The sequence below is a fragment of the Rattus norvegicus genome, chromosome 7 (assembly GCF_021556685.1).
Source record: "Rattus norvegicus strain SHRSP/BbbUtx chromosome 7, alternate assembly SHRSP_T2T, whole genome shotgun sequence".
Taxonomy (NCBI): Eukaryota; Metazoa; Chordata; class Mammalia; order Rodentia; family Muridae; genus Rattus; species Rattus norvegicus.
The window spans coordinates 9,026,962-9,099,050 of record NC_141540.1 but is presented as its reverse complement, the minus strand read 5'-3'; the positions used below and the strand labels follow the sequence as shown (position 1 = coordinate 9,099,050).

At 37.2% G+C, this 72,089-nt stretch overlaps 2 protein-coding genes and 3 pseudogenes across 3 annotated transcripts; 2 read left to right on the top strand and 3 right to left on the bottom strand.

Annotated features, from left to right (window-relative positions):
* On the bottom strand, positions 29,941–30,813 carry Or6c234-ps1 (olfactory receptor family 6 subfamily C member 234, pseudogene 1; annotated as a pseudogene).
* Or6c1 (olfactory receptor family 6 subfamily C member 1) lies at positions 45,367–46,311 on the bottom strand. Its single transcript, NM_001001073.1, is given in 1 exon segment — positions 45,367–46,311. A coding segment is annotated over 1 exon segment (945 nt).
* Positions 53,535–54,490, bottom strand: Or6c3e-ps1 (olfactory receptor family 6 subfamily C member 3E, pseudogene 1; annotated as a pseudogene).
* LOC120094003 (small nucleolar RNA SNORA17) lies at positions 57,734–57,855 on the top strand (annotated as a pseudogene).
* A 6,423-nt stretch (positions 57,856–64,278) lies between these two features.
* Positions 64,279–65,657, top strand: Or6c6h (olfactory receptor family 6 subfamily C member 6H). 2 transcript variants are annotated; one of them, XM_087556885.1, is made up of 2 exons: positions 64,279–64,289; positions 64,712–65,657. In XM_087556885.1, the coding sequence occupies exon 2, from the start codon at positions 64,713–64,715 to the stop codon at positions 65,655–65,657; it is 945 nt and encodes a 314-aa protein (XP_087413011.1). In that variant the 5' UTR covers positions 64,279–64,289; position 64,712.
* Positions 65,658–72,089: the final 6,432 nt, after the last annotated feature.

Sequence of the window (72,089 nt, the reverse complement as noted above, 5' to 3'; positions counted from 1 at the left end):
ATTCTCAGTTCAGTGGTTTGCTGCTGGCATTCGCCTCTATATTTGCTGTATTCTGGCTGTGTCTCTCAGGAGCGATCTACATCCGGCTCCTGTCGGTCTGCACTTCTTTGCTTCATCCATCTTGTCTAATTGGGTGGCTGTATATGTATGGGCCACATGTGGGGCAGGCTCTGAATGGGTGTTCCTTCAGTCTCTGTTTTAATCTTTGCCTCTCCCTTCCCTGCCAAGGGTATTCTTTTTCCTCATTTAAAGAAGGAGTGAAGCATTCACATTTTGATCATCCGTCTTGAGTTTCGTTTGTTCTAGGGATCTAGGGTAATTCAAGCATTTGGGCTAATAGCCACTTATCAATGAGTGCATACCATGTATGACTTTCTGTGATTGGGTTAGCTCACTCAGGATGATATTTTCCAGTTCCAACCATTTGCCTACGAATTTCATAAACTCGTTGTTTTTGATAGCTGAGTAATATTCCATTGTGTAGATGTACCACATTTTCTGTATCCATTCCTCTGTTGAAGGGCATCTGGGTTCTTTCCAGCTTCTGGCTATTATAAATAAGGCTGCGATGAACATAGTGGAGCACGTGTCTCTTTTATATGTTGAGGCATCTTTTGGGTATATGCCCAAGAGAGGTATAGCTGGATCATCAGGCAGTTCAATGTCCAATTTTCTGAGGAACCTCCAGACTGATTTCCAGAATGGTTTTACCAGTCTGCAATCCCACCAACAATGGAGGAGTGTTCCTCTTTCTCCACATCCTCGCCAGCATCTGCTGTCACCTGAGTTTTTGATCTTAGCCATTCGCACTGGTGTGAGGTGAAATCTCAGGGTTGTTTTGATTTGCATTTCCCTTATGACTAAAGATGTTGAACATTTCTTTAGGTGTTTCTCAGCCATTCGGCATTCCTCAGCTGTGAATTCTTTGTTTAGCTCTGAACCCCATTTTTTAATAGGGTTATTTGTTTCCCTGCGGTCTAACTTCTTGAGTTCTTTGTATATTTTGGATATAAGGCCTCTATCTGTTGTAGGATTGGTAAAGATCTTTTCCCAATCTGTTGGTTGCCGTTTTGTCCTAACCACAGTGTCCTTTGCCTTACAGAAGCTTTGCAGTTTTATGAGATCCCATTTGTCGATTCTTGATCTTAGAGCATAAGCCATTGGTGTTTTGTTCAGGAAATTTTTTCCAGTGCCCATGTGTTCCAGATGCTTCCCTAGTTTTTCTTCTATTAGTTTGAGTGTGTCTGGTTTGATGTGGAGGTCCTTGATCCACTTGGACTTAAGCTTTGTACAGGGTGATAAGGATGGATCGATCTGCATTCTTCTACATGTTGCCCTCCAGTTGAACCAGCACCATTTGCTGAAAATGCTATCTTTTTTCCATTGGATGGTTTTTGCTCCTTTGTCAAAAATCAAGTGACCATAGGTGTGTGGGTTCATTTCTGGGTCTTCAATTCTATTCCATTGGTCTATCTGTCTGTCTCTGTACCAATACCATGCAGTTTTTATCACTATTGCTGTGTAATACTGCTTGAGTTCAGGGATAGTGATTCCCCCTGAAGTCCTTTTATTGTTGAGGATAGCTTTAGCTATCCTGGGTTTTTTGTTATTCCAGATGAATTTGCAAATTGTTCTGTCTAACTCTTTGAAGAATTGGATTGGTATTTTGATGGGGATTGCATTGAATCTGTAGATTGCTTTTGGTAAAATGGCCATTTTTACCATATTAATCCTGCCAATCCATGAGCATGGGAGATCTTTCCATCTTCTGAGGTCTTCTTCAATTTCTTTCCTCAGTGTCTTGAAGTTCTTATTGTACAGATCTTTTACTTGCTTGGTTAAAGTCACACCGAGGTACTTTATATTATTTGGGTCTATTATGAAGGGTGTCGTTTCCCTAATTTCTTTCTCGGCTTGTTTCTCTTTTGTATAGAGGAAGGCAACTGATTTATTTGAGTTAATTTTATACCCAGCCACTTTGCTGAAGTTGTTTATCAGCTTTAGTAGTTCTCTGGTGGAACTTTTGGGATCACTTAAATATACTATCATGTCATCTGCAAATAGTGATATTTTGACCTCTTCTTTTCCGATCTGTATCCCTTTGATCTCCTTTTGTTGTCTGATTGCTCTGGCTAGAACTTCAAGAACTATATTGAATAAGTAGGGAGAGAGTGGGCAGCCTTGTCTAGTCCCTGATTTTAGTGGGATTGCTTCAAGTTTCTCTCCATTTAGTTTAATGTTAGCAACTGGTTTGCTGTATATGGCTTTTACTATGTTTAGGTATGGGCCTTGAATTCCTATTCTTTCCAGGACTTTTATCATGAAGGGGTGTTGAATTTTGTCAAATGCTTTCTCAGCATCTAATGAAATGATCATGTGGTTCTGTTCTTTCAGTTTGTTTATATAATGGATCACGTTGATGGTTTTCCGTATATTAAACCATCCCTGCATGCCTGGGATGAAGCCTACTTGATCATGGTGGATGATTGTTTTGATGTGCTCTTGAATTCGGTTTGCCAGAATTTTATTGAGTATTTTTGCGTCGATATTCATAAGGGAAATTGGTCTGAAGTTCTCTTTCTTTGTTGTGTCTTTGTGTGGTTTAGGTATAAGAGTAATTGTGGCTTCGTAGAAGGAATTCGGTAGGGCTCCATCTGTTTCAATTTTGTGGAATAGTTTGGATAATATTGGTATGAGGTCTTCTATGAAGGTTTGATAGAATTCTGCACTAAACCCGTCTGGACCTGGGCTCTTTTTGGTTGGGAGACCTTTAATGACTGCTTCTATTTCCTTAGGAGTTATGGGGTTGTTTAACTGGTTTATCTGTTCCTGATTTAACTTCGATACCTGGTATCTGTCTAGGAAATTGTCCATTTCCTGAAGATTTTCAAATTTTGTTGAATATAGGTTTTTATAGTAAGATCTGATGATTTTTTGAATTTCCTCCGAATCTGTAGTTATGTCTCCCTTTTCATTTCTGATTTTGTTAATTTGGACACACTCTCTGTGTCCTCTCGTTAGTCTGGCTAAGGGTTTATCTATCTTGTTGATTTTCTCAAAGAACCAACTTTTGGTTCTGTTGATTCTTTCTATGGTCCTTTTTGTTTCTACTTGGTTGATTTCAGCTCTGAGTTTGATTATTTCCTGCCTTCTACTCCTCCTGGGTGTATTTGCTTCTTTTTGTTCTAGAGCTTTTAGGTGTGCTGTCAAGCTGCTGACATATGCTCTTTCCTGTTTCTTTCTGCAGGCACTCAGCGCTATGAGTTTTCCTCTTAGCACAGCTTTCATTGTGTCCCATAAGTTTGAGTATGTTGTATCTTCATTTTCATTAAATTCTAAAAAGTTTTTAATTTCTTTCTTTATTTCTTCCTTGACCAGGTTATCATTGAGTAGAGCATTGTTCAATTTCCACGTATATCTGGGCATTCTTCCCTTATTGTTATTGAAGACCAGTTTTAGGCCGTGGTGGTCCGATAGCACGCATGGGATTATTTCTATCTTTCTGTACCTGTTGAGGCCCGTTTTTTGACCAATTATATGGTCAATTTTGGAGAAAGTACCATGAGGAGCAGAGAAGAAGGTATATCCTTTTTCTTTAGGATAGAATGTTCTATAAATATCCGTTAAGTCCATTTGACTCATGACTTCTCTTAGTCTGTCTACATCACTGTTTAATTTCTGTTTCCATGATCTGTCCATTGATGAGAGTGGGGTGTTGAAATCTCCCACTATTATTGTGTGAGGTGCAATGTGTGTTTTGAGCTTTAGTAAGGTTTCTTTTACATATGTAGGTGCCCTTGTATTTGGGGCATAGATATTTAGGATTGAGAGTTCATCTTGGTTGATTTTTCCTTTGATGAATATGAAGTGTCCTTCCTTATCTTTTTTGATGACTTTTAGTTGGAAATTGATTTTATTTGATATTAGAATGGCTACTCCAGCTTGCTTTTTCTGACCATTTGCTTGGAAAGTTGTTTTCCAGCCTTTCACTCTGAGGTAGTGTCTGTCTTTGTCTCTGAGGTGTGTTTCCTGTAGGCAGCAGAATGCAGGGTCCTCGTTGCGTATCCAGTTTGTTAATCTATGTCTTTTTATTGGGGAGTTGAGGCCATTGATATTGAGAGATATTAAGGAATAGTGATTATTGCTTCCCGTTATATTCATATTTGATGTGAGGTTATGTTTGTGTGCTTTCATTCTCTTTGTTTTGTTGCCAAGACGATTAGTTTCTTGCTTCTTCTAGGGTATAGCTTGCCTCCTTATGTTGGGCTTTACCATTTATTATCCTTTGTAGTGCTGGATTTGTAGAAAGATATTGTGTAAATTTGGTTTTGTCATGGAATATCTTGGTTTCTCCATCAATGTTAATTGAGAGTTTTGCTGGATACAGTAATCTGGGCTGGCATTTGTGTTCTCTTAGGGTCTGTATAACATCAGTCCAGGATCTTCTGGCCTTCATAGTTTCTGGCGAGAAGTCTGGTGTGATTCTGATAGGTCTCCCTTTATATGTTACTTGACCTTTTTCCCTTACTGCTTTTAATATTCTTTCTTTATTTTGTGCGTTTGGTGTTTTGACAATTATGTGACGGGAGGTGTTTCTTTTCTGGTCCAATCTATTTGGAGTTCTGTAGGCTTCCTGTATGTCTATGGGTATCTCTTTTTTTAGGTTAGGGAAGTTTTCTTCTATGATTTTGTTGAAGATATTTACTGGTCCTTTGAGCTGGGAGTCTTCACTCTCTTCTATACCTATTATCCTTAGGTTTGATCTTCTCATTGAGTCCTGGATTTCCTGTATGTTTTGGACCAGTAGCTTTTTCCGCTTTACATTATCTTTGACAGTTGAGTCAATGATTTCTATGGAATCTTCTGCTCCTGAGATTCTCTCTTCCATCTCTTGTATTCTGTTGGTGAAGCTTGTATCTACAGCTCCTTGTCTCTTCTTTTGGTTTTCTATATCCAGGGTTGTTTCCATGTGTTCTTTCTTGATTGCTTCTATTTCCATTTTTAATTCCTTCAACTGTTTGATTGTGTTTTCCTGGAATTCTTTCAGGGATTTTTGCGATTCCTCTCTGTAGGCTTTTACTTGTTTATTAATGTTTTCCTGTGCTTCCCTAAGTGTGTTCAGGTCTTTCCTGAAGTCCTCCAGCATCATGATCAAATATGATTTTGAAACTAGATCTTGCTTTTCTGGTGTGTTTGGATATTCCATGTTTGTTTTGGTGGGAGAATTGGGCTCCGATGATGGCATGTAGTCTTGGTTTCTGTTGCTTGGGTTCCTGCGCTTGCCTCTCGCCATCAGATTATCTCTAGTGTTACTTTGTTCTGCTATTTCTGACAGTGGCTAGACTGTCCTATAAGCCTGTGTGTCAGGAGTGCTGTATACCTGTTTTCCTCTCTTTCAGTCAGTTATGGGGACAGAGTGTTCTGCTTTCGGGCGTGTAGTTTTTCCTCTCTACAGGTCTTCAGCTGTTCCTGTGGGCCTGTGTCTTGAGTTCACCAGGCAGCTTTCTTGCAGCAGAAAATTTGGTCTTACCTGTGGTCCCGAGGCTCAGGTTTGCTCGTGGGGTGCTGTCCAGGGGCTCTCTGCAGCGGCAGCAACCAGGAAGACCTGTGCCGCCCCTTCCGGGAGCTTCAGTGCACCAGGGTTCCAGATGGTCTTTGGCTTTTTCCTCTGGCGTCCGAGATGTGTGTGCAGGGAGCAGTCTCTTCTGGTTTCCCAGGCCTGTCTGCCTCTCTGAAGGTTTAGCTCTCCCTCCCACGGGATTTGGGTGCAGAGAACTGTTTATCTGGTCTGTTTCCTTCAGGGTCCGGCGGTGTCTGTGGCAGGGGTCCTGCCGCTCCTGGGCCCTCCCCCACGGGAGCCCAGAGGCCTTATACAGTTTCCTCTGGGGCCAGGGATGTGGGCAGGGGTGAGCAGTGTTGGTGGTCTCTTCCGCTCTGCAGCCTCAGGAGTGCCCACCTGACCAGGCGGTTGGGTCTCTCTCTCACCGGGTCTGGGAGCAGAGAGCTGCTGCGGGCCGGGATCCGCGGGTGTGGGACTTCCGGTAAACACAGAACGTGCCCGGTTCTAGAGAAATTCTGCTTCCGTGTGTCCCAAGCTCACCAGGCAGCTTTCTTGCAGCAGAAAATTTGGTCTTACCTGTGGTCCCGAGGCTCAGGTTCGCTCGTGGGGTGCTGACCAGGGGCTCTCTGCAGCGGCAGCAACCAGGAAGACCTGTGCCGCCCCTTCCGGGAGCTTCAGTGCACCAGGGTTCCAGATGGTCTTTGGCTTTTTCCTCTGGCGTCCGAGATGTGTGTGCAGGGAGCAGTCTCTTCTGGTTTCCCAGGCCTGTCTGCCTCTCTGAAGGTTTAGCTCTCCCTCCCACGGGATTTGGGTGCAGAGAACTGTTTATCTGGTCTGTTTCCTTCAGGGTCCGGCGGTGTCTGTGGCAGGGGTCCTGCCGCTCCTGGGCCCTCCCCCACGGGAGCCCAGAGGCCTTATACAGTTTCCTCTTGGGCCAGGGATGTGGGCAGGGGTGAGCAGTGTTGGTGGTCTCTTCCGCTCTGCAGCCTCAGGAGTGCCCACCTGACCAGGCGGTTGGGTCTCTCTCTCACCGGGTCTGGGAGCAGAGAGCTGCTGCGGGCCGGGATCCGCGGGTGTGGGACTTCCCTTGATAAAAGTTTTATCATTAGCTTTATAACTTGGAAAAATTCATCACATTAAAATATCTCTATCATTATTTATGAATCACTTTCAAGAAATAGAAATATGCCTTCACTCTGATATGCTCCAGGATAGGGGGATGCTAGGGCAGTGAAGTGGGATTGGATAGGTTGGGAGGAACCCTCAAAGTGACAGGCAAAGGGGGATTGGATGGGGGTTAGCAGAAGGGAAGCTGAGGGGGAATAAAAAAAAGAGAAAAATATGCCTTCACATAAAAAAGTTAAACAAGCAATAATGGAGCAGTATCAATACATAATTACTGTTTATTTTAACTTTAGCTTTTATGAGGATCTTGGCACCAGGCACCATGATATGTTCTATGTATTTCTGAGTATCCTCAGGAAATTGGTTCCTGAATTCCCTCGAGGATGTTAAAATATTTGTATGCACAGTTCCTTCTATTAAATAGCTCGGCATTCTCATATACCTATGTACATTCTCTTGCATACATTAAATCATCTCCAGATTGCTGAAAGTGCAGAACACATAGTAAATTCTGCGTAAATAGTTATCATGTTTAGGAAATTATTACCACAGATTGACCATATTCATTACATGTATGCATTTTTTGGTTAAAATATGTCCCACCGTTTTAGTTGAGCCCTGCATAACCTGTAGTTAAGGAGGGTATTTATTGTTTACTCTAAATAAAAAAGTAAGAAAAAATGCATTTAGAACAACAGATTTAAGATTACAAATACTATTTAAACTGTAATTTAATAATATTGTTAATGCTTTCAGCGTTACACTATAATGGTGTTATATAATTATGTTAATTTTGTGATTTCCAGCAATAAATACAAATTTTGCTTTATCTTGTGTTTAATATAGAATTTAATGCCTTACTAAACTATATCTAACATAAAGATATTCTAATATATAACTTAAGAAAACTGTACACAGCTAATAGTAATATTGTTTCATTATTGAACACTAAGAAAAGGGTAGATTAAAAGAAAACTATGGGGGCTGGAGAGGATAGCTCTTTTCTAGAAGCTCCAGATTTTATATATAAATGTACGCTATGACACTGGTCTTCAACAATATGTTGATCACTACATTTAACAGTGGGGGGTTTTTCTATAATGCTCAAATTCTGTTGCAAAAAGAACTTTACTTGATAAGTAGTAAGAGCTACACTTAACTATGAGTGTAGGGGAAAGTACATATACTTTATAAATGTACCTATTTTTCATAAAATGAAGTTGGTGTGGGGAATACTTCTGGAGTTAACTTTGACTTCTTGTTTGTGATTAATCATGAATGAGTCTGCTGACACCCATCTTTCTTTTTAATTAAGATATGCATTCGTTATACCCTGACAAGTTCCTCTGCTTACACACATGTCCTTAACAGACTGACCTAACCTAAAAGAAATGAATTTAGTCAAAAATAGATGCTGTGTACCACAAACTTGCCATGTAAGTTTTTGTGTTCACTGTTCATCTTCCTGGATTTGGTCATGCTTTGTGTTGCTTGCCTTTAAAAGACACTAAGAAAACACAACAGCCCTCCCAATTGCAGTTGAACAAGAAAACTCAAAGGAAAGTAGAATAACAAGAGCAATCATAAGAATCAGAGACCCACTCATTCTCAAACTCCAGAGTCCCATAAAAAGTACTAAAGTAATTTAGAAAAGCCTCACAAAACATATACACACATGCACACATGTACACATTTAAAAGAGTTTTATGTGTAATTATCCTAAATGAGGCAAAAATAGCCATACTAGACACCACAGGACCACAAATAAAAGACAGAGTGTGAAGAATGGTTAACCCTTTTGGGGCTGTTAACAAGTGAGATCCCACAGATTGGGAAAGCCCCAGCATTCAGACGTGTCCTAGCAGAAGAGATAAGAAACAGGCAGAAAAATGTAATGGGTGAAAAATCAGAGACTCTGGCTGTACAATCTTGCATCTTAGACTGACTAGCAAGCAGGATGTTTCTTTGTTTGTACAGATTCCATGACAAAGACAAACTTATGATTTCAAAAGAAATACAGATCTTATCATTTTTGTCCCTGGACATGTGTTACAAGTACACAGAGAATAGGTATTATCAACCTCAAAATCATTTTAGACTACATAATCATGTATGACATTTAACATTTTATTCTTCAGAAAAGTGAAACACTGAACAGATAATAAATATATTTGAGTTCCCTATTCCTTCATTGTTGGTGGGATTTCAAATGTCAACAGCCTCTCTGGAAATCAGTCTGTTTGGTCCTCAGAAAATTAGAAATAGATCTACCTAAAGACCTAGCATTACCAGTCTTGGAACTATAGCCAAAAGATGCACCACCATGCCCCAGGGGCATGTGTTCCACTATGTTCATAGCAGCCATATTTGTGATAGTCAGTTGCCGGAAACAAGTCGAATGTCACATGACAAAAGAAAGGATGCACAAAATGTGGTTCATTTACACAATGGAATACTACTTAGCCACTAAGAATGAGGACATCCTAAGTTTTTCAGGCAAATGGATTAAACTAGAAAATATCCTGAGTGAGGTAACTCAGACCCAAAAGACATGCATGGTATGGTATGTACTCACAAATATGTGATTAGCCAAAACAAAACAAACAAACAAAACAAACAAAAAAAAACAACCAAAAACCACAGAATACCCAAGATACAATTCACAGAACTCAAAAGTTCAATAAGTTGAGGTGCCCAAGAGAGGATGTCTCAGGCCCTGTTAGAAGAGAGAAGAAAGAAACCACAAGGAAAGAGGGAGCAAGGGACTGGGGAGGGAAAGGGGACAGGGGAATGGGGAGACATGATCTGGTATTGGGTGAGGGAAAAGGATTCAAGCCCTGAGGACCAGAAAAAAAGACTGGAAACCGGCAACTTTGGGAGGTAGGAGGTTGGAAGTACCTTCCAAAATTCACTGGAGACCTGGGAGGTGAAAGACCCCATGGTTGAATTAGCGAAAAGTTGTAAGAAACTGAAGAGGAGGGCAACCCTGTAAGAGGACAGAAAGTCTCAATTAACCTGGACCCCTGAGTTATCTCATACTCTGTATCACCAGTCAGCATAAAGTAGCTGATATGAGGCTCCCAAAAAAAAAATACAGTTGAGGACTCTTGGGTCTGGGTCTGCATCTTCTTTCACCTTCCCTATAATCATCCTCACTCCTCCAGTCATGGTTCCAATGTTGAATGACTGGATGACTCAGGCAGACTTGTGTGCAGGAGTGGCTTGAATATGGGGGAACTTTGCAAAGCACCACTGGAAGTGGAGTGCTCAAGAAAAGTGAAAGTGTTGACAAAGGTGACTAGCTTTTGGGAGTAAAAGACATAATAACACATTGATAAGAGAGCTTGGAAAAAGTAAGGGAGCTATAAAATAGTAAGGGAGATCAGAAAAAAATAAAAGTCCAAAGAGAGAGAGAGAGAGAGAGAGAGAGAGAGAGAGAGAGAGAGAGAGAATGGGAAATGGAAATTGTCATATGCTTTTTTGTGCAAATATTTAATATGCTTCACTAAAGTAGGACTAAAGCAGCTAAATAGTTTTTTTTTTTTTTTTTAGATTTTTGTAGAGAAAGTTTGTTCTTGCTTTCCTAAGGAAGATACAAAAACTTTAACAACCTGGAAGAAAGTTGGAAAAAAGACTTAAAGTTTATTATGATGTGCAGGAACTAGGTAAAGTACCTGCAAATACTTTTAGTCTTCTACTAGATGTGCTCTTATTTCATACTATAAATATAGTTTAAAATAATTAACATGGCAGAGGAGGGCTTAGGCCCTTGCATTAACCTAATGTTATTTTGCTAAGTTTTTATAGCTGCTTTCTCAAATTTATGTTTAAATCAATAGACAAATGTGACTTAAGACTTAATCACAATATTCTGCTGTATGTGAGTGTGCAAGACAATGATGATTACTGAAGCACATGACTTCTTATGCTATTTATTATAAATAAAATTTGATTGCTCAGCTCAAATCTGTACATTTATAAGTGACAATCCTTGGCTTAGGAATCATTTATAAATTGGTATTAGGAAGAATGTAGAAACCCAAGATAGATTGAATAATGCTGTTTTTGTTGTTGTTGTTGTTGTTGATGTTGTTGCTGCTGCTGCTGATGCTGATGCGTTTTGTTTTTATGGCAAGCACAGCTAGTGCAAACCATAATTTTCTAGCAACTCTGACCTCTTGCAATGGGCTAGCCCAAGACTCTGTCCATCAACGGTCAACTATGGATCAAGGAAAGTCTCAAACATCTTTACACTTATTCACAATTTATTGCTACTGATGGAATCTGGGAAAGCAGCCACCAATCTTTTTCAGTTGTGTATTTACTGAGGAACAGCCCAGAATCCAGTGGGTATTTCCAAAAGAATATCCAAACAGGTTAACAAGTCATCCTGGATAATGTCAGTGGACCTGAAAGAAGAGGAGAGAGGGAGGGAGGGAGAGAGAGAGAGAAAAGAAGGAGGGATGGAGGAAGGGATGGACGGAGGGAGGGAGAGAGAGAGAGAGAGAGAGAGAGAGAGAGAGAGAGAGAAAATCAAAAGAGATAGACAAGACAATGTCCAGAAAGAAAAGACTTGCAGATGCAGAGATGTGTTGAGGAACATTTAAGAAGGGAAATGCAGGGTAGTAAGAATTGGAAGGGAATTAGAGATGATGGGGCTCACAGTAATCAGTGTTAACTTTATACACATAAAGTTGTCAAAGAACAAATTTAATAAAGGCTACTAGGTGAATAAATAAAATCTTTTGATTACACCGAAAGAAAGAAAGAAAGAAAGAAAGAAAGAAAGAAAGAAAGAAAGAAAGAAAAGAAAGGAGGGAAGGAAGAAAGGAAGAGAGAGAGACAGACAGACAGAAAGAAAGAAAGAACTTTCCAGTTTCTGCCTGGGCCAGGAGCTGAACAGGTCCCACAGCTCTCTGTACAAAAATCCCATGGGGGAGGGAGTTGGACTCTCAGAAATGAAGACAATCCTGAGAGCTCGAGGGAGACAGCTACTTCTACACACATTTCTAGTACAAAAGGAGCCCAAATAGTAATCTTTGTGCCCTATGAGCATGGAAAAATAAGAGCAGTCAGGAGTAGAACCCTTCCAGTTTCTGCCTGTGCCCAGAGCTAAAAATCTAGTCTGCAGGAGTATTGACACACCAGGGAGCATAGGTGAAACCAACTCTTCTGCTCCTGCCAGAAGGCCTTAGGACACACAAACCCAGGAGCAGTACAGAACAGGACCTTTCAGGTTTCTGCCTGCCTGCAGAACTGAAGTGGTCACACAGCTTTCTGTACCAAGATCTGGCTGTCAGAAAACGGGTCTACAGGAATGTTGACACACAGGTTTATAGGAGGGTCAAATAAGTATCAGAGACAGCAAGACAAGCTAACACCAGAGAAAATCTGTTGGCAAAAGGCAAGCACAGGAATCTAAGAAACAGAAACCAAGACTACACAGAAACCAAGACTACTTGGCATCATCAGAACCCAGTTCTTCCACCAGAGAAAATAATGGATATCCAAAATATCAGAAAAATGAGATTTGGCATTAAAATCACATCTCTTGTTGCTAATAGAGGACTTTAAGAAGGACATAAATAGCTCAAAGAAATACAGGACAACACATATAAACAAGTAGAAGCTCTTAAAGAGGAAACAAAAATCTCTTAAAAATATCGGGAAACACAACAAAACAGGTAAAGGAACTGAATAAAACCATCTAGGACCTAAAAAATGGAAATAGAAACAATAAGGAAAGCACAAAGGGTAAAAACCTGGGAGATAGAAAACCTAGGATAGAAATCAGGAGTCATAGATGCAAGCATCACCAACAGAACACATGAAAGAGAGAGAGAGAATAAAAGAGAATCTCAGGTACAAAAGATACCATAAAAAACATTGACTCAACGGTTCAAGAAAATGCAAAATGCAAAAAGTTCCTAATCCAAAATATCCAGAAAATTCAGGAAAGAATGAGAAGACCAAACCTTATATGTAAAATAGGTATAATAGGATAATAGGTATAGAAGAGAGCAAAGAATCCCAACTTAAAGGGTTGGTAAATGTCTTCAACAAAATTAGGGAAGAAAATTTCCCTAACCTAAAGAAAGAGATACCTATAAACATACAAGAAGCCTAAAGAACTCCAAATAGTTTGGATCAGAAGAGAAATTCCCCTCATCAAATAATTGACAAAATACAAAATGCACAAAACGAAAGAAAGATTATTAAAAGTATGGTGAAAATGTTAATTAACATATAAAGGCAGAGACCTATCAGAATTACACCTGACTCTTACTGGAGAGTATGAAAGCCAGAAGATACTGAGCAGTTGTCACACAGAATCTAAGAGAACAAAATTGCCAGCCTAAGCTACTAATCCAGCAAATTTCTCAATTAACATAGATGGAGAAATCAAGATATTCCATGACAAAACCAAATTTTCAGAATATCTTTTTCCAAATCCAGCCCTGCAAAGGATAATAGATGGAAAACTCCAACATAAAGACGCAAACTACAACCTAGAAAAAGCAAGAAAGTAATCTCCTTCCAACTAACCAAAAATTGAAACCAAAACAAACATAATTGCAATTCTAACAATAAAAATAACAAGAAAAAGCAATCACTATTACTTAATAGCTCTTACTATCAATCGACTCAATTCCACAATAAAAAGACCTAGACTAAGAGACTGGATATATAAAAAGGACCCAGCATTTTGCTGCATACAGGAAACACACCTAAGGTACAAAGACAGACATTATCTCCAAGTGAAAGGCTACAAAACAATTTTCTAAGCAAAGGGCCAGAAGAAACATGCTGGAGTATGCATTCAAATTTCAAATGTAAGTGACTTTCAACCAGAAGTTATCACAAAAGATGAGAAAGTATACTCCACGTTCATCATAGGAAAACTCCAACAAGATGAACTCTCAATCCTGAATATTTCCACTCCAAATGAAAGGGCAAATACATTCATAAAAGAAACCATATTAAATCTCAAAGCACACATTGCACCTCATACATTCATAATAATGGAAGAGAGCAATACACCACTCTCATCAATGGAGAGATCATGGAAACAGAAACTGAACAGTGACATAGAGAAACTAACAGAAGTTATGAGTTAAATAGATTTAATAAATATTTATAGAATATTTCATTCTAAAAGAAAGAATATACATTCTTCTCAACACTACAGGGCACCTTCTCCTAAATTGAACATATAAAACAGGCCTTAATAGATAAAATAAGATTGAAATAATCCCTTGAATCTAATCACATCACCAGAGACTAAGACTGGTCTTCAACAGCAAAAAAAAAAAAATGGCAGAAAGCCCACATACCTATAGAAGATGAACAACAATCTAGTCAATGATAACCTGGTCAAGAATGATATAAAGGAAAAAATTAATGACTTTTTAGAATTTAATTAAAAGGAAGGTACAACATAACTAAACTTTTGGGACACAATGAAAGCAGTTGTAAGATGAAAACTCATAGCTCTGAGTCCCTCCAAAAAGAAGGTAAAGAGAGCATATATATCAGCAGCTTGACAGTACACCTCAAAGTTTTAGAACAAAAAGAATCAAATAAAAACAAGAGAAATAGACAGAATAAAATAATCAAACTCAAACTCAGGGTTGAAATAAACGAAGTAGAAAGAAAAAAACTGTACAAAGAATTAACAAAACAAGGAGTTCTTTGAAAAAAATCAATGAGATAGATAAACAATTAGTCAGATTAACCAGGGGACACTGGAGTATATCCAAATTAACAAAGTCAGAAATGAAAGGGGAGACATAACAACATAATCTGAGGAAATTTAAAAAAAAATCATCAGATTCTAATACAATAGCCTATATTCAGCAGAACTGGAATATCTGGATGAAATGGACAATTTTCTAGATAGATCCCACGTACTAAAGTTAAATCAGGATCAGATAAACCATCTAAATAGTCCCATAACTCCTAAAAAATAAAAGCAGTTATTAAAAATCTCCATACCAAAAACAAAACAAAACAAAGCAAGCAAGCAAGCAAGCAAGCAAACAAACAAACAAAAAGACCCAGGTCCAGATGGGTTTAGTGCAAAATTCTATCAGACCTTCGTAGAAAACCTAATCCCAATAGTGTCCAAACTATTCCACAAAAGAAAAACAGAAGGAGCACTACCCAATTCCTTCTATGAAGCAAAAATTACACTTGTACCTAAAGCACACACAAACCCAACAAAGAAAGAGAACTTCAGACCAATTTCCCTTATGAATATCGATGCAAAAATATTCAATAAAATTCTTGCAAACTGAATCCAAGAACACATCAAAATGACCATCTATCATTGTCAAGTAGGCTTCATCCCAGGGATGCAGGGATGGTTCAATATATGGAAATTGATCAACATAATCCACTATATAAACAAACTCAAAGCGCAAAATCACATGATCATTTCTTTAGGTGCTGCGAAAGATTTTGACAAAATGTAACACCCCTTTATCATAAAAGTCCTGGAAAGATTAGGAAAAAAGCAGTATACTGCAAATCAATAGCTATCATTAAAGTAAATGGAGAGAAACTTGAAGCAATTCCACTAAAATTAGGGACTAGACAAGGCTGCCCACTCTCTCGGTACTTATTCAATATAGTACTTGAAGTCCTAGACAGAGCAATCAGACAACAAAAGGAAGTAAAAGGGATACAAAATGGAAAGGAAGAAGTAAAAATAACATTATTTGCAGATGATATGGTAGTATACTTAAGTGACCGCAGAAGTTCCACGAGAGAACTACTAAGCCTGAGAAACAACTCCAGCAAAGTGGTTGGGTATAAAATTAACCCAAATAAATCAGTAGTCTTGCTCTGCTCCAAGGATAAACAGCCTGAAAAGGAAATTAGGGAAATGACATCCTTCACTGTAGTCCCAAATAGGATAAAATACCTCATTATCACTCTAACCAGGCAGATGAAAAATCTGTAGGTCAAAAATTTCAAGTTTTTGATGAAAAAAATTGAAGAAGATCTCAGAAGATGGAAAGACCTCCTTTGCTCAGGGATTGGCAGCATCATTATATTCACAATGGCCATATTGCCAAAAAGCAATCTACAGATTTAATGCATCTCCATCAAAATTCTAAGCCAATTCTTCATAGAGTTAGAAAAAACAACTTGAAAATTCATTCAGAGTAACAAAAACAAAAGCAAAAACAAAACAAAATAAAAAAAAAAAAAAAACAGGACCGCAAAAACTATCCTCAACAATAAAAGAACTTCTGGGGTTATCACCATCCCTGACATGAAGCAGTATTACAGAAAAATAGTGATAAACACTGCATGGTACTTGTAAAGAGACATACAAGTAGATCAATGGAATACAATTAAAGATCCAGAAATGAACCCACACATCTATGGTCACTTCTTCTTTGAGCTAAAACCATCCAATGGAAAAAAGATAGCATTTTCAACAAATGTTGTTGGTTCAACTGGAGTTCAGCCAGTAGAAGAATATAGATCAATCCATTCTTATTGTCCTGTAAAAAAACTTAGGTGCAAATGGATCAAGGAACCCAACATAAAATGAGATACACTCAGCCTAACAGAAGAAAAAGTGGGGAACAATCTCGAACACATGGGCACTGGGGTAAGTTTTCTGAATAAAACACCAATGGCTTATTATGTAATATCAAGAATCGACAAATGATACCTCATAAAACTGCAAAGCTTCTGTAAGACCCAGGACACTGTCATTGGGACAAAACAGCAACTAAAATATTGGGAAAAGATATTTACCAAACCTACATGGACTAATATCCAATATATAAAAAGGATTCAAGAAGTTAGATTCCAGAGAGTCAAATAACCCTATTAAAAATAGGATACACAGATAAACAAAGAATTTTCAGTTGACAATTATCAAATGGCTGGGAAGTAGTTAAAGACATGTTCAAGATCCTTAATCATCAGGGAAATGAAAATCAAAACAACCTTGAGATTCCACCTCATACCAGTTAGAATGGTTAAGATAAAAATTTAAGGTGACAACAGATGCTGTTGAAGATGTGGAGAAAGATGAACACTCCTCCCTTGTTGGTGGGACTCCAGGCTGGTACAAGCCCCCTGCAAATCAGTCTGGAGGTTTGAGGACCAAGCTATACCACTCCTAGGCATATACCCAAATGATGCTCCAACAAATAACAAACACACATGCGCCACTATGTTCATTCCAGCCTTGTTTATAATAGCCAGAAGCTGGAAAGAACCCAGACAACCTTCAGCAGAAGAATGGATACAGACAACATCTACACAATGGAGTACTACTCAGCTATCAAAAACAATGACTTCATGAAATTCATAGGCAAATGGATGGAACTAGAAAATATCATCCTAAGTGAGGCATCCCAATTACAAAAACACCACACAGAGTATACACTCACTGATAAGTGGATATTAGTCTAAAAGCTTTGATTACCCAAGGTAACTACATGAAGCTCAAGAAGTTGGATGAATAAAGTGCTGATGCTTCAGTTCCTCTTAAAAGGGAACAAACATATTCTTAGGAGGAGGTATGGCAACAAATTTTGGAGCAGAGACTGAAGGGTGAATATATATATATATATATATATATATATATATATATATATATATATATATATATATATATATATATATTCATCAAACCTAGACAATATTGATGAAGCTACTAAGTGCATGCTGTCAGGAGTCTCATATAGCTGTCTCCTGAGAGACTTAGTCAGAGCATGACAAATACAGAAGCGAATGCAAGCATCATACCATTGAACTGAAAATGGACTCCCTGTTGGAGGAGTTAGAGAAAGGATTGAAGGAACTGAAGGGGCTTGCAACCCCATAAGATCAACAATGCCAACCAAACAGAGCTCCTAGGGACTGGACCACTACCCAAAGACTACACATGGACAGAACCATGGCCCCAGCTGCATATGTAGGAGAGGATAGGCTTGTTGGACACCAATAGAAGAAGAAGCCGATGGTCTGGCCAAGGCTGGATACCCTCCTGTAGGGGAATGTCTGGGTAGGGTGGCAGTAAGAGGTGATGGTTGAGGAGGGCAAACATCCTCATAGTATAAGGGGAAGGGTGGATGGGATAGCAGGCTTATGAATGGGAAACCGGGACAGAGAGTAATATTTGAAATGTAAATAAAAATGTCCAAAAAAAAAAAGAAGGAAGGGAGTGAGGGTGTAAGGAAGAAAGGAAGGAAGGGAGGAAGGAAGGAAGGAAGGAAGGGAACAGAAAGGAAAAGAAAAGAAAGGAAAGGAAAGGAATGCAAAAATGAAAAGAAAGAAAATATCTAAAGTCAAGATAAACACTCAAGGACTAGCTTATGCTGGCAAGGATATAGAGCAGGGGGAACACTCCTCCATTGAATGTAGGAATGAAAAGTTGTATAACCACTCTGAAAATCAATTCGTCAGCTTCTTGGAAATCTGTGAATAGTTACTTCTATCTTAACACCTACCTTTAACACTCCTGGGGATATAGCTAAAATCCTCCAGATGGACACTTGCTCAATTTTGTTCATAGTAACTTTATTCATAATAGCTAAACATTGAACACAACCCAGATATCCCTCAGCTGAAAAATGGATAAAGAAAATGGGGTTCATTTACACAATGAAATATTATACTGCTATTAAAAACAAGACATGTTTTATATGACAAAGGCAGATGCACCTTTATTATCCAATCCATATAAATAATTTTCATTCTGCTAATAAATTGCATAATGAAATATTGTTTTCATAAAATACAGAACTTTTAAACTGGATAAGAAACAAAACTTTCAACTGGAGAGATATTCAGAGTAGTTCATGCTCAGTAGGTGAGAGTACAAAAATGCTCTATTTCAAGCATCCACATTGGAAGTATCACAAATGCTTCCAACTCAAGTCTAGAGGATCCAAGGCTGTCTTCACTTCTCTTCAAACACCCATATACATGTGCACAAATTCTTATACACACACATGAATAAATACCAGTATTTTAAAATATGGTTTAAAAATTCAAAACTAAGATCAAAACACCCCAATGATTTAAAAGACGGAAAATGGGCTGGAGAGATGACTTAGCTGTTAATAGGGAATAATGTTCTTGCAGAGGACCCTGGTTGGCTTCCCCATACCCATTCTGAGAGGCTCACAATGGCTTGTAACTCCAGCTTTTTGCCAGTACATTAGCATGTTTCAAGACCCTGGGTTCAATACCAAGCATTGCAAAACAAAAATAATAAAACTGTAAAATGAAGTACATGTGACTTAGGGTTTGAATCAATCATTCTTTCCTGAAATCTTCAAAATGTGGCTAGTGTATGACTTGTAAAAGAGGGATTTTTTCATTAATGCTTGAAGATCATATAGATAGAAGAGAACATGTCTTGCCAACACTTAATCCAGCATTGATGATATATAGTGCATAGCAATGAGTCTGCTAAGAGAAACGGATTTTTTTAAATTTATTTTTTTATGCACTTTTGTGTGTGCAAGTATTCACAGAAGCTGGAAGAGAAAGGGGGCATTTTCCTAATACTGGAGTTATAGGCAGTCTTTCTATGGGACATGACTGCTAGGAACGCTAGAATATTATAAGAGTAGCACATGTTCCCAACTAGTGAGCCATCTCTATTCCACAACAGAGTCTTTTTCTGACTTCTAGTTTCTTCTCCACAAATGAGATTCCTTCCTTCTTCCTTCCTTCCTTCTCAATCTCTCTTTCTCTTATGATTTAAAAAAAATTTTACTTTTTCTTATTTATATTACATCCTGCTCACTGCCCCACTCTAGGTCTCCCTCTCACACAATCCCATCGAGACTTCCCCTCTGCCGGCATCTTCTAACCCTGGCCATTCATGTCTGGGCAAGACCAGGTGCCCTCTCTCCCACCGAGGCTAGACAAAGCAGTTCATATAGAAGAACGTACTCCACATACAGGCAACAACTTTTGGGATAGCCCCTATTTCAGTTGTTCAAGAACTGTTGGGAGTGATGCCCTTGAAGCCCTCCATTTTTGATGTTATTATTATGGTTAGAATTAAGTGTGAGTGAGTTCAGGGAAAATCCCCAGCCAGCTAAAGAAGACTAATACAAATCTGGTGGTCAAGATGAATAATAATATGATAATGCTATGAACTGGCTGAGAAATATATCTGGCGTCAAGATGCCCAATGTGATGAACTGTAACCTTTCTGAAAAAACCAACATCCTGCTGACTAATAGATATGACAAAACTGTGACTTTTTGACATCCTGTCAACATCACCCGATTCCCTGACCACATGAATATTGTGTCCTTGGCCTGCATAAATGTTTCTTACTTCCTCCTCCCTCTGTTATCCCTGTTATGGTATAAATTCAGCCTTGGGAAAAAATAAAATTGTTGCCTTGATAAGACTCTTGTCTTGGCATCCTTCTTCATGTCTCCTGTTTCCCATTATCTTACAGGCACACTCTGCCCCCATCATTGACAAAGAACCACATGAAAGACATGCTGAACCTTTGCTATATATGTGTAGGGAGGCCTAGGTCCAGCCTGTGTGTGTATTTTTATTATTTTTTTTTTTGGTTGCTGGTTAAGATTCTGAGAGCCCTAAGGGTCCAGGTTAGCTGACTCTGCTGGTCTTCCTGTGGAGTTCTTTTCCACTTTAGGGCTTGCAATTTTTCCCACTATTCTTCCGCTAGAGTCCTCAAGCTCCATCCACTATTTAGCTGTGCATATCTGTACCTGACTAAGTCAGCTGCTTGGTGGAGCCTCTCAGAGGGAAATGAGCCCTGTCTGCAGGCAGAACAGAGTAATAACCTAATTATTAGTGTCAGAGGTTGGTGACTGCCAATGGGCTGGGTCTCAAATTGGGCTGTTGATTGCTTGGTCATCCCCTTACTCTTGGATGCATCACCTATGCCCACATTTCTTGTAGACAAAATGAAGACAATTGGTTAACTATGTTCATAGCAGCTTTATTCATAATAGTTGGAAACTGGAAAAAAACGTAGATATCCCTCGACTGAATAATGAATAAAGAAAATGTGGGGGCTGGGGATTTAGCTCCGTGGTAGAGCGCTTACCTAGGAAGTGCAAGGTCCTGGGTTCGGTCCCCAGCTCCAAAAAAAAAAAAAAAAAAAAAAAAGAACAAAAAAGAAAAAAAGATTGGAACCTGAAGGAAACAGACCGGATAAATAGTTCTCTGCACCCAAATCCCATGGGAGGGAGAGCTAAACCTTCAGAGAGGCAGACACGCCTGGGAAACCAGAGGAGACTGCACTCTGCACACACATCTCGGACACCAGAGGAAAACACCAAACGCCATCTGGAACCCTGGTGCACTGAAACTCCTGGAAACGGCGGCGCAGATCTTCCTGGTTGCTGCCACCGAAGAGAGCTCGTGGGCAGCACCCCGGGAGCAAAATTGAGCCTCGGGACCACAGGTAAGACCAACTTTTCTGCTGCAAGAGACCTGCCTGGTGAACTCGGGACACACAGAGGCAGAATTCCTCTAGGACCAGGCACCTCCTGTGTTTACCAGGAGTCCCACACCCGAGGATCCCAGCCGGCAGCAGCTCTCTGCCCCCAGACCCCGTGGGAGAGAGACCCCACCGCCTGGTCAGGTGGGCACTCCTGAGGCTGCAGAGCGGAAGAGACCACCAACACTGCCCACCCCTACTCACATTCCTGGCCCAAGAGGAAACTGTATAAGGCCTCTGGGTTCCCTTGGGGGAGGGCCCAGTATCGGCAGGACCCCTGAGCCTGAGACACAGCCGGAACCTGAAGGAAACAGACTGGATAAACAGTTCTCTGCACCCAAATCCCATGGGAGGGAGAGCTAAACCTTCAGAGAGGCAGACACACCTGGGAAACAAGAAGAGACTGCACTCTGCACACAAATCTAGGATGCCAGAGGAAAACACCAAACGCAATCTGGAACCCTGGTGCACTGAAGCTCCTGGAAACGGCGACGCAGATCTTCCTGGTTGCTGACGCCGCATAGAGCTTGTGGGCAGCACCCCACGAGCAAACATGAGCCTCGGGACCACAGGTATGACTAACTTTTCTGCTGCAAGTGACCTGCCTGGTGAACTCAAGACACAGGCCCACAGGAACAGCTGAAGACCTGTAGAGAGGAAAGACTACACACCTGAAAGCAGAACACTCTGTCCCCATAACAGGCTGAAAGAAAACAGGAAAACAGGTCTACAGCACTCCTGACACACAGGCTTATAAGGCAGTCTAGCCACTGTCAGAAATAGCAGAACAAAGTAAAACTAGAGATAATCTGATGGCGAGAGGCAAGCGCAGGAACCCAAGCAACAGAAACCAAGACTACATGGCACCACTGGAGCCCAATTCTGCCATCAAAACAAACATGGAATATCCAAACACACCAGAAAAGCAAGATCTAATTTCAAAATCATATTTGATCATGATGCTGGAGGACTTCAAGAAAGACGAGAAGAACTCCCTTAGAGAACAAGTAGAAGCCTACAGAGAAGAATCGCAAAAATGCCTGAAAGAATTCCAGGAAAACATAAACGACTAGAAGCCCATAGAGAGGAGACACAAAAATCCCTGAAAGAATTCCAGGAAAACATAAATAAACAAGTAGAAGCCCATAGAGAGGAGACACAAAAATCCCTGAAAGAATTCCAGGAAAACACAATCAAACAGTTGAAGGAATAAAAATTGAAATAGAAGCAATCAAGAAAGAACACATGGAAACAACCCTGGATATAGAAAACAAAAAGAAGAGACAAGGAGCTGTAGATACGAGCTTCACCAACAGAATACAATAGATGGAAGAGAGAATCTCAGGAGCAGAAGATTCCATAGAAATCATTGACTCAACTGTCAAAGATAATGTAAAGCGGAAAAAGCTACTGGCCCAAAAATATACAGGAAATCCAGGACTCAATGAGAAGATCAAACCTAAGGATAATAGGTATAGAAGAGATGTCATACAGACCCTAAGAGAACACAAATGCCAGCCCAGGTTACTGTATCCTGCAAAACTCTCAATTAACATAGATGGAGAAACCAAGATATTCCATGACAAAACCAAATTTACACAATATCTTTCTACAAATCCAGCACTACAAAGGATAATAAATGGTAAAGTCCAACATAAAGAGGCAGGCTATACCCTAGAAGAAGCAAGAAACTAATCGTCTTGGCAACAAAACAAAGAGAAGAAAAGCACACAAACATAACCTCACATCCAAATATGAATATAACAGGAAGCAATAATCACTATTCCTTAATATCTCTCAACATCAATGGCCTCAACTCCCCAATAAAAAGACATAGATTAACAAACTGGATACGCAACGAGGACCCTGCATTCTGCTGCCTACAGACAACACACCTCAGAGACAAAGACAGAAACTACCTCAGAGTGAAAGGCTGGAAAACAAATTTCCAAGAAAATGGTCAGAAGAAGGAAGCTGGAGTAGCCATTCTAATATCAGATAAAATCAATTTTCAACTAAAAGTCATCAAAAAAGATAAGGAAGGACACTTCATATTCATCAAAGGAAAAATCCACCAAGATGAACTCTCAAACCTAAATATCTATGCCCCAAATACAAGGGCACCTACATACGTAAAAGAAACCTTACTAAAGCTCAAAACACACAATGCACCTCACACTATAATAGTAGGAGATTTCAACACCCCATTCTCATCAATGGACAGATCATGGAAACAGAAATTAAACAGAGACGTAGACAGACTAAGAGAAGTCATGAGCCAAATGGACTTAACGGATATTTATAAAACATTCTATCCTAAAGCAAAAGGATATACCTTCTTCTCAGCTGTTCATGGTACTTTCTCCAAAATTGACCATATAATTGGTCAAAGAACGGGCCTCAACAGGTACAGAAAGATAGAAATAATCCCATGCGTGCTATCGGACCACCACGGCCTAAAACTGGTCTTCAATAACAATAAGGGAAGAATGCCCACGTACACGTGGAAATTGAACAATGCTCTACTCAATGATAACCTGGTCAAGGTAGAAATAAAGAAAGAAATTAAAAACTTTTTAGAATTTAATGAAAATGAAGGTAAAACATACCCAAACTTATGGGACACAATGAAAGCTGTGCTAAGAGGAAAACTCATAGCGCTGAGTGTCTGCAGAAAGAAACAGGAAAGAGCATATATCAGCAGCTTGACAGCACACCTAAAAGTTCTAGAACAAAAAGAAGCAAATGCACCCAGGAGGAGTAGAAGGCAGGAAATAATCAAACTCAGAGCTGAAATAAACCAAGTAGAAACACAAAGGACCATAGAAATAGAAAGAATCAACAGAACCCAAAGTTGGTTCTTTGAGAAAATCAACAAGATAGATAAACCCTTAGCCAGACTAACGAGAGGACACAGAGAGTGTATCCAAATTAACAAAATCAGAAATGAAAAGGGAGACATAACTACAGATTCAGAGGAAATTCAAAAAATCATCACATCTTACTATAAAAGCCTATATTCAACAAAACTTGAAAATCTACAGGAAATGGACAATTTCCTAGACAGATACCAGGTACCAAAGTTAAATCAGGAACAGATAAACCAGTTAAACAACCCCATAACTCCTAAGGAAATAGAAGCAGTCATTAAAGGTCTCCCAACCAAAAAGAGCCCAGGTCCAGACGGGTTTAGTGCAGAATTTCATCAAACCTTCATAGAAGACCTCATACCAATATTATCCAAACTATTGCACAAAAATGAAACAGATGGATCATAAGCAAATTCCTTCTATGAAGCCACAATTACTCTTATACGTAAACCACACAAAGACGCAACAAAGAAAGAGAACTTCAGACCAATTTCCCTTATGAATATCGACGCGACAATACTCAATAAAATTCTGGCAAACCGAATCCAAGAGCACATCAAAACAATCATCCACCATGATGAAGTAGGCTTCATCCCAGGCATGCAGGGATGGTTTAATATACAGAAAACCATCAATGTGATCCATTATATAAACAAACTGAAAGAACAAAACCACATGATCATTTCATTAGATGCTGAGAGAGCATTTGACAAAATTCAACACCCCTTCATGATAAAAGTCCTGCAAAGAATAGGAGTTCAAGGCCCATACCTAAATATATTAAAAGCCATATACAGCAAACCAGTTGCTAACATTAAACTAAATAGAGAGAAACTTGAAGCAATCCCACTAAAATCAGGGACTAGACAAGGCTGCCCACTCTCTCCCTACTTATTCAATATACTTCTTGAAGTTCTAGCCAGAGCAATCGGACAACAAAAGTAGGTCAAGGGGATACAGATCGGAAAAGAAGAAGTCAAAATATCACTATTTGCAGATGATATGATAGTATATTTAAGTGATCCCAAAAGTTCCACCAGAGAACTACTAAAGCTGATAACATCTTCAGCAAAGTGGCTGGGTATAAAATTAACTCAAATAAATCAGTAGCCTTCCTATACTCAAAAGAGAAACAAGCCGAGAAAGAAATTAGGGAAACAACACCCTTCATAATACACCCAAATAATATAATATACCTCGGTGTGACTTTAACCAAGCAAGTAAAAGATCTGTACAATAAGAACTTCAAGAAACTGAAGAAAGAAATTGAAGAAGTCCTCAGAAGATGGAAAGATCTTCCATGCTCATGGATTTGCAGGATTAATATAGTAAAAATGGCCATTTTACCAAAAGCGATCTACAGATTCAATGCAATCCCCATCAAAATATCAATCCAGTTCTTCAAAGAATTAGACAGAACAATTTGCAAATTCCTCTGGAATAACAAAAAACCCAGGATAGTTAAAACTATCCTCAACAATAAAAGGACTTCAGGGGGAATAACTATCCCTGAACTCAAGCATTGTTAGAGACCAATAGTGATAAAAACTGCATGGTATTGGTACAGAGACAGACAGATAGACCAATGGAACAGAATTGAAGACCCAGAAATGAACCCACACACCTATGGTCACTTGATTTTTGACAAAGGAGCCAAAACCATCCAATGGAAGAAAGATAGCATTTTCAGCAAATGGTGCTGGTTCATCTGGAGGTCAACATGTAGAAGAATGCAGATCAATCCATGCTTATCACCCTGCACAAAGCTAAAGTCCAAGTGGATCAAGGACCTCCACATCAAACCAGACACACTCAAACTAATAGAAGAAAAACTAGGGAAGCATCTCGAACACATGGGCACTGGAAAAAATTTCCTGAACAAAGCACCAATGGCTTATTCTCTAAGATCAAGAATCGACAAATGGGATCTCATAAAACTGCAAAGCTTCTGTAAGGCAAAGGACACTGTGGTTAGGACAAAACGGCAACCAACAGATTGGGAAAAGATCTTTACCAATCCTACAACAGATAGAGGGCTTATATCCAAAATATACACAGAACTCAAGAAGTTAGACCACAGGGAGACAAATAACCCTATTAAAAAATGGGGTTCAGAGCTAAACAAAGAATTCACAGCTGAGGAATGCCGAATGGCTGAGAAACACCTAAAGAAATGTTCAACATCTTTAGTCATAAGGGAAATGCAAATCAAAACCACCCTGAGATTTCACCTCACACCAGTGAGAATGGCTAAGATCAAAAACTCAGGTGACAGCAGATGCTGGCGAGGATGTGGAGAAAGAGGACCACTCCTCCATTGTTAGTGGGATTGCAGACTGGTACAACCATTCTGGAAATCAGTCTGGAGGTTCCTCAGAAAATTGAATATTGAACTGCCTGAGGATCCAGCTATATCTCTCTTGGGCATATACCCAAAAGATGCCCCAACATATAAAAAAGACATGTGCTCCACTATGTTCATCGCAGCCTTATTTATAATAGCCAGAATCTGGAAAGAACCTAGATGCCCTTCAAAAGAGGAATGGATACAGAAAATGTGGTACATCTACACAATGGAATATTACTCAGCTATCAAAAACAACGACTTTATGAAATTCATAGGCAAATGGTTGGAACTGGAAAATATCATCCTGAGTGAGCTAACCGAATCACAGAAAGACATACGTGGTATGCACTCATTGATAAGTGGCTATTAGCCCAAATGCTTGAATTACCCTAGATGCCTAGAACAAATGAAACTCAAGACGGATGATGAAAATGTGAATGCTTCATTCCTTCTTTAAAAGGGGAACAAGAATACCCTTGGCAGGGAAGAGAGACGCAAAGATTAAAACAGAGACTGAAGGAACACCCATTCAGAGCCTGTTCCACATGTGGCCCATACATATACAGCCACCCAATTAGAGAAGATGGATGAAGCAAAGAAGTGCAGACCGACAGGAGCCGGATGTAGATCGCTCTTGAGAGACACAGCCACAATACAGCAAATACAGAGGCGAATGCCAGCAGCAAACCACTGAACTGAGAATAGGACCCCCGTTGAAGGAATCAGAGAAAGAACTGGAAGAGCTTGAAGGGGCTCGAGACCCCATATGTACAACAATGCCAAGCAACCAGAGCTTCCAGGGACTAAGCCACTACCTAAAGACTATACATGGACTGACCCTGGACTCTGACCTCATAGGTAGCAATGAATATCCTTGTAAGAGCACCAGTGGAAGGGGAAGCCCTGGGTCCTGCTAAGACTGAACCCCCAGTGAACTAGACTGTTGGGGGGAGGGTGGCAATGGGGGAGGGTTGGGAGGGGAACACCCATAAGGAAGGGGAGGGGGGAGAGGGATGTTTGCCCGGAAACCAAGAAAGGTAATAACATTCGAAATGTATATAAGAAATACTCAAGTTAATAAAGAAAAGGAAAAAAAATGTGGTATATCTACACAATGACATACTATACAGCTATTAAAAAGAAAGACTTTATGAATTTCACAGGCAAATGGATGGAACTTGAAAATATCATCATGAGTGAGATATCCCAGACACAAAAAGACATGCATGATGTGTATTCATTGATAGGTGGAGATTGCCCATAAAACACATGTACCCCATAGATACAGAGACAGGGAAATAAGAAGGAAAGCACAAGGCAGGATGCTTGGATTATACTTAGAAGTGAAAACAATATAATCATAGAAGGCAGAGAGAAGAAGGGAAAGAAGTGGGTAGGAGAGGGAAGCTTGAGGGGAATTTGGGGGACAGGTGTGTGGGGAGAGAGGAGAGGCCCAGTGGTCTGAAAAATGAATGGCAACCTGTAGCAATCAAGGTTGGGGTGGGGTGGGGAAAATCTGTAGGAAGTCTCAGAGACGTGAGAAGGGGGTAACATCCAGGAGTCAATTTGGGTAATTATCTGAGATGCCTGACAGTAACAACATGGAACCTGAAGATTCTACCTTCTGTAGCTAGCCAGGCAAGATGTCCAGTGGAGGGATAAGGACACTAACCTGCCAATAAAGCTTTTGACACAAAATTTGACCTGTCATACAGAAATGCAGGGACAAACATGGAGCAGAGACTAAAGAAATTGCCAACCAGTAACCAGCCCAACTGGAAACATATGCCATAAGCAAGCATGAAATCCTGACAGTATTAGCGATACTCTTGTTATTCTTACAGACAGAAGTCTAACACAACTGTCCTCTGAGAAGATATGCCCATCAGCTGATCGAAACAGTTATCCACAACCAAACATTAGATAGAAGTTGGGGATGCTTATGAAAGAGTTGGGAGAAGGATTGAAGTCCCTGAAGGGGATGGAAACCCCACAGGGGGACCAACAGTGTCAACTAACCTGGACCTCTTAGAGCTCTCAGAGACTGAGCCACCATCAGTCAAAGAACACACAAGCTAGAATGAATCCCTCGTATATATGTAGCAGACATTCACTCATTCTCCATGTGGCCCAAAACAACTGGATTGGAGGCTACCCCTAAAGTTGTAGCCTGACTGTGATACCTGTTTCTCAATAAGGCTCCCTTATCTGGCTTCAATGGAAAAATGTGTGCCTAATTTGGCAGAGAATTGAAGCATCAGGATAAGGGCATATCCCATGGATACCACCCTCTCAAACGAAAGGGGAAGATTAGATGGGGGAGAATATCTCTGAGAGAATGACTGAGAGAAAGCAGCATTTGGTATGTAAAATCAATCAATCTATCTATCTATCAATATTAAAAATACTGCCATATATTTTCTAAAGTATATTATTCTTTCATAATTTTACCTTTATATTGGACTATAGTCATGTTTATTGATAAATGCAACAGAGACATTTCAAAGAATATGAATGGACTTTGTAGATTCAACAATCATGATTGCCAAGTTATTTCAAGTATATATATGCAATGGAAGCTAATAGGACCAGAAGATGCAGATGACATTCCTTTCTCCAAGCCAATTTTCAACACTGACATCATTCATTGATTCAAGAGAGTGACAATGTATATAATTTCTAAGAGGTTTTCATGGATAATTGTATACTGGCACATCAACATCACATATGATGCTTCCAACTGAGGAGAGGAGAAATCAGAAAGACATTTGTTTTTTTTTTTTTCTTTCCAATTTGCTGTTGCTTAGTGAGAGGATTTTTAGGAAAAGATTGGGAGTGTCTTATAACAGTTGTTCTTTGCACAAAGAGTGAAGAGCTTATGTGACGTCCAAGGTTGTTTATAAAACTACATTTATCTTTACTGTATGTATCTGAATGTTTTGCCTGCACCTATGTCTAAATTACATGTGCATGTAACACCTTCAAAGACAAAGGAAGGTATCAGGTTGTGGGGAGCAATCATGGAAGTACTGGTATGCAAAAATGTTCTGTGCAAAAGCAACAAGTTTTCTTAACTACTAAGCTAGTTTTTTTCAGTGTTTTTCTTTCCCCAGAAAAATGCAACAGATCGGATTCTATATCAAATCAACATCACAACATCACCAATTGTAGCATGAGGGAACTCAAAATTTAGGTGGAGCAAGAAAATCCAAAAATAAAGTTCAAAGTGAGGGATTTCATTTATAGGAAATTCCAGAAGAGATAATCCTCTCAATGTGAATGAAAAATTATCTGTTGATATTTGATTTAATTTCATATTAATTGATGTAGGAAGCATCAGAGAAATGACTGGAGAGAGGAAGGATGGACATGTAAGAGAGCTTAGAAAGAAAAGGTTAATAGAGAACATGAGATTTAAAGCATAGATCATAGCTCACATACTTGAAAATTATATCCCACCTTTCATTTATGTTTCTGCAGCATACTATCTAGGTCTAAATTTTAATTCACTGTTGTGAGAAGAATACAGTCAGTGAAGCATCTGCTTGAAAGCATACTTCACCTGCTAATTTCCTAGAGTGTAAATGAAAGGGTTTATTAAAGGGGCCACAGAGGTGTTGCGCCACAGAAACACCTTTATTTAAAGCCAACCTCTCCTTGGCTGTTGTTTCCATGTACATGAAGATAGAACTCCCATAAGTAACGGAGACAACAACCATATGTGAAGAGGAGTTAGAAAAGGCTTCCATTGTTGAGCTGAAGGGTACATTAGGATAGTTTTGATGATGAATGTGTAGGACAGAATCATTAAGATCAAGGTGATGAAAAGTGTCTTGACAGCTATGAAAAAACCCATCAATTCTATTAACCATGTGTCTGTGCATGATAGCTGCAGGAGATGAGGAGTGTCACACAGGAAGTGGTCTATTGTTTTGGCGGCACAGATATCCAGTTTGAGTCCCAACATCAAAGGGGGTAAGGTGACTAAGAACCCAGTCACCCAAGAGCTCAGGATCAGTAGGTGACACACATTGCTGTTTATAATGGTGAGATAGTGCAGTGGTCTGCAAATGCCTACATAGTGATCATAGGACATGGCAGACAGGAGGTAAAACTCTTTGATAGTAATAGAAAAAAGAAGAAGATTTGAGTTGCTTAAGCATTCTAGGATATTATTCTGTCTCCAGTGAAAATGCTCATTAAGAAATGTGGAATACAGACACTTGTTAATGCAAGTTCCAAGGAGAAATTCTGAAGGAAAATGTACATTGGAGTCTTTAGGCGAGGATCCAGCACGGTAAGGAGAATGATCACTAAGTTCCCCAACATGCTTAAGATAATAATTGCAAAACAGAAACAGGAAAATCAGAATTTGTAGCTGAGGGTCATCTGTTAGTCCAAGCAAAATGAACCCAATCTCCACAAATTTGTTCTTCATTTCTCTTCTTTTTCCTGTAAGTCTATGAAAAGTAAAATAAAATATGAATTATAATATAAAAACGTAAAGAAAGAATGAAAGAAAACCCAAATAACTAACATATATTTGCATATGAAAGTTTTTCATTGCTTCGTAATCATAGCAAGGTTCATTTTAAATTTAACAATTTTCAGTATTTTATTCATAAAATAAAAATAATGAGTTTAGATTTCATCTCACAAATATTTATTACACCCTATTAGTATGTATTTTAGTTTCCTATTGTTGTGGGAATAAACCACCAAGACCAAAGGTTACATGGAAAGGAAATGCTTTAAAGGGCTGAAATTAGAGCTTACAAGTCTGTCAGGGAAGGACTCCAGGGTAGGAACTTGGGGAAGGAATTTGGAAACAGAAAATGAAGCAGAGGCCATGGAGCAGTGTGGCTTACTAATTGATTTGTTCATTTGGCTTTCCCAGACTGCTCCCAGGACCACCTTTCCACATCATATATCAATCAAGGAAATGCAATAGGTTTCTCCAGTCTGTTGGGGACATTTTCTCAATTGAGGTTCCTTCCTTTTAAATGAGTATGACTTGTGCCAATATGACACAAGGTAAACCACACTTAGAATCTTAGTTAATTCAGAGCAGATGAGGTCCTTTTGACCAACTTATAGGAGGCATGCCAGTTATGTGAAATTTTCTCTTAATTGCATTACTGTTCGACTGTACCTGTCTTTCCAGTAATTTATTTAAATAAACTATTAATGTGGGTTATCTGATAATTTCTAAAATAAGTCTTTTAAGTTGCTACTTCAGTGATACCATATTTATAGTAAGTGGTGGCATTCCCAGTAGTCAAAATAACTTTATTTAGATATATACATATATGACATTTCTAAGAAAGAAAATCTCTAAAGTAGAAAGTACTTGTGATTAGAATATGAGATTCTAGCAAGGTGGGTGTGGTGAAAATCAGAGCTCAGATTCTAGAAAATAACTGGGAAACATGAACAAATCATTCAGTCACCAGTTGAACTTGCTACCATAAACTTTTTTACTGGTACAATTTGCCAGTACTGTCCTCTATCTCATGACAGACAGTTTTGAATAGAGAAAAGTATCTGTGTAAAATAAGAAATATCTAGACCCAGGAGTGCAGAAATCTTGAGACCGAATGACAGACTGCCACCTCTGCACATCTCAGCCCACATCCCTGTTCCATGGGGAAACCGCACAGTGCCTCTGGACACAGGGATAGAGGGACAGACAGTCGCTGGTACCCACGGTTCTGGTCTGTGCCCAGGACTGATATGAACCAGCCAAACAGCTCCCTGCATGCAAATTACATGAAGGAGAGATCTGGATCCTCAGAAGTATGGGTAATCCTGAAAAATCAGATGAGAATACCCTCTGCCCCAGTCCAGAGCCAAGAGAGAATTGCATACTGCCAACTGTGCCTACAGGGTGTAAGGACCTACACAAGCAATTAGGGGCAGGACCCTTTGATTCCTGCCTTCATTTACAGCTGGAAGACAGTGTCCAGAAGTGCTGCCACAGCTGAGAGAAGAGGTAAGACCTACTTTTTTGCTACCAAGTTACTTGCCTGGTAGATTCAGGATACACAGAGGCAGAAGTCATCTGGGTCACAGCACTTCCTGTTTGTCTGCCTGGAAGTGAACTGATACTGTCCCACAGTTCCCTGCACCCAAATCCCATAAGCAAGAGAGCAGACCATCCAGGAGTGCAGAAATCCTGAGGCCACAGGACAGACTGCCACCTCTGCACACCTCAGTCCACATCCCTGATCCAAGGGGAAACTGCAAAGTGCCTCTGGACACAGGGATATAGGAAGAGACAGCTGCTGGTGCCCATGGTTCTGGTCTGTGCCCAGGACTGAACAGAACCAGCCAAACAGGTGCCTACACCCAATTCCCATGGGAGAAAGAGATGGACCCTCAGAAGTATGGATACTCCTGAGAAATCAGACGAGAATACCCTCTGCCCAGTCCAGACCCAAGAGAGAATCGCATACTGCAAACTGTGCCCACAAGATGTAAGGACCTACACGAGAAATCATGGGCAGGAACCCTTTGATTCATGTCCTCACCTAGAGCTGAAAGACAGTCTCCAGGAGCACCAGCATACCTGAAATCAGAGCACCTATTCTCAGGAAAGGCTGAAAGAAAACAGTTCTACAGGAGTGGTGACACAGAGGCCTATAGCAGGATCAAGTCACTCTCAGAAGCAGCAAGACAAGCAAATACCAGAGATAACCCAATGGCTAGAGGCAAGCAGAGAAATCAAGCATTAGAAACCAAGACTACTTGGCATCATCAGAGCCCAGTTTTTCCACCAAGGAAAATACTGGACATCCAACACACCAGAAAAGCAAAATTTAGATGTAAAGTCTCATTTTTTGACAATGATGAAGGATTTTAAGAAAGACATAAAAAACTCCCTTAGAGAAATGGAGGAAAACACAAGTAAACATGTAGAAGACCTTAGAGAACAAACAGAAAAATCCCTGAAAAAAATGACAGGATAACAACCAAACAGGTGAAGGAATTGAAAATGGAAATAGGAACAATAAAGAAAGCACAAAGGGAGACAACCCTGAATATAGAAAATCAAAGGAAGAGACAAACAATAGACAAATGATAAACAGGCTGAGAAAGAAATTAAGGAAATGACACCCTTTGAAATAGTCTCAAATAATATACGATATCTTGGTATGACTTTAATTGAGCAAGTATCTGAAGAAAGAAATTGAGGAATATCTCAGAAGATGGAAAGATCTTCAATGTTCATGGATTGGCAGGATTAACATAGTAAAGATGACCACTTTGTCAGAAGCAATCTACAGATTAAATGCAATCCTCATTGAATTTCTTACTAAATTCTTTATAGAGATAGAAAAAGCAATTCGCAAATTCCTTTGGGATAAGAAAAACCCAGGATACAGAAGACTATACTCATCAATAAAAGAAATTCTGGGGGAATCACCTTTCCTGACTTCCAGCAGTATTACAGAACAATTGTAAAAAACAAAAAACAAAACAAAACAGTATGTTATTGGTGCAGAGACAAGCAGATAGATCAGTAGAACAGAATTGAAGACCCAGCAATGAACCCACACACTTATAGTCACTTGATCTTTGACAAAGGAGCTAAAACCATCCAATGGAAGAATGGTAGCATTTTCAAAAAATGGTGCTGGTTCGAATGGAGGTCAGCATGTAGAAGAATGCAAATTGATCCATTCTTATCACCATGTACAAAACTTAAGTGTAAGTGGATCAAGGACCCCCACATCAAACCAGATACACTCAAACTAATAGAAGAAAACGTGGGAAGAGTCTCAGTCACTTGGGAATGGTGGAAAATTTCCTGAAAAAAAAAAAAAAACACCAATGGCTCATGCTCTAAGATCAAAAATCGACAAATGGGACATCATAAAACTGAAAAGCATTTGTAAGGCAAAAGACACTATCATTAGGACAAAACGCCAACCAACAGATTGGGAAAAGATCTTTAATAATCCTACTTCTGATAGAGGGCTATTATCCAAAATATACAAAGAACTCAAGAAGTTAGACTCCAGAGAGCCAAATAACCCTACTACAAAATGGGGTACATTGCTCAGGATTATTGAATTGCCAAAAAGCACCTCAAGAAAGGTTCAACACTCTTAGTCATCAGGGAAATGCAAATCAAAACAACCCTGAGATTCCATCTCGCACCAATCAGAATGGCTAAGATTAAAAAAACCTCAGGTGACAGCAGATGAAGGAGAGGATGAAGAAAAAGAGGAACACTCCTCTATTGTTGGTGGGATTGCAAACTGGTACAAATACTCTGGAAATCAGTCTGTAGGTTCCTTAGAAAATTGGACATTCCACTACCATAGGACCCAGCTATAGGTAGCCTGGACATATATCCAAAAGATGCTACAACATAAAACAAAGACACATGCTCCACTATGTTCATAGCAGCCTTATTTATAATAGCCAGAAGCTGGAAAGAACCCAGACACCCTTTAACAGAGGAATGTATTCAAAAAATATGGTGAATCTGCACAATGGGCTACTACTCAGCTATTAAAAACAATGACCTCATGAAATTCATAGGCAAATGGAATGAACTAGAAAATATCCGGAGTGAGATTACTCAATCACAGAAAAACATACTTGGTATGTACTCATTGATAAGTGGATATTAGCCAAAAATCTTGAATTGCCCAAAATGCAATCCACAGACCACTAGAAGCACAAGAAGAACAACCAAAATGTGGATGCTCCCACTCCTTTTTAAAGGGGAAAAATATCCATAGGATGGGATATGGAAGCAAAATTTATAGCAGGAACTGAAGGAGTAGCCATTCAGAGCCTACCCCACATGTGGCCCATATATATATATATATATATATATATATATATATATATATATATATATATATATATATATATATCGATGAAGCTAAAAAGGGCATGGTAAGGGGCTGGGAATTTAGCTCAGTGGTAGAGTGCTTACCTAGGAAGCGCAAGGCCCTGGGTTCGGTCCCCAGCCCCCAAAAAAAAGAACCAAAAAAAAGGGCATGGTAAAAGGGACCAGATATAAATCTCTCCTGAGAAACACATCCAAAGCATGTCAAATACAGAGGTCAGTGCTAGCAGCAAACCGCTGAACTGAGAATAGAAACCTCTTGGGGGGAATAAAAGGAAGTATTTAAAGAGTTGAAGGAGCTTGCAACCCCATAAAAACAACAATGCCAACCAACCAGAGCTTCCAGTGTCTAAACCACTACCGAAAGACTATACATGGACTGACCCAGGGCTCTAATTGCCTCTGTAGCAGAGAATAGCCTTGTTGAGGCACCAGGGGAAGGGGAAGCCCTTGGTCCTGCCAAGGTTGGACCCCCAGTGCTGGGGATTATGGGGGGACAATAAAGGTGATGTATAGCGGGGATATCTGTATGGGGAGGAGGAGGGGAGGGAATGAGGGCTTATGGATAGGAAACAGGGAATGGGAATGACGTTGAAATGTAAATAAAGAAATATATCTAATAAAAATTTAAAAAAAGGAAAAGAAAAAATCTGCAGCAAGAAGACAGACGCATAAAGACGGGAAAACACCAAAGGAAAAAAAAAAAGAAAAGAAATAACTGTTGTTTAACCTGCAAATATAAAGACAATGTTTCAAGTAAAAATGAATAAGTTTATTTTAAAATATTGTGTAAGACACATAACTTATATTTATGGAATATTTTGATTTAATACTGAATCTTGATGCATTCTACTCATTTTATAGCCGCATATACATAGGGAATTTTGAATGAAATGGAATATTTATTTGGAATAATTTGAATACACTTAAAGCTTTAAAAATGGAGGTCATGAATGAGGTGAAAATTTAAGTTCCTGGTTAGTTTTCGGAACTGTATCATAGAACCAAGTGGTTTATGAACAACAATCTGTATCAAACCTAGCTCACGTCAGTAATTAGAGTTAGTTCACTGCTACTATTTTATCCAGTCATCAAAAGATTAGCATACCTGATTCATGAGTGATTTTGTTTTATGGCTACTAACACTGGTATTCAGGTATTTCCACTTTATAAAGCATGCTGGATTAGTTTACTTTTCATTTAAAGCTTATGGATGGTCTTTGATTCCATTATGACATTCATTCATTATGAGCACTTTGGAAATGTTCTTACAGAGAGCAACATATCTTTTTCTCATTTATGTGACCTTGATACAGTGCAGGGTGTAGTGATATGAAATGTCATTTCATAAATATAGAAATATAAGTATTTTATGACATCCTAAGGAAAGACAGAGTGTTATGTTACCAATAATATCAAATGTAAAGTATTGTGGCTTGCATTCATTAACTGGGGCTGTATTCAGAAGTCATGATTTTAAAATTATTCTGTTTTATAAAAGCTTTTTTGGAAGATTTTATTCAAATTTTCATCAAAAGTCAACATACAGAAAACGTTAAATAAAGAATTAGTGACATCTCTAGAAAAAGTTTTACTCGAGTTCTAAAGAACCATAATGTAATCTTTAAAACAATTTAAAGGAGAGAATAGATAAGATCACAGGTTCGGCATTGTGAATGCTACTAGAATTATTTCCAACCTATTTATTATTCTTTAAAACATTAAAAGAGCAAAATCCATCCATAAAAAGTATCAAAGGTTAATTGACAAACTAATGTTTTCTTTCTTTAGTTTTTACAGAAATATAGAAATGGATATACATGAACATTTAGATATTTAGATGAGTTGTAAAGGAACTAAAGATGTGAGATTGAATATTTTAGTCAGATAAAGCAGACTAGGACAAAGAAAATATAATTCATCACACCATCTTTGATTGGAAATCATACACACTACATTCATATATATATACATATATATATACTATATTCATATATATATGTGTATAATGTGTGTATATATATGTATATATATGTGTATATATATGTATATATATATGTATATGATATTCAAGTATATATATGGAACAGTACCACAGTAATAACATTCTTTAGGACATGCAGATGTTATAAAATAATATATCAGAAAATAACATTTATAAAATCTTTCCATGGGTAACACTGATTTAAATGTTTAATTATATTATCCTTTCAATAAATTTTCCTTGCATGAAATTATTGATTTGTTTTGATTTAACAATTACACACACTATATACCTTCATAATATGTACACACTATAAGGGGTAACTACACAAATCACGTTATGGATTTTATCCTACACAGTCCAAGAAATACAATTTCATTTAGTTTTGTAGGATCTTAGAAATACCACATGGATTTGAAAGGTTTCTAATGTTAAAACATTTTTGTAATCACTTATAAGTATCTCTCTATGAGTCGGCACAAGAAGATATTAAAACATTAGCACTTTATCCCTTATTAGTTTCACAGATTTCTTCAGTTGAACATGTAAATTCTTCTGACTTTCTGCTTTCATATCCCAGATACCTCAGTGAACAATGGATGGACCATTCCTTCTTCTTCATTTTATCCTAAAATATATTACAGACTTGCTTATATGTATGTTGTCTTAGAGATATTATTTTGGACTAATCTAATGAATGACAGTAAGGTTCATGATATTTGTATTTCTACAGTACTGCAGTTCATTTATTTAAAGTACATAAAATCCTATTAAATATAAAATATACCATAATATGGAAACTCACCCTTTCTGAAATAATGAATTTATGCTTCTGTTTCTTATACAAAACCTTGAATAGGAGCAAACAATTTGCAGAGTAACTGGAGCTGAACCATCATTTCCTAAGGGACAACAAATTGTATGTGGTAGAAGTGCTGTCTATGGAAGTAAACATGAACATACAACCTGTTGTATACAAATTAACTCTAAGGTAAAGGCGTTATTCTACAAAATCCTGATTTAAAAGCACTTACTGTCAATCACAGGACCATGTGAACACATGGAAGCTTTTCAAATGTGACTCCAGCTGAATAGTTCTTTGTAAGGCTGAACTTATTTTATCATTTTCTTAGAGGACAGGTAACAATTTCCAATTCTAATAATTAGAACACTATTAATGTCTAAAATTGTATGGGAATATTTTGTGATGTATTTTCAAAGATATAAATTGATAAATTACTCAATGTTTAAATTTTGTTATCAGCACTGGGATCAACTCCTGTTAATGGAATTGATGAATCAAAGGTAAACATTAACTTAAATAAAACTAAGTACATTCTTTATCTTTATTAAATCAATTTCCCCATTAGTGTATGAGCACTCCTATTTATTTTATTCTATTTCCCCCACCCTGGGAGACCTAGGCACCCAGAAGATCCATAGTCTATTCTTCTGTGCCTTGATATTTAGGGTCTACAGATTATAGCCTGATTGTCATTGACTAATGGCTAATATTTACATATAAATGAATATTTATCTGTCTAGAGCTTGGTTACATCACTTAGAATGACCTTTTCTAGTTTCATTCATTTGCCTTTAATGATGTCATCTTTTATAATAGCTAAATAATACTCCATCGTGAAAACGTACCATACATTTTTTCCATATTTCAGTTTAGGCAAATTTAGGTTGTTTCAAGTGTCTAGCTACTATAAATAGGACATTAATATATGGTTGAGCAGGTGTCCTTGTGGTAAAATAATGTAATCTTTAGGTATAAGCCCAAGAGTATTATTTTAAGTAGATTGATACCCAGCTTTCTAAGTAACTGTTGTTCTGATTTCCTTATTGGCCCACCTTCCCACATTGAAGTCAGTCAGAGCAGCCTAGCAAGGGGAGGGAAATCCACACACAGGCAGTAGCTTCAGGACAGTCCTGCTGCAGTTGTTGGTGAACCACATGAAGACCAGGCTACCTGTCTGTTACAGCAGTGTTATGGGCTTCGGTCCAGGCCATGTATGCTCTTTGGTTGATGGCCTAGTCTCTGAGACTCCTGTGGATCTCTGATCCCTATTCAGGCCTTCAGTCCTTCCTCCAATTCCTCCACAAGAGTCCCCAAACTCCATCCAGTGTCTGGATATGGATCTGTGTCTGTTACACTCACTTGCTGGGTGGAGCCTTTTATGTTAGATTCCTGTCTCTAGCACAATAAAGCATCATCAATAGTGTCAGGGATTGGTACTTGCCCATGTGATTGCCTCAAGTTGGGCCAGTCATTGGTTTTCCATTCCTCCAGTCTCTGTTTCATATTTCTCCCTGCATTTCTTTTAGACAAGACAAAGTTTTGGTAAATTTTGATTGACCCCTGAGACCTCCCACCTGATTGGCAGGTATGAAAAATCTGGGTATTACATTCCTTTGCAATTGTGGAAAACTAGGGAGATCCTCAGTGAAAACCTGGCATCCAAAAAGGATGTTTTTATTACTCTTAATATATTTAATAAATTCCCCTACCTTAGCAAATTTTTTCAGTGTTGTATTAGTTTGTATGTTTCATGTAACCTATTGTAGCCATAGTATGTGATGATTAATAAATATTTATGGAACAGTGTAAAACATGTGAAACCATTATGAAGAGTATAACCTTTTCCACAATCATTATAAAAGCAATAGCAGAGTTCTTACAGTAAACATTTATGAAACATACTGTTAAAATGTATTTTTAATACTTAAAAAAACTTCTATTGAAATTCTTAAATTTGTTGTTTGAAATGATGGCCTATACATGTAATCTCAGTGTAAACGTGAGCTAAATCAGTACTTGTCACAAAAAAGGAAGAAACAAACAAACAAACAAATAATCCAGCGAGGTATGGTGGCTCAGGCCTTTAATGTAGGCACGTAGGAGGCAGAATCAGGCAGAAGTCTGTGTGTTTGAGAACAGCCTGTTCTATATAGCAAATTCTAGGACAGCCAGCTCTATGTAGAGATTCAGAATCAAAAGGCAAGCAAACAAACAAAAAATGAAGCAAACAAACAAGAACCAAAACAAAAACGAGTAAAATTGGCCATCCTACCAAATTCAATCTACAGATTCAATGAAATCCCCATCAAAATACCAACAAAATTCTTCAAAGACATGGAAAGAGCAATTGCCAAATTCATCTGGGAAAAAAACCCAGAAGAGCAAGAACAATTGTGAACAATAGAAAAACTTCTGGGGAATCACCATCCCTGACGTCAAGCTATACTACAGAGTAATAGTCATAAAAACAGCATGGTATTGATAAAGAAACGGACAGGGTGATCAATGGAATAGAATAAAAGACCCAGAAATAAAATCACATATTAAAGACACTTGATCTTTATTAAACAATCCAAAGATATACAATGGAAAAAAGAATGTATCTTAAACAAACGGTGCTGGCTTAACTGGAAGTCTGTACATACAAAAATGAAAATAGATACATATTTGTCAACTTGTACAAAGATCAAGTCCAACTGAATCAAGGACCTGAATATAAAACCAGATACACTGAATCCAATAGAAGAGAAAGTGGTAAAGAGCCTCAAATTCAATGGCACAGGGGGAAATTTCCAAAGGAGAACTTCAATAGTTTAGGCTCTAAGATCGAATTGATAAATAGGACCTCATGAAACTAGAAAGTTATTGTAAGGAAAAGGACATAGGCAATAGGACAAACTGGCAACCTAAATATTAGGAAAAAAATCTTCACTAACACCACATCTGATAGAGGGCTAATATCTAAAATTATAAAGAACTCCAAAAGCTAACAACCAAAAAACGAAAAAAAAAAAAGAAAAAAAGAAAAAAAAATTAATCAAGCAATGGGGCTCTCTTTTACCCTGCACTAGATCTGGCACTGTAGTACCCATGACATCTGTTAGGTATCTTGATCTCAGTCAGCAAAGCTTCTCATTTGCTTTGCTCCATCCCATATCACACAGCCAATGGCTACTCTCTGAGCCTGGCAACAATCTTTCTACTCATTGAGTTCCCAAGGCAGGTTGCCACCTTGCCAAACATACACATCCCAATTTCATGGCTGGCTAGCATATCTAGCCACCACACACTCTCTTGAACTTAAATCACCACATGAAAGAACGCACCACACTATAATCAATTGATAATATATAATTGCAGACCTAGACATACAAAGCCCTGTATACATCCATCCCTTAAGAATATTCATAACAACCTGTAAATGTGCAGAGAGGAACCTTACTATCTGCCTCCATGTTCTCTGCACTAATTCTCTGTCCCTTGCTCCAGTCTCCTCCCCTCTATAAAAAATTTCTCCAGCCCATGCTTCCTTCTCTCCCAATGACAGGCCTCATTCTATCTTGTCCCTGCCTTCACCTGTTTAATGACATCATCCTACAGTGAATAGAACTAAAGAGAATTTACCACAGAGGAATCTCAAAGGGATGAGAAACACTTAAAGAAAAGTTCAAAGTCCTTAGTGGTCAGGGAAATGCAAATGCAAATGACCCTGAGATTCTATCTTATGCCAATAAGAATGGCTAAGATCAAAAACTCAGGTCACAGCAGATGCTGAGGAGGGTGTGGAAAGAACACTCCTCCATTGCTGGTGGGATTGTGAGCTGGTTCAACCACTCTGGAAAGCAATCTGGAGGTTCCTCTGAATAGAAAATAGATTTTTCTGAAGATCCTGCTATACCACTCTTGGGCATATACTCAAATGATACCCACTGTGCTAAAAGGACACGATGTTCATGCCAGCCTTTTCTGTAATATCCAGAAACAAGTAACAACCCAGATATCTTTCAAATAATGACTAGATACAGAAAATGTGATTTATTTACACAACGAAATATTATTCAGCTATTAAGAACAAGGACACCACAAGTTTTGCAGGCAAATGGATGGAATTAGAAAATAACATCCTGATTAAGGTAACCAAGACACAAAAGGAAATTCATGGTATATACTTACTAGTAAGTGGATATTAGCCAAAAATGTATGAAATACCTAGGAGGCAACCCATAGAATTTAAGAAGTTTAACAAGCATAAAGGCCAAGACAGGAAGCTTCAATTCAATTTAGTATGTGGAAAAAATAATATCAGGAGTCAGAGAGAGGAAGGGACTTGGGTGGGATAGAGGAGAAGGAGGGGGGAAAAGGGAACAAGTTCGTGTATGGAGGGGGTAAGACAGAGGCTAGGGGTGCCAGCAGAATGAATAGAAATATGCAACTTCAGAAAATGGGAGGTGAGGAGACTCTCTAGAGAGTACCAGAGACTCTCAGAACTCCATGGGAGTGACCTTAGATGAAATGTAGACCACTAAGGAGTAGGAACATGAGATTCTAACAGGGTCTCAAGAGGAGACATCGTATTACCAAACCATAGTCACAATTTCTGACCCAAAATTGTTCCTATCTAAAAGAACTGCAGGGATGAAAACGGAGAAGAGACTGAGGGAAAGAAGTTGCAGTGATCAGCCCAACTGGGGATCCACCTTATGGGGAGAAAATTAGGCCTGACACTATTACTCATGCTGCTGTGTGCTTACTGACAGTAGTCTAGCATGGCTGTTCTCTGAGAAGTGCTATCAGCAGCTGACAGAGATAGAGGCCTTACATACAACCATTGGACTGAAGTTGGGGACCCCTATGGCTGAGTTGGGGAAGAATGGAAGAAGAATGTGATCCCAAAGGAAGACCACAAGTCTCAACTAATTCAGACCCCTAAGACGCTGGACCGTATATAGCAGATGTCTACCTGGCCTGGCCTCAGTGGTAGAAGGTGCATTTAACCCTGGAGAAACTTGAGGTCCGAGGGAGAGGGCAGGGCTGGGGGTGGGGATGCATCCTCTCAGAGACAAGGGGAAGTAAGTAGCAATGGGTTGAGGAATTGTGGGAGAGGGGAATTGGATAGAGGCAACTGCTGGATTGTAAATAATTAAAAGGGCCATTTTTGACCATTTCTAACAACATCAAAAAGATAACAAGTATCATTGTCATATTAATGAGTCCTTTTCACATACCTCCGAAGCCCTTCTTCCTGCAGTTGCTCACAGATTGTCATGGCTTAGTTTGCTCGTCTTTCTGTGTTTTGACTTGGTAAATTTAATTTCTTTTCCTATATTTGGATTTTTTCTGGACCAATTTCTACTTAGTCGAAGCTTTACTCTGGGCATTCCCATCACCCCCTTGATCCATCTCTAATCTCCTGGCAGGTACCAAGTTTACAACCTCCTCTGCTGTTCTTTTAAAGATCTTTTTTTTTCCGACTTCTTTCAATTTTTCTTTCTGTAAAGAAGATAAAGAAGATGCTGGAGGGATCCCAAAATGCTTAGTAACATATTCAGTCTCAGTAAATTATTTGAACGACCCAGAAACTTTCACTAGATCAATCCATTTTCAAGATATTTCTTGAGATGTAATCAGTCCTTGATAGCACCTCCATTGGTAAACCAACCCTTCAGCACAAGAAAGTTTTTTGTCGGGGTTGTTGATTTAGCTCAGTGGTAGAGCGCTTGCCTAGCAAGCACAAGGCCCTGGGTTCGGTTCCCAGCTCCAAAAAAAAAAAGAAAGTTTTTTGTCAAATCAGAACACTAACAGTCACTTTATGCATATGGGAGTTTTACAAATGTTTTAATATTCATTTTTATTATTTTAATTATCTGCATGGGTCTCTGCGTTCATATGTGTGCATGAGTTCAGGGGACAATAGAAGACAGAAGTATTGTACCTTTGCAACCAGGATTACAGGCGATTGTGAGCCAGCTGACATGGGTAAAGGGAGCTGAACTCAGGACTTCTGCAAGCACTGCTTTCTTAAAGAGTTTACTCCTGAATATTCATTTATATAATCATGGTTTTAAATGGTATTAAGGAATGTTATAAGTTAATACATTACCATAATTCAAACTTTTTAAAAATATGATATGAAATGTATATATCCATTTAAATTCATATTTAAATAAATATATGAATATATAATATCTTTGATGGTATTTATATTCAAATTCTAGAGCAGTTTTGAGCAAGGTATGTATACAAATATAATTATAAATATTAAATATTTGTCTGCTAATATTCAAAATATTGCTTTCTGTTGATAGACTTTGTGATAACAAATTTGAATCCTGAATATAAGGGCCAATTCTTCACCATTTTTATTTTACAATGTGTGTTGTGTGGTTTTGTCTACTATTTTATGTGTTTATTCATGCATTCATATATATCAGTTACGTTTAGGGAAATGATGCTAATTTATTTGTATTGTGAGCATGTAGGAATTCAATAATATGTTTTATTTAACTCTAATACCTAAAGTTTAAATGAGTAATGGTCTATGATGAGTCATCAGCAATCAAATCACTGAAGCATAACTTAAGAAAATGAGCATCAGCTAGCATGATTTGGCTAATATAAAAATACCATATATTTTATTCATCTGTTGTGACCATCTCATTCTGGCAGGCTAGGAAGTATATGAATATGCCCACGAAAAGCAGAAGCAAACCTTGAGTGATAGGCCTTATCAACCTGATCAGAAACATCTACCTTGGGTGCAGATGTGAGCTTTGATGTGCCAGAGCTAACAAGTCACGGCCTTGACATGTTGAATTTAATAAGCTGCAGCCTTGTCATCTGGAATTAACTAGCTGCAAATATATGGAAACTTATCCCACTGCTGTGCTTTTGCTACCTCCAAATTAATGTTCTGGGAATGGGTTTTGTGATCTCTCCCTTTGTATACTCTGTTATGAATATTAAACTTTGAACCTTGATCAGAACTTTCTTGGCTCCATGTTTCTCTCATCCCCTTCCCTTTCCATTTCCAGCTCTCCTTTCAGGTGAGCCCTGCTCGAACTTAAGTTGTTGGATGCCTTCAATGGGTATTCTTCGATTTGGCATTTAAATCTTTTTTTCAAAAACAAAGTGAGTTTGGAATATCTATAAAAGGGTTTTAGCACACATCAATTGATTATCTAATATGAAAAGGTCGTCCCTGAGAAAGTAATACTGTGTTAGAACTGTTTAGGAAAGCAATTTTAATTGGATGTTTAAAGATAGAGAGCTATATTGTTATTTATTCCATTTTGTTATTTTACTTGGCCTTCAACGTACCTCTCCATCAGAATCCACATCATTTCATGTACTTTTGAAAAAACACCATCTTCCTTACCATGTTCATAAAGGCTCGCCTGACTTGCTGATTCCTCAGGCTATAAATGAATGGGTTTAACATGGGGGCTACTGAAGTATTTAATATGGCAACTCCCTTGGTTAATGATGCTCTATCTGCAGCTGAGGGTTTAATGTACATAAAAATGCAGCTGCCATAAGAGATGGAGATGACAATCATGTGGGAAGAACATGTGGAAAAGGCCTTTGACCTCTGACTAGCAGAAGGAATCTTCACAATTGTTCTGATGATATGTGTGTAGGACAGAAATATTAACACCAAAGTGAACATTAGGGTAAAGACAGCACAGGAAAACCCCATCCTCTCTAGAAACTTTGTGTCTGAACATGAAAGTTGAAGCAGGGGGAAATAATCACAGGTATAGTGATCAATGACATTGGACCCACAGTAATCAAGCTGTAGAAGTAACATCAGTGCAGGGAAGATGATTAGGAAAGAAACCAGCCAGGAGGCAAAGACCAACATTGTGCAGACATTCTGACTCATGATGGTCAGGTAATGCAAGGGCTTGCAGATGGCAATGTAACGGTCATAAGACATGGCAGCTAGAAGGTAAAATTCAGTAACTCCCAAAAGGATGAAAAAAAATAACTGAGCTATACAGTTGTTGAAGGATATGGTTTTATCCCCTGAGATAATTGTGCCCAAAAACTTGGGTATGGTGACAGTTATGAAGGATACTTCTAAAACTGAAAAATTCCTCAGGAAGAAATACATGGGAGTCTGGAGGTGAGAATCCACCAATGTGAGAGTGATGATGGTCACGTTCCCTGTGATGCTGAGTGTGTAGGTGATGAAGAGAAAGATGAAGATCACAACCTGGAGCTTTGGGTCATCTGACAATCCCAGAAGAATAAACACTGTGGTTTCTGTATGGTTGCTCATTCTGCAGTTATTTATTTCCTTCTGCCAAATCTTGATACAAAAGAAGAAAGAGTCAAGTAGAATTGAGGATTCATGAAAACCAAAGTACAGGGCTGTCATATTGTTCAAGTAGTATGCTGTTTCCACCTGTAAGGGTAATTTAATGTTCTTTGATTGCATTTCTTTGTTCTAGTGATTCTTTGATTGCATTTCTTTGTAGAGAGAACAACTCCACATTCAATGCAGTTGAAAAAGCTTGGAATCAAAAGTGTAATACAATACCTCTCATCTCAATGAACAAGGAAATTATGAATAATATTCTCATGTGCTATATAGAGAAAAAAGTACTCTTGTGTGAGAACAGAATGGTGGTTCCCCAAATAGGAACTATGGATTTAGCATATATTCCTGTGGCCGTGTTCTAAGGTATATATTTATTTAATGCTATTAGAAAGAGGGTTTCACTTTTCATAGAGAGTGGAATGATCTTGTAACTGATATACACCTAGGAAATTTTAAGGATATTTTGTGTTGTATCTGAACCACTTACTAGCACAAAAATCCATTATCCATTTGTTCCATTTTCCCATAATGCAAATACACAGTTTCTTCTGCAGACAAGTCAGTATTACAGGGCAACTTTAAGTTATAAGTGTTAAGGTATGTTAAACATTTGCAAATTATATCTGCATGATCATGATTATGAGTACATGTAGCTCAATGTAATGACAACCAAATCACTTTCTCTCACTCTTTCATTTCCATGACATTAGCAGTAACACTGACTGTCTCCACAAGTAAAACCTTACCTTCATTCCTGTCCATAGACTCCACCATGCTGTCCTTCCCTTTCAACTCCTACTTGACATAGTGCATTCACAAAAGGTAAAGATTTCATTATCAAACCTATTTTAATATACATTGTGCTTAGCATAATGTTTGCTTAAAGGAAGAGTTTGCCCAGTTAATGTTAGCTCTTATTTATTAATTTAGCATAATTATCTTCTCTATGGTATACTGTGTATTTGTATTATGTATGTTTTTATCTTTGTATTATAATGTGAGTTTTCTCAATTATTTACTTTATTTAATATGCATAGGCACTTGTTTAAAATCTTTTTTGAAAGAAATTTCAAGTGAAATGTACATAAGGGAATCTACAATATACATAAACATACACATATATTTTTAAATAAATTGGGAAATATTATTTTGACTTCAGGGTTTCTTTGGTTTTGATCAAAATTGTTACTTTTTAAATCTCCTGCTCATGAAGTATCTCATGATCAAATAGATAAGATTTAATTACTACTATTAGTTGACATTCTTACAGTAAAATTATACTAAGACTCATTTAAAAAGAGACAACAAAGTTAAAATAATTACAAGTTATTTCATATATGTATAGTATGCTTTATGCTAGCTCTTTAAATGATCTCTCATGGAGTAGCATGTTTTCAATACAAAATATTTCCTTAATTGGGCATTATCCACATGAGGGTCTATCATGGTTTTTATGGAACCGGAAGGACTGACTTTTGAAAAATGATTTTTTTAATTACCATATGCTGTAGCACTTTGTAAGTCATGTTAAAATTAGTGTACTTTATCCCTTAATATAAATTTTAATTATTTATATCCTGGAGTGTGGCAAGTGTTAGAAGTATGCTTAAAAGTATCATAATAGTGACATTTCTGATTTTTTGGCTGATTTATTTATAAAACTGTAAGAGTTACATGAAAAGACTTATAAACTTTCTTGCCCCCAACTGTATGCCATAAGTCTAAAATGTATAATTGTTGATAAGCAAACTAATTCTTAGAATTAAAAATATATAAATACACATTAGATTAGTGCTATTTTGGATGTGAAAATCCATCAATGCATCATATTTTATTTGCTTACCTCTATCTTTCTTCTTATATATATTATAATTTTTATATTTACAGGTAACAATGTAATATTCCCATTTCCCCTATGGATTAGAAATGGGAAGGAGAACAGGAAGAGCTGTAAAGAAATGTCTTAGTGAATTGCTAAATGAGAACATTCCTCTCCCAATAAAAAAGTAAAAAAAAAAAAAGAAAAGAAAAAAAGAAAGAAACATTTCTCTACCAATCTTCAAAGGCCAGAAAAACAGTCTTAAGAAAACTACAAAGTTATTTGTTGTTAGTAGATGATATAAGACCCTGCTCTAGGACTGTTGTAATATATTTTTTATGAAAAAATGTTTATGAGAACTCAATGTATTAGATTTACTTGTCAACAAAATAGGTTTGATACAAATTCTAAAAATGCATAGATTCCTAGACCATTAAATTATACCAATAATGAATTTCACTTAAGAATAAAGATTATTGCATACATTTAACTCATCTGTTTAGGTTCAGAATGTTTTACTTATTTATTTTTATGGATGTGAGTACTCTCCGTGCATGTATGCCTGTATGCCATAGGGGTCTCCAGATCTCCTGATAGTAGGTTATGAGGTGCCATGTTGCTGCTGGGAAATAAACTCAGGACCTCTGGAAGAGCCACCAGTAATTTTAACCACAAAGCCATATCTCCGGGACATTGGTCAGGTTATTAACATCTCATTTCCTTCCACCCATTTCATGAAAACTATATTTTACTTATCTTCTAAAGAATCCGAAAAATTCCAAATAAAAATGAACAATGTTAACATTTGTTCGGTATCATGACTGCAATAAATTATCTGGGTTTCCCTTATCCACATACTATGTCCTTTCCAAGTCTCTACAGTGAAATAAATAACAACGATGACTCTTAGAAGAAGCTAGGCAGAGTATGGGTAATTTATATAAAATTCACAGGGAAAAACCATATTGGACAGTATATTAGACTGAAAGGTAAAAAAATGCTCTTTTTTGAGATACATTAGTGAGTTTGACTAATTGCAATTTAATTTTGTTATGTGTATTTGATTATTGTTAGTAATATTGTATGGTACAATGAATGATCATTTTCTTAAATTTGAAAGGCCAGTTTTTCCTCAACTTTCTCTACACTTATCTATTTTTTCAGTCAACCCTCATTAGATAAAAGTTATTAGAAAAAATGATACAGAGTACATGACCAAACATATTTTATTGATCACACTTTCTTAATTCTTTATACATTCAAATATTGAAGAGCTGTTTGTAATTTTGGAGGATAGGAAAGATTAGTTACTTAATTCAAGGTGTGAGTAATATCTAGCTCACCTTCACATTTCATGTTGTAATAAAATACTCTACAAACATGGAGTTAAATAATGTGGTAGAGAGGATTTAGGATGAGTTGGGAGAGCGGAAAGAATATGATCAAAATATGAGCAAAAGAGTTAGATACATTATAACAATAAGTAAACAATATACAAGAAAAATATTCTTAGTACACACTCACTGCATGGTCTGAACCATGACAATGATTCTTTTAAGACTTGATTTTTTAATTCAGATTGAACAGACTTCTCAGAATTCACTGAATGGTTAGATTTATTTTTTACTAAATTATCTTTTTTTGTACTTTCACAGCTATTTGTGGCTTTTGTTCCAGGAGATATGAATAGAATAAATTTAATATGAAAAAGATCAATTTCAGCCTTAGTATTCCTTTATAGATAGAATAAAAGTCCTTTATACATAGAGAGAGAGAGACTATTGAGTTATACTTAATACTAAAATTCACACCATAATTGTTTTTAATAATTAAAAAGAAGAAAATCTGATCTATTTAGAATAATGCTAGTAGAAAAGAAAAAAATGAATTGTAAGAATTTCACAAAAATGTTATAAAATTAATAAGTAATATTTCACAAGTATTTGTTTAAGTTTTATACCAACAAAGCATAAATTCCCTTATGTACACTTCATTTAAAATGACTGAATTCTCAATTTGACAACATATTCATAGTAGCAATAATTTATGAAAGGCACTATTCACTTCAGGGATGAAAGGCTTGTGTATTTTTTATTTCATTTAACTATTCTAACACATTTGTGTTTTTTATTAATTTATACAAATATCGGATATCAACAGATTACTTACAATTAAGAAAATTTCTTCAAAAGAGCACTAAATATCTGTTAAAAACAGAATGAGATTTGTGGAGATAATGAATCTTTGCTTTTAACCAACAGAATATATAAAAATTAGCCTAAGCAGTCATGCCACATTTCAAAATATAATTATAGTAAATCTTAAATTTGACAAAGTTGAGTTCGCAATTGATTCTTAACTTTTAATGACTTTCACTTCCCTCTTTATGATCAACTTACCTGTGATTACATACAGCTTTTCAGAACTGCTAGAGGAGTGGATGCAACGTCGTTAAAAACTTCCTCCGCTAGAAAATGAGTTTGGGATTCATTGCATGTGTTTTCAGATATGTTTTCTCATTTTATTCAAAGTGAATTTATTCCTTTTATTGCCGAGCATAATGAAGAATGAAGGCAGACACCGAAATCTTTCCAGGAGATGTTTTAAAATACTCATGGTTTGTTAATATATTTTATGTTGCAAGGACTACTTAAAGGTTTATTCACTCACTCTGCAATTGGCTCGAGGGACCAATTCACTGAATCAAAATTATGAGCAGAGGAATGTATACAAAACACCAGGGAATATCAACCATAATTGTATTAGTATTAAAACTGGAAAAAGAAGTTTGGGGACACTGTCCAGTGAAACAGAGTAAGATCACAAAAAGAAGAAATTTATGCTGTTTTTTTCATGCAGTTTAAAATCTCCATCTCCCCACCTTTACATTTTTGATTACACTAAAACTCCTTACACTTTATGTTCCTTTTATCTATTCACTGAATTGCTCTATGACAAAAAATTAATGTTATAATTTATGTATCAAATATATTAGGTTCATCTTCCTTGAGGAGGCCATAAATACACTAATGTTGGATTGTTATTAAGGTTCAATATTATTGTGCAAGATTTTAGCAAATTCTTTTGAAAACAATAGAACATGGTTATTTATTTTGCTTGCATTTTATTTAATTTTTTGAATTATTTGTTTTAATTTTTGAGATCATAATATAATTACATGATTTGAGCCCTTTCCTTTCTTCCTTCCAAACTCAAACATATAACTCCACTTGACTCTCTTTCAAATATATGGCCTGTTTTTTCATTAATTATTGTTATAGACATATATGTACAAGAATATGTATGTATGTATATATATACATATATATGTAGTATACAAATATACAATCTGTGAAGTCTGTATAATGATACTTGTATGTATGTTTTCTTAAATGATTATTAAGGATTGGAACACAGTTTTGTTCTTCCCTGGGAAAGACTATTTCTCAAAACTTTTTGCTTGTTTTTTATTTTGTTTTATTTTTTCATGTTTTAATTTCAATTTTTTATGCAATATAGTGTAATCATGGTTTCCATTTTCCAAACTCTTCTCAAATCCTCTCCACATCCTTATCCACCCAGCTCCAAGCTACCTTTCTCTCTCTTGCTTGCTCTGTAAATCAGGTTATTATATTATCTACAATTGGTCAGAAACTACAAACAAGTTTCTCAACTTTTCTTTAGTATTGGTTACTTATACAGAGGAGATAGTAATAGTGATTTTCATGTAGTTATAAACAATGGTGACACAAGATACTCCATACATATTTCATTTTCTAGAATAATTTATATTATTCTGTCTATTTTATTTAGCTTTAGAACATTTCTTAAAATTTATTTTGTGTCCATGAATGTTCTACTTATATGTACATATGTGTACCATGTGTCCATGGAAGTCAGGGAAAGGTGTTGGCCCCATGGGAGCTGGGAATTAATCTCGGGTCCTCTGAAAAAGTAACCTGTGCTCATGTCCACTATGCAATCTTGCCATATGCACATAGCATAATACAGAATTTTTAAAATATTAGAATATCTAGAACTGAAGTTCAGGTCAAATATTAGTAATGTAATATTGATTTGATTAGTGATACTTCGAATATAATTGTCACATACATGATTATGGCTAAACTAAATGGGTAATCAGTCAAACCTAAACATCATAAATCTTGAAAACAGACTGGTAATGATCATGTGTGTTGATAAGGATATGGCAGTAATCAAAGATAGAAGCACTGTGTATAATAAGATTGTGCTCTATACATGTGTGAGATTATAAAATAACAAAACAAATAAAACACTAAAATGGAGATTACTGGGTCAGGTAGTTATCCCAGTGTCTAAAAGCCTTAATGATGCAACACTGGCAATTTAATGTGGACCTCTGTGATTCACATCAAAAGATGAATCTGGTGCTACACAGCAATGTTCCCTGTGTACCTACCACAATATTGAAGATAAGAGTTGGAGTTGTGCAGAGCAAAAACTGACTCCTTAAAATTGTACTCTGACCTCACTAATATACCATGGTATGTGCCACACAATAACAATAATGGCAAACATACACATAAACATGGAAGATACAGAAACAAGACCTAGAATTTCAGAAAATCTAGGAAATAAAAATATTATGAAACTCAAATTGTTTGTTAGTAGATAGTAACATTTGTACACTCAGTAAGTGAAGAATTATTTGAATACTGTACATAGAGAGAAAAAAAGTTTACTGCAGATATGTAACTCAGTCCATGTACAAACTGTTTCATTTGTGACACATAGGAGAAAATTTATGTTTGTTAAGGCAGTGATATCTCTATAAAATCAAAATATAAAGTTGTTTTATTAAGAATAATCAACAAAATAATTTAAATTCTATAGTAACTAGTTTTCCATTGAGAATTTTATTCATACTTCAGATTTTTAGTTTTTTTTAAATTTGGGATTATAACATAAGCACACTTCTCCCTTCTGTTTTCTGCCTCCAAACTTCCCACATACTCTCTATTCTCTTTCAAATTCATGGCCCCCTTTTTAAGAGTGTGTGTGTGTGTGTGTGTGTGTGTGTGTGTATTCCTAAATAAAACCTGTTAATTCCATAGTATGTCACTTGTATGTATGTTTTCAGGGCTAACAATTTACCCACATGTTTTTTAGCCAGATTGAAATGTGTGGTCATGGCTGTGATCCAAGCTACTTTGGAGAATGAGGTTTAAGAAATAGTGCCTCAGCCAAGCCTGGGCTACAAAGAGGAAGCACAAGAGTTACATGGTGAGAGAGCATTGAGATAGATTCTATAATATCAGTAAAATATATAAAGGAATTAAATTTCCATTAAATTTTATCAAATATTTACAATGACATCTCTTCACATGAGCACATTTTTTTCCATTTGTTCCTGGAAAAAACCTACCTTATGAACCAATTCTTTAAAAACTTGTTTTACTTGCTGGTTTCTCAAGGTATAAATGAAAGGGTTCAACATGGGAGCAACTGAAGTCCTGAAAATAGCCACTGTTTTGGTCAGTGATGCTCTTTCATTTGCTGATGGCTTCACATACATAAATACACAGCTTCCTTAAGACATGGAGATGACAATCTTGTGAAAGGAACAGGTGGAGAAAGCCTTTTTTCTCTGACTGGCTGATGGAATTCTTAAAATAGTCCTGAAAATGCACATGTAAGATAAAATCACCAATGCCATCGTGGACAGTAGAGTAACCAGAGCAACATAGAAACCAGTCACTTCTAGGAGCCAGGTGTCTGAGCAAGACAGTTGTAAAAGGGGAAAATAGTCACAGCAGAAATGGTCAATGACATTGGAAGCACAGAAATCCAACTTTAGGACCAGGATAAGTGGTGGGAAGATGGTCAAGAATTCTGCTAGCCATGAGGTGAGGACAAGAAGGGTGCAGGCTTTCTGATTCATGATGAGGGTGTAGTGAAGTGGCTTGCAAATGGCAACATAGTGATTTGATTTTAACTGGAGAAGAAAAAATTCTGTCACCCCCCCATGAAGATGAAGAAAAATAACTGAGCCAAACAATTATTATAGGAAATGGTTTTAACTTTATTAATTATTGATGCCAAACTCTGGGAATGGAACACTGTGAACATAACTTTTAAAAAGGAGAAATTATGAAGGAAATAATACATAGGAGTCTTTAAGTGAGAGTCCAGCAATGTGAGGATGATGATGGTTAGGTTTCCAATGATGCTTACTGTGTAAGTTATGAATAAAAAGATGAAGATTGCTACCTGAAGCTCTCTGTTGTCTGATATTACCAAGAGCACAAACTCTGTAATTATAGTGTAGTCTTTCATAATTTTTTCTCTTCTGACAAAACATATTTATGACAAAGAGATCGAACATTTTATTTAATGGTGCAGAATTGAAATCTCTATATTTTGATATTACCATCTCAAAATTTCTTGTAAGAATTTTGCCAAATTTCAACTAACACTTTGATAATCAGTATTGTCTTCCTTCATAAATACATATAGATGTCATTAATTTATCTTCAAAGCCAATACTTGTTCATTACTATTGAAACAGAGACCATATACTATGTTAAAAAGCGAAATATACTTATGGATCAGTGTTTAAAATTCCCTTATTAGTGTTTACATATGAAACCTTCGCTTACACCCAAAATTTCTATGAGAGCAATGCAACCGTGAAAGACAGATTGCTCCATGGTAATTATTAACTTTACCTGTAATTTGAACACTGTCATGAAATAGCTGCCTGAAAAGCACACGTATTAATTTCTAGTTTCTGACACTATCTGCTTTTATAACTGAAATATGTGATATTTAAAGTAAATTCTGATGCTATTTGAAACTTACAAGATTTATTGAAAGAATTCAATGAACTAATATACAATGCATAATATTGTAAAAATTTTCACTCTTAGAAAAATCATTTTTATGTATAACTACAAGTACTTGTGTGCTTGCAACCAGAGAGATGTAGGATTATCATTATGTTGGTTATGATAAGATAATATTAATAAAATATCTAGAAGATAGAAATAAAATAAACAATACATTTATATGATTATCATATGAAATAGTTTAATGAAAATGAACTTTTAAATATTTGCTTAGTGTTTTTACCCTTACTTTTTTGAGAACTAAAAGGAATTGACAAGGAAGTTTTTTTCTTTTGTATGGAAATAAAGCATGCTTTCCTCGTTGAAGTCTATCCAGATTAAATGTAAAAATTGTTAGATTTACATTACTGAACTTATAATGTACATGTTTAAACTAGCTGACCTGTTTAAAAACTAATATCCAGTAAACAACATAATGTCTGTTGCCTAAGTTCTTCATTTTTTGTGATATTTTTCTCTGTCTATAACAGGATATGCTTGTTATATCAGGATATCTTGGAAAGAGATAATTCTTAAAAGTTATAATGGACATTTCCCCTTTTCCATATAATGTTTTGATAATTACTGATGTACTTTTTGCAGTATACATATTTGTCATTAATTTATAATTAAACATTCAAGGCAAAAGTCTACTTATTATTGTTTGAGGAATTGTCAAACTATATTAAATGTGCTTATACTAAGAATAAATGTTAAAATGGTAATTGGAGGAGTTCTCCAATACTTTTTAATTATAGCATTTGAAAAAACAGACAACATGAATTTATTTAAAATACACAACATTCTTTTCTTATATTGTATAGCTGTACATAAGAAATGTATAATTCCCATTGAAATGTAATCTCAAAATTTCCCAAAATACCAAATATATTTTATTATATTCTTCAGAATAATTTTTGGGATTTGCTTTTTTGGCATTCATGAACATATATTTGTATAATGGGAATATTTTGCTATGTACCTTTGATTGGCCTGGAACACACTATGTAGACCAGATTGACCTGGAATTCATAGAGATATGCTTGCCTCTCTATACAATATTGTTGATCCTTCCATATGAACAGTATTATGACTAGGAACTGCACTGTAAAATGTTCTGACTTGAATCACCATAATTCTTTAATTTCTAGGGAAAGGTATAGTGTGACATTTTAAAGTTCCCTGCAGAAGTCAAAGAATGAGTATTACATAAGTATAAGACAACGTTACCTTCTGTTCACTATAAATTCCTGAGAGACTAGATTGAAGAAAGGAAGGAGGCAAGTAGAAGTTAATTCAGGAGATGTGCTGCAGTCATGACATACCTGTTCAGATATCACTCAGTATAGGAAGATAAAAACATTGTAAGCTAATGAGATCATACAATAAACTCACTTTCCCTTCCGCCAAACTTAGCTTTCCTAGAAATCACATGGACTGTACACTCGGGACATAATTTATTCTTAATTATCTGGGGGATTTTTTGAAACCAAATGAACTATACTGCAAAGGATGCTTTGTTAAGAGTAGAATTTTAATTCTATTCATCTGTACATCTCAAAGGCACAGAAAAAATAAACAAATGAAAGCATTTTAGTATCCTTACATATCATAAAACTTTATTTGCTCCCAGTGAGAGTATAACATGTTACATCCATTATGGAAATCAATATGGAGCTCTCTGAAAAGCTAAAATTAAAACTTGCACGTGACCCATTCATAAGCATATACCCAAAGGACTCAAAATACTACCACAGAGGTACTTGAGCATTCGTGTTGCATTTGCTCAATTCACAATACCAAGAAAACGGGACCACCTTAGTTGTTCAACAACAGATTAATGTGTGGAACAATCATCAAATGAAATTTTATTTAGCCATAAACAAGAAATTAAATGGTAAAATTTGTAGGAAGTTAACTTGATCTGAAAATTATATATTGGGTAAAGTAACTTAGACTCAGAAAATTTAAAAAAAATGAATATTTTAGGCACATTCAATTTTAATTTTTATATGTTTGCAGATGTCTAGGGTACATATATTCATATGTACATTCATATGTATATTCATATGAGGCTGTGATTGAGTGTAGGCCATATAACTCAAAGCTAGAAAAGAGGATTTAAAAACATAGAAGATGTAACACTATATATAACATAAAAGGAAGAGACCATGTTGGGAAGAAAGGGTACAGGTTGGAGTCAGTTTGGAGAGAAGTAGGAAGGAAGATTAAAAATGCAAATTATGTATAAAATATAATTATGAAATGAATTACTGGTGTTCTAATTTAAAAACACAAAACATTAAATAGAATATTTTAATTAAAAAATTAAAATTTTAAACTAACACATACTTATAAAAGTGAATACATAATAGCTATAGTAGCATAGAGGGACACATAAAATGGTTTTAAAGTTCCCAGTGAACTTCTATTTTCTTTATGTTTTAAATTAGCCAATTAATGGTTTATGCTGTAGCCTTTGTGACACTTTGTCTATAGTTTCTCTCTCTTTCTCCCTCTCTCTCTCTCTCTCTCTCTCTCTCTCTCTCTCTCTCTCTCTCTGTGTGTGTGTGTGTGTGCGTGTGTGTGTGTGTGTGTGCATGTGTGTGTAGACATGGCAGATGGAATCTGTCAAGATGACAAAAAGTATGAGTTTAGAATATTATACATTTTAAAAGTTTGATATTTTCTGCCTGCTTCTCGAAGTGTTGCAGGTGAAGCTGCTGTGTCACATGTAAATGACAGAGAGGAAAAGGCTATTTCTACACTCAGTGTCTGATCTATGAACATCTGAATGATTAATAACTTAACATTCCCTGGACAAAAGCAAGCCTGAGAGTATCAATTCAGCACCGGGAAGCTTGGACAAGGAGTTAGCCTCAGATGACCACCAGGTTGGTGCCAGGTAGGCCCAGACAGTTCCCAGGACCAAGAGCAAGCTAGAGGCTAGATAAACTGAACTTGAGACTATGAGCCCCGGTGGCAGTGAGTCCAAGAACAAGGACCCTTGCATGTGCTCACATGGGATGGCCAGGTGAGGAGCAAGCCTGATATGACCATCAGACTGGTGCCATGGGGCCTGGACCAGAAGCTAGCTTGAGACAGACCACCAGTTGGCCACTACTGGAGCTGTGGTTGGTGGGGTTCAGATCATGCCCAAGATGGCTCCGGCAAGATGCCATAATGCACCCTGAGTCCACTCCTGAGATGACTTCAGACACTCAGAGACTCCAGGGACCACGAAGAGAAGCAAGTAAGTGATGGAGAAATAAAAGAGAAACAGAAGGGAATGGTATGAAGATGGGTAGATCTGGAGACTCAAGGGTAGTGAGGAACACTTTGATGTGAGTAGACAGTTATGGTACCTGGGACCATGGTGGGGTCCTAGCCTGGGCTGCCACATCTGGGTCTTTGGCCTGGAAGCAGTACAGATCTGTTACCATCAAGGGCCAGGCAGATACCCCTGGTTTGGCCTGCCTCCTGGGGAAATGTTAATATGAGGACTATACAGAACTGGTCCCACCCTTCATCTAAGCATTGTGGGAAAGCTGGCCTTACCCCTAGCCAGCTGCTGAACTCAGGAGAGCCCTGGGAGTTGCAGGTGAGCCAGCCTCTGGGGATAGGAGTATGGGGGAGCTGTTCCTACCACTCATCTGGGCAGTGGTGTGGACCAGGGAAAAAATACCTTCCTAAGCCTATTTCCAGTTGCCACCTTTGACAGGAAGAAGAGCTGTTCCCTGGGTTATCAGAATGGAGAGCTGTCCCTGCCCCTGACCTGCTGCAGCACTTGGGGAAGCAGGCCCTGCACCTCATTTGGAATGCACAGTGCAGCTGGGACTTGATGTGGGGGTTGTGGTTGAGCAAGCTTGTCTGCACGAGTATGAGAGGGATCCCCTACCCCTACTTCTGTTGTCACCACCAAAGGCTGACAGGAGAGTCATGGGTCATGAGAGTGGGAGAGCATTCCGTGAACTTAACTGGGTAGAACAGTAGAACTGATCCCAATGGCTGGGTAGTGTGTGACAACTAAACTAAATGTATGAGTGTGGGAGAGCTGGTCCTGCCTCTTGTCTGCTGGGCTGTGGCACACCTCTGCCTCATCTATTACTGTTTATAGCAGGCAGGAGAGCTGGCCCTTTGATCATAAGAGTGGGAGGGCTATTCTCCAGAAGAGATACTGTGTATATTTTATAATTTATTTTATTTGTTTATCAATTGCTTTTGTCTTATTTAATAGTAAGTGATATGTCTGTAAATTATTGTGAAATTTTTAATTTTGTATATTACACAAGTAATTGGTTTCATAATGGAAGTTTATGAATACATAGGTCATTATTCTTGATTCTCATTCTTACCCTCCAATTCTCATCTCATTCCCCCACTATCCTTTAGTCCCTTTCTTCGCTACCATTTCCCAAGTGAGTCTTCTTTCACTTCATATCCCATGTTGCACGGTCCTTCCTTTTATATTCTAGTTTACCTTTTTTATAAAAAATATGAGCAATCTGTATAAAATTACATGTGTGGGTGTCCTTTAAATCAAGATGTCCTCTTAATTTCCATTATAACTGGAAAACAATGACTGGCAAATTGTTCTTCTTTAAATCAATCCGGATTTGAAGAACAGTATATGTTAACCAGAATAGTGGAACAGATATGAGACAGATAGTTTGTATGAATAGAAGCCATCAGCATTTACGATGTGAATAGTCCTAGCCTAGAAATCCTGTATGTAGAATGACTTATGTAATTATGTCCACATTTGCAAAACTATAGGAATACACAAAATACATTTCCTTCTTTTAACAAAAGATGGGACACTATGCAAATGTCTATCACTAGAACCTTGGAGGCAAGAACTACATTTATTATAATCCTAAATGCAATTGCATATATATGTATAAATATATATGTATATATATATATATGCATGTCAAGAAAAATCACACACACATACACACACATGTATATATACATATACATATATATACATATATATATATATATATATATATATATATATATATAATAGAACAATTGATGACAGCTAGATCCCTCAGATTTCTTTTATGTTTCATTTGGGAGTACAGATTTATTTGATTTTTTTCAAGTTCTGCAAAGACTGTCATTTGGATTATGAAGGGAATTGTATTGATCAGTAGACTGCTTTAGGCAATGTAACTACATCAACAACATCAGTTCTACTAATCTATGATCATAGAAAGTTTTTTATCCATTTTAAGTTAAATTTTGTTGTATTTTGATCTTACTTACATGATGCATATTTTTGTCTTCTTTCATTGTTTTTCCCTAACAATATTTAACAGCCAATTCTGTGCCTCTGTAAACACAGTTACAATAGTTAATCTTTTGCTTTCCCCCCATAAATGATCACCCACGTAGGATCTTGGAAGAGAGTAACGCTATGGTGTCATACCTTTTTGACTTTAAAATAGTGGTGGAACCAGCAACATTGTCCAGTAAGTAGAGTTAATTGTGTGAAGGCCTGATGAATTGAGTTCAGCCCTTGAGTCTCATAGGTAGCAAGAAAATATTGACATCCACGAGTTGTCCTCCGATGTCTATATTTGGTTTCGAAGCACTCACTTATCTTTTGGATACACACATACATATACAGACTCCAAAGCTAACTAAATGAAATAAAGAAAGAAACAATTAAAATGAAACAAAAAATAGTAAAACATAGTGTTGCAGTTGCTAGGATGAATATGGAAGCTGCTACCATTCCAGCACAGGTTAACTCTTAGAGGATGTTGAAATTTTTCCCACAAAACTTGTTCTGAGCACCATTTTCCAGATTTTCTCACTTTCTTGGTAATAGGGGCAGACAATAGAAATACTATTAGAAACTAAGGCTTTGTAGATATAAATATCAAGAGCAAGACCTATATGGCCATGCCTAATCTGTACAACTAGAAGTTATACTATGAACATCCAAATGAAAGCAGAAAGGAAAGCAAAGCTTCAGCCATTGACCCTGTATGCCAAGCAAGGTGTAATAACTATACCAAAATTGGCATGGATTATTATGTGTACAACCAATCTATTGTTGCGTTTAGTAATCACTCAATGAGGAAGACAGAGGGCACGCTTTGAAACCGATACTGTGAACTCAGAAAAAATATCATTGCAGAAGAAGTCACAGGCACCAGAGAGAAAGTAACTGCTATTGGTTTGTTAAATGAATGCAATGCACCTTTTAAACTTTTTTCCACTGGATATTTATGGTTTTGCCCATAGATTATTACTTCAGTGATCCTTGGAGTTGTAAATGTGGATATCCACAAAGATATAAGTTAATACATACTTGATTTATATCACAAACAAAACTCAAGTTTAAGAGAATTATATAAGTATAATAATATAATACTTGATAATTTCAAAATATTGAAAAAAAACTTTGAGGTCAACTTCACATTGCTCTTTTTTATTTTTCAAAACATTCTTTTATTTTCTGTGTATGAGTGTTCTGTCTGCATGCGTGTCTGTATACCACACATGTGCTCTGCTTATGGAGACCAGAAGAAGGCATTATATTTACTGGGACTGGAGTTGCATGCTGTTGTGATGTCATATGGGTGTTAGGATTCAAATTCAGGTCTTGTATAAGAAAGTCAGTACTCTTAATCATACAACAATCTTTCTAATCCTAGTTACACAGCTCTTATTGATGATTAGGAAGCTGGGATACCAAAGACACAGAGCAAAAACAAAAAATAAAAAAGATTACACCAATGTAAAACAAAAAAACAAAAACACCCAACAAAATAAGAAGATAATGCATATAAGCATAGCTTATAAAAAAATAAAACCCAACATGGGACTAATTTTTGAACTATGTTGCAACTACAGTGAACTGTTTATGTTTCTGAAAAGCATTTTCTTGACTTTTCTAAGTCATTTGTGACACTCCTCTGGGATGATTTCCTAAAGTTGTGATAGACCTTGGTACTTTTTTTATTACTATTAATGAGTACATTGGAGCAGGGATCCCTAGAGGAGTATGCGGTAAATTCAGTAGATCCCCTGAGTTAATTGGAAGTAAGAGACAGCGAAAGTAGTACATTTTTAAGTACAGTGTTGGCTATGAAGCATCTCTTTGATCTAAGAGCTGTGTATATTGCAGCAATGAGTTCATATTCTTATTAATCCTGATGCTTTTGGATATAGAATGACATCTAATTGTAGCACTCGAGAGACAGCAATCTCAACACTGAAAGGCTAAATTTTACAAAATTCAGCCTATCAGATGGCTTATGATAAAATTATCACCATAATCACAACAATCCATAGTAAATGTGAGTTTGAAGGAATGTGGACATTCTTTATGGACGTATATTATGTATTGTGCCTTGTGTGACAAAAATAGTCACACAAACTGAAATTATCGTTAACAAAGCAGAATGGTTAATGTACACAAAAAAGTGAGTCTGTGGTAATTTTAAATTAATTTTACAATGTGAAACTAAATAAGTCCAATTAAGGTAGTTGTGTTTGGAGTACTTAATTTTTTATGTTTTATAAAATATTCTGAGTGGTAGGTATTTTGAGATTATATTTAACAAATGAATATTTTTATGCTATTATGTCTATAATTATTTTTCCTTGACTGTTTTATAAAATAATGTGAAAATGCTTAATAAGTAATTATTGCCATTTGGTGATACCATATTTCTAAGTCTGCTAAGCCTACATCAATCAGTAATGGATACTATCTAGTCATCTTTCAAAATATGCATTATGGATAATAGGAAAACATTAAATGTGTACACTTGAAGAAATCTTGTAAGTACTTAGTAACTAAAACCTGAATATCGTAAGAAGTCAATCTTAAAATTAATCACTAATACTGATTTTTGTAAAATTCTATTATGTTTGTAGCATTGTTTTTCCACAAAATTATTTTTTAAAGTTAGTATATGGAAAGGAAAGCAATATTGATGAGATAAATGAAAAAGGAATAAATATAGGAAAGAAGGCATGCTAGTAGATTAAAGGCAAGAGAACACCAACTGGTTATTCAACACCAACTGTCACCCCTGAAACCATACACAAGTAACACTATAAAGACTAAGCAGGTTGTAGTTAATGTATTAAGAATACATGTATATGCTCCACTATGTTCATTGCAGCCTTATTTATAATAGTCAGAAGCTGGAAAGAACCCAGATGCCCTTCAACAGAGGAATGGATACAGAAAATGTGGTACATCTACACAATGGAATATTACTCAGCTATCAAAAACAACGACTTTATGAAATTCGTAGGCAAATGGTTGGAACTGGAAAATATCATCCCGCGTGAGCTAACCTAAACACAGAAAGACATACATGGTATGCACTCACTGATAAGTGGTTATTAGCCCAAATGCTTGAATTACCCTAGATGCCTAGAACAAATGAAACTCAAGACAGATGATCAAAATGTGAATGCTTCACTCCTTCTTTAAAAGGGGAACAAGAATACCCTTGGCAGGGAAGGGAGAGGCAAAGATTAAAACAGACACAGAAGGAACACCATTCAGAGCCTGCCCCACATGTGGCCCATACATATACAGCCATCCAATTAGACAAGATGAATGCAGCAAAGAAGTGCAGGCCGACAGGAGCCGGATGTATATCGCTCCTGAGAGACACAGCCAGAATACAGCAAATACAGGGGCGAATGCCAGCAGCAAACCACTGAACTGAGAACGGGACCCCTGTTGAAGGAATCAGAGAAAGAACTCGAAGAGCTTGAAGGAGCTCGATACCCCTTATGAACAACAATGCCAATCAACCAGAGCTTCCAGGGACTAAGCCACTACCTATAGACTATACATGGACTGACCCTGGACTCTGACCTCATAGGTAGTAATGAATATTCTAGTAAGATCACCAGTGGAAGGGGAAGCCCTTGGTCCTGCTAAGACTGAACCCCCAGTGAATGTGATTGTTGGGGGGAGGGCAGTAATGGGGGGAGGGTGGGGAGGGGAACACCCATAAAGAAGGGGAGGGGGAGGGATTAGGGGGATGTTTGCCTGGAAACCGGGAAAGGGAATAACACTCGAAATGTAAATAAGAAACACTCAAGTTAATAAAAAAAAAAGAATACATGTATATACATGTATTTATGAAAAAAGAGCCTATGAATTTGAAAGATAGCAAGAGTGCAGAGTACATAGTAAATTTAGAGAGAGTAAATGGACGGAGGAAACACTGTAATTAAACTATAATTTCAAAAAGAAAGTGTTTTTAAGAGTCCATAAATAAGCAAGAACCAGTGGGACAAGTCTATAATCCCCGCTATTTCAGAGGCCCAAGCAGAAGAAAGGGATCAGAAGCTTCTCGCCTGCATGATAGTAGGGGCCATTTGGAAGTAAACATGTTAATTAGCATTCATGCAAATTAATGAAAAAACACTATCTGTTTTTTGGGGGGAGATATGGGGACTACTTGAAGAATGTTTCCAATAAACAGACTAGGACAAGTTTTTAATTGACCTATGGCATCTAATTATGTGTCACCTGAAATTTAAGGCTAGAAAACACTTGAAAATGGATTTTATGACATATCCCCCTTTCTGCTTTAGTGTAGGTATATAAATTCTAATGCACAGAAATATTTTGTTTTTAGTTTCCTATGTTTGTTTGCTAAGGCTCACAGATGAGGATGAAAAATCAGTCAATGGAACTTGACTTCATTCTTTTGGGATTGACAGATGACCCTGGATTGCAAATTGTGGTTTTTCTGTTTCTCTTTCTCAATTACATGGCCAGCCTCTTGGGGAACTTAGTCATTGTGCTCCTCACTCTGCTGGATCCTTGCCTTAAAACTCCAATGTATTTCTTTCCTCGTAATTTCTCCTTTCTGGAAATCATGTTCACAACCGTGTGTATTCCCAGATTCTTGACAACCATTGTGACTGGAGACAAAACTATTTCCTATAATAGTTGTGCATCTCAGTTGTTTTTCTATCTTTTGCTGGGAGTTACAGAATTTTATCTCTTGGCTGCCATGTCCTATGATCGATACGTTGCCATCTGCAGACCATTACATTACCCTATCATCATGAACAGCAGAGTGTGTCATCAACTTGTCCTCAGCTCCTGGGTGACTGGGTTCTTGATCATCTTTCCCCCAGTGGCAATGGGTCTAAAGCTGGATTTCTGTGATTCCAGGGTAATTGATCATTTTATGTGTGAAACTTCTCCTATTTTGCAGATCTCCTGCACAGACACTCATGTCCTAGAAATGATGTTCTTTGTCTTAGCAGTGGTGACACTCGTAGTTACACTGGTACTAGTAAGTCTCTCTTACTCTTTCATCATTAAGACTACTATGAATTTCCCTTCTGCACAGCAAAGAACCAAAGCCTTCTCCACCTGCACTTCCCACATGATTGTTGTCTCTACAATGTATGGTAGTTGCATCTTCATGTATATTAAACCATCTGCAAGGGAGAGAGTGACCATGTCTAAAAATGTAGCTTTGCTGTATACTTCAATTGCCCCTCTTCTGAACCCCTTCATTTATACACTAAGAAATCGGCAGGTGAAAGAATTCTTCTGGGATGTATTGCGAAAGACTATGGGCTTTTTAAATAACAAAGTTTAAAGTTGCATTGTAAATTGCAGCCATACATTAAAAACGAAACTCTAGTTCATCTATTTTTTTTTCTTTTTTATTGGAGCTGGGGACCGAACCCAGGGCCTTGTGCTTGCTAGGCAAGCGCTCTACCACTGAGCTAAATCCCCAACCCCTAGTTCATCTATTTTTATGACTATTTTCCTATGTCAGCAGTTATTTCTTGTACGGGATGTTTTTTCTGAGGAGCCCTTTAACTCTAGTCTACCTTGCCCTCTACTTTCCCATGAAAGATTGAAAGATTGTACTCTGCAATAACTATCTTCCTCCAATTCCTTCCTAAATGTACCTCTATGGTTAATGTTATTGTTTATTTCATACCTGTTTCCAGAAAGCATTGTACTTGAGTTTGATTCCCAGAACCCATGGTGAGAACTTTCCCCAGGAGGTTTCCTCTGACTTCCATACATGGGCGCACATGCACTTAACATCCCCACATCAAACATTCCACCCCTTTCACCTTACCAGACACACAGTACAAATTAGGCAAGCGGTTCTGCCCTAGCTTCTCCATGTATTTCATAGGAAAAAAGTAGTCCACAGTGTTGTTTTGTGAGTATACTCTACTATGACTATGTATCACTCAGTAAAGATAACACCTGAACATGTGAAGGCAGAAATACCTGTCTCAAAATTTCCTTACTCTGATAATATAGGTGGACGTGTAAAGACACATAGATACCTGTCTCACAGTTCCCTTAATGTGATAATGAAGGTTAAAGCAACAAGACAGAAGAGATGGACAGATCAAATCATGACAGGATCTGCTATTCAGAAAAGAGTGCAGACTTGAACAAATCATGTCAATAATGTCCACATATACTTGTAAAAAATTGCCAAAAATTTGAATTATTCATGTTCTGCTTTTAATTGGTAAATTGTATTGCATATGTTTTTTAGTACAGATATGATATTAAATATGAGCAAATGGTGACAAATCATCAAATCATATATTTATTACCTCACACATTTTTCATTTCTTTTTGGCATTTCAAGTTTTCATTTCTAGTTTTTCTTGCTGAGGCATGATCAATATATGTTTACTTTGTATGCACCTTATATCTAGAAAGATGTTCTGTATCTAGTTTTTGTAGCTAGAGAAGCCAATGAAATTGTGTGCAAAATTGAGGTATCCGTTTTACCCCTTTAATTTTAAAGTGATTACTCTGCTAAAGAAAATCATATGTAGTCGGTATTAGAATGGGTGGGGATGAAGATGGTCATGTTTCTAAACCATCTGTATTTTTTTGAGTAGTATGTAAACCAAGGGTGGATCAAGCAGATAAAGTCAGATCACTAGGAGAAAGAAATAAAAACATAACCAAGATTAAAAAGGTGAAGCTGTTCACATGATTGTTATGGAAGCAAATCATTTTCAGTTTGTAAGGCTGAACCATTGAGCTAGCACTTTGAAATTGTTCTGGATGCAGAATTTTGATGAAACAGCTAGTGAGTCACTTTGTGAGGCTGGATCATTGGTGTCTTGTCCTTTTACTCTGAAAAATCTATAAAGTTTTAAATATAACATATATATCTCCATTAACATATGTATGAAATGTGCAGTGTGCATATATCCACTAAAGATGAATCTCTGCTCCTTGAGCAGCTGAAAGGTATCAAATTTATAAGTCCATTTAGACTGCATAGACTGTATAAAATGGTGACATGTAATAATAAATCCTGAGGACGTTATAGCCAAAAGATTTGTTGACTGTACAGTGATATGTCTTAGCATTCTCAGAGCTCTTCCAATGTAGTGTGATCAACATTCATGCTTTCTACTGTGTTTTTTCTTAGCTTCATTCTTCATGTATACAGACAAGATTTTCAGGAGGTGTTCTCTAGACAAATTTTATCTTTATTAATTCTGAAGGAATGCACAACTTTTCTACTCCTGTGGGGGAAAAAAAAAAACAAAACCTATACCCTAACGCAACACAGTTTCTGACTTACATTCTGAGGTGATCAAATGTAGGCTCATTTAACTCAGCAGTGCTTCCTCAAAACAAGTGTTTTACCGCACATATGCTTCCTGTCTCATTGACATTTAAAATACGTAAAGTCAATAAGCATTGTTTGATCTATTTCTGGGAGAATACATATTCCCCCTTTTTTGATGAACATGTCTTTAATAGTGTATTTAGATGTAAATGGATTATTGTATTATAAATTGTTTTAGCAGCTCTATTCCCCAAGAACCACACAGACAAACCAAGATTTATTTCAAGCTTCACCTCAATATCTGGACAGTTATTGATTTACATTAACATCTAAGCTATTCTGATTTTCTACCATCCCCATCCCCATAATACTTGAAGTTTAATATTGTTCTAGCATCAGATGTCCTTCTCCATGCTGTCTTCTCACACCATTTCCTCATGGCTCATCTGAACTTCCCGTGGCTGCAGAAGTTTCTATCACATTCTTTATTTTGTCCAACCATTGGGTTATCAGTATTTATGATAGGAAAAAGAATAAATGATAAGAATTGTTTTCACAAACTTAAGACAGGAGATTCTACAAATATGCATTACAATGCTTTGTCTGAATTGAAACAAGATATGATGAGAGAGAATTCAGCATTTGAGTAACACAAGGATAACCTTTACACGGTGAATAATATTATACCTACAGTTAGATATTTACAATTGTTTAATCTGCAGGATATATTTGTAACAAACTTTATGTCATAATGTCTAAAAAAATGATTCAGTCTCTGAATACATATGTTGGAACACCATCAGCTTCAATCTATAAAAACATCTTCAAGATAACCATCATCTCCATTAAATAAGAAATTTCAGAATGATCCTTTTCAGAACTTAAGGCAGAAGCCCATTAAAATCCTGAATAGTCATCCATTGTATGATGTATTAACACATGCACATATTTTAAATTTCAATCTCTACAAAATAAAACACAATATAACACAATTGATTGTGTTATATCACTCCAAAGTGTCATTATCAAATATAATCTGCATTCTTAAGAATAGTGACATTCACCTAGTGATTGATCCTTGACAATATGAATATAATATCAAGTCAAATTATATTGGTTTGTAACTGGAGCCTCTTCAGCTAGCATTTCTATGGCCTGCCACCCTGAAATTTTCTCACAAGGCAGCATTATAAGCTTTAGATTGGATTTATTTGGAGATTCTTCATTTGGGAAAGGTTCTTACAATATCTGTATCATCTCCTCCATAAACTTACATTTAAAATTTCAGTCTTTCCTTCCTCTAAGTCTGATTCATGCTAATCCCTTTAAAATAGGAAATGTATTGTTGGTGTGATTGCAAGCTGGTACATCTACTCTGGAAATAAGACTGGAGGTTCCTCAGAAAACTAGACATTCCACTACGTGAGGACCCACCTAGACCTCTCCTGGGCATATACCCAAAAGATGCTCCAATATACAATAAAGACACATGCTCCACTATATTCATGGCAGACTTATTTATAATAACCAGAAGGTGGAAAGAACCCAGATGCCTTTCAACAGATGAATGGATTCAAAAAATATGGTACATCTACACAATGGAGTATTGCACAACTATCAAAAACAATGACTTCATGAAATTCACAGGCAAATGGAATGAACTGGAAAATATCATCCTGAGTGAGGTACCAATCACAGAAAAACATACATTATATGTGCTCATTGATAAGTGGCTATTAGCCCAAAAGATTGATTACCCATGGTGCAATCCACAGGCCACAGGAAGCTCAAGAAAACGGATGACCAAAATGCGGATGCTCCCACTCCTTCTTAAAATGGGAAAAAAAATATCCATAGGAGGAGATATGGAAGCAAAGTTTAGAGCTGAAACTGAACGAATGGCCATTCAGAGCCTACCCTGCATGTGGCCCGTACATATACGTATACATATACATATACATATACATATACATATACAGATACAGATACAGATACAGATACAGATACAGATACAGATACATACACACACACATATATACACACACACACACACACACACACACACACACACACACACACACACACACACACAGCCACCAAAACTAGATAAGATTGATGAAGCTAAAAAGTGCATGCTGAAAGGGACCAGATATAGAACTCTCCTGAGAGACACATCCAGAGCATGTCAGAAACAGAGGTCAATGCTACCTTCAAACCACTGAACTGAGAACATGACCCCTTTGGGGGAAATTAGAGGAAGAATTGAAAGAGCTAAAGGAGCTTGCAACCCCATAAGAACAACAATGCCACCCAACCAGAGCTTCCAGGGACTAAACCACTACTGAAAGACTACAAAAGGACTGATCCTGGGCTCCAACTGCATTTGTAGCAGAGAATAGCCTTGTTGGGGCACCAATGGAAGGTTAAGTCCTGCAAAGTTGGACCCCCAGTGCAGGGAACTGTGTGGGAGGGTGATAAGGGGGATGGATTGTGAGAACACCCATATGGGGGATGGGGAGGGGATAGGGGCTTATGGACAGGAAACCAGGAGAGGGAGTAACATTTGAAATGTAAGTAAAGAAATGTATCTAATAAAAATACTTACTAAAAAAACAAAAAATTAAATCAAAAAAGAAAATTCTAGTAATAATTACTTTGAATAAAAAGGATATGTAAGATTACAATCATTGTGGAAAATATAATCTTTTGTGTACTGATAATATAAACAAAATTACATGAGGCCCTTATGTTCTCTCTCACTGTAGTCTCTAGTTTTTTCTTTTTTTTAATTTTAAGAAAATGTATTGATAATGGGATCAGGGAGTCGGTATTTTGAAACTTCTATTTGTTTATTAATTTAATAAAAATATTTTACTGAATCAGTATACTTTTATTTTCATTAGTTTATTATTCACTTTGTATTCCCATATCAGTCCTCATTCTTTTCTCAGTCCCATCTTCCCATACCTCCCCCAACTGTTCCCTACTCCTCTTATCCTCTCGGAAAGAGGGATACCTACCCACTGTATAACCTCACCTTATGTTTATGCAGGAAACTAGGCCCATCCTATTGAACTGAGGCCAGACAAGGTGGCCCAGTTGGAGGAACAGGACCTAGAGTCAGGCAATGGATTCAGAGAGTCCCAACTCCAGCTGTTGGGGAAGGTCAAGCTGCACATTTGCTACATATGTGTGGGGAGCCAAGATCTAGCCTGTGCTGGCTCTTTGGTTGGCGGTTCAGTCTCTGGGAGCCCCTAAGTGCCCAGCATAGTTGTCACTGTTGGTCTTCAGGCTGAGTCCCTATCTTATTTGAGTTCCTCAATCATTTCTCCAACACTTCCAACTACATCTAGTGTTTGGTTCTGGGTGTCTGCATCTGCTTCCATGATTTGCTGGTGTAGCCTTTCAGAGGACAGTTTTGCTAGTATCTTGTTTGAAAGTGTAACAGAATATCATTTATAGTGTCATGGATTGGTTCTTGTCCATGGGATGTGTCTCAATTTTCACTGGTCATTGTTTGGGCATTATCCTTGTCTGTTCCATCTTTGACACTACAGATCTTATAGACAGTACATCTTCTGGGTTAAAGGTTTAGAGGATAGATTACTGTCATTTTCCCTCTACTGCAATCCTGCTGTCTGGTTAGGCTTTATATCTCCCACTGTTAGGAGTCTGAGGTAGAGTTACTCCTACAGTTTCCCTTGTGATTCTCCCTCAGTTATAGATTTCTGTCACATCCTAGATATGCTTCCCTACCTCCAATTTTTTCTCTCCACTTCCAACCTTGCACTTGATACCCCTACTCTATTTCCCTCTCCATCTGCTACCTCGCCCTGTTCTGTCCTCTATCCACCTCCAATACCTGTTTTATTTCCCCTTCTGTGACTGATTCATGGATCCTTCCTTAAGCCCTCTGCTATTTGGTTCATTTAGTACTGTGGATTGCAAAATTGTTGTCTTGTACTTTATGGCTAATATTCACATATAAATGCATGTGTACATTGACTCAAACACTCACTCCACAAGAAGGAACCCATGTTTACATTGCTTGGATAACCAAGAATCTAAGACTAGATAGTCCAGAGACACGGTATAAACAAAAACCTGGAGTCAATATATATATCAGCATGATTTCTAATGACATTCTGCTATAGATTAGTGAATGCTCCAGTCATTATCTGAGAGGATTCCTCTAGCAGCAGATGTGAACAGAAGCAGAGAGCTTCAGCCAGAAATTATATGGAGAAAGAGTCTAAATTAGAAGTCTTCACCAAAACCTGCCCTTCATAGCTCAGGAATTCCTCATGAAGAAGATGTAGAAAGAGTGTAAGAGCTAGACAGGATGGTGGATATCAGAAAAAAAACAAGGCATTCTGAATGAACTAAGCAAGGCACATCTGAGCTCACAGAGACTGAAGCAGTAAGCACAGGGTTTAAATGGTTCTGCATTATGTTTTCTGT

Coding starts and splice junctions, on each gene's coding strand:
- Or6c6h (XM_087556885.1), top strand. CDS start 64,713: ATGAAAAATCAGTCAATGGAACTTGACTTCATTCTTTTGGGATTGACA.